General features: G+C 37.5%; 6 protein-coding genes and 1 pseudogene across 6 annotated transcripts; 1 reads left to right on the forward strand and 6 right to left on the reverse strand.

The window, feature by feature from the left end:
• Nucleotides 1–16,241: 16,241 nt before the first annotated feature.
• Nucleotides 16,242–30,566, reverse strand: LOC147291120 (cocaine synthase-like). The gene is made up of 7 exons (XM_086235879.1): nucleotides 30,510–30,566; nucleotides 28,818–28,876; nucleotides 28,684–28,719; nucleotides 28,288–28,351; nucleotides 22,670–22,691; nucleotides 16,737–17,431; nucleotides 16,242–16,616 (listed from the first exon to the last, which is right to left on the reverse strand). Exons 1-7 carry the CDS (start codon nucleotides 30,564–30,566, stop codon nucleotides 16,242–16,244), a joined length of 1,308 nt encoding a protein of 435 aa, XP_086092005.1.
• Nucleotides 19,983–22,663, forward strand: LOC147291121 (uncharacterized). Its single transcript, XM_086234721.1, has 3 exons — nucleotides 19,983–20,605; nucleotides 21,802–22,480; nucleotides 22,638–22,663. The coding sequence occupies exons 1-3, from the start codon at nucleotides 20,003–20,005 to the stop codon at nucleotides 22,661–22,663; spliced, it is 1,308 nt and encodes a 435-aa protein (XP_086090847.1). The 5' UTR covers nucleotides 19,983–20,002.
• Nucleotides 30,567–42,701: 12,135 nt separating the features above from the next.
• On the reverse strand, nucleotides 42,702–43,469 carry LOC147291122 (cocaine synthase-like). The gene has a single exon (XM_086235881.1). It carries the CDS (start codon nucleotides 43,467–43,469, stop codon nucleotides 42,702–42,704), a length of 768 nt encoding a protein of 255 aa, XP_086092007.1.
• LOC147291123 (cocaine synthase-like) lies at nucleotides 43,469–44,086 on the reverse strand. The gene has a single exon (XM_086235882.1). It carries the CDS (start codon nucleotides 44,084–44,086, stop codon nucleotides 43,469–43,471), a length of 618 nt encoding a protein of 205 aa, XP_086092008.1.
• Nucleotides 44,087–48,992: 4,906 nt separating this feature from the next.
• LOC147291124 (cocaine synthase-like) lies at nucleotides 48,993–50,237 on the reverse strand. The gene has a single exon (XM_086235883.1). The coding sequence runs from the start codon at nucleotides 50,235–50,237 to the stop codon at nucleotides 48,993–48,995; it is 1,245 nt and encodes a 414-aa protein (XP_086092009.1).
• A 4,029-nt stretch (nucleotides 50,238–54,266) lies between these two features.
• LOC147291125 (uncharacterized) lies at nucleotides 54,267–55,566 on the reverse strand. The gene is made up of 2 exons (XM_086235884.1): nucleotides 54,826–55,566; nucleotides 54,267–54,626 (listed from the first exon to the last, which is right to left on the reverse strand). The coding sequence occupies exons 1-2, from the start codon at nucleotides 55,564–55,566 to the stop codon at nucleotides 54,267–54,269; spliced, it is 1,101 nt and encodes a 366-aa protein (XP_086092010.1).
• Nucleotides 55,567–69,460: 13,894 nt separating this feature from the next.
• Nucleotides 69,461–70,861, reverse strand: LOC147291126 (cocaine synthase pseudogene; annotated as a pseudogene).
• Between the last annotated feature and the right edge of the window lie 1,228 nt (nucleotides 70,862–72,089).

The raw sequence follows: 72,089 nt of genomic DNA on the forward strand, positions 1-72,089 counted from the left end.
GCGCAAGCTTCCTAAAGGCCCAAAATAAATACATCCCAAAGTTGGTTGATAGTCTGTTGGTCAAGTAACCGACTTTCCCCATTTAGCAACCACCATCCAAACCAACTTTGATGGGTCGGTTGGTAACACCCGACCCGACCTTTGCGGGTCGGTTGTTGATTGCATATCGGCCAGAAAAATTGGTTGGTAATGGGTCGGTTGTCGGGTAAAAATCGACTCACACCCACCCCTACTTTCAAGTAAGCACACCCAAGAGAAAAACGAGGGTTAAATAGTCTAATACTCCCTGTATTTCTACTGATTTCCCATTGTGTTCTTTGAACTTTAAAACTTTTCCATATGAGTCCCTAAATATAATTACTTTTGCTTATTTATTCATAGAACAATAACTTTACAAAATACTCGAAAAGACAAGGTCACGAGGGTTTGGTTCAAATGCTTTAAGGGTAAAAATTATCCTCGCTTTTCAATATGTTGACCGTTTGTGGGGACAAAAATTATCACCCAAAAATAAATGGACTAAAGGTAATTGGGCCAAGATGAAAACATGCTTCATATCCTTTATAAATAAAGAAGCCCAATAATCAAAGACCAAAGCTCAACCCAAAGTTCATTTACCAATGGTAATCAAATACCAACGTTCTTATTATTTACTGATAAGAACGTTGAGATCAGGCATTAATAGGAAATCAAGAGCACTCATCCTATGCAGGACGTGAGAATGGGAATGTGAGATTATCCTAGCTCGCATCTTATAAATAGCTCGCAAAGTCGAGTAACAAGGTACGAACAAAATCTGTGAACTTAGGTAACATATTATCAGAAATTTACTAACTTAGGCATCAAAGCATTTCTTGCAGGTGCCAACCCTTCTCCATTCCGACAAGAAGAATTTCAAACGCTTTCTTTCACTTTCGATTCAGGTAGTTCATCCAAATTAAATTATTGTAGGCCAATTAATTCTTCCTGAGAATTTTGGTTCCAACAATTGGCGCCATTTGTGGGAAAAATATCACGAACGAAAAGGTTGAATTACCATAAGCGGAAGTGATGAAATTACGTCATATTGCCAATTGATTCTGGGATGAATACCTAAATTCCTTCACATACGGTTTCGATAATAGTTAGACTCACTGTTTGTTTATTCAATAATAATTATATAACTAAATGATTTCCAATTTGGTTGATTTTTTGCACAGATAATCTTTAAAGAGTGACCTAAAAATTGAATAGTTCCGATTATGAGTCTACAATGTAAAACAACGCAACTTTTATTAATTAGTATGGCATCAACATAGAAGGATTAGTAGCAGTTGTTGGTCCAATCTTTAAAGGATTATAAACAAAGGGAACACGTTATGAATTATTTATTGTTAGCTTGATTGGATGTTGGTCCAATTATGCAGATAAAAATAAAAATAAATTATAAAAATCACCATATATAGAAAACACAGATCGAAGGTACATAAACAAAGGGAAAACGAAAATCACCATTGTATTCATTAATATTAATATTATATAAAGGCCTTTTCTTTTGTTTTGGTGGGTAAATGACAGGAAAAAAGTGCATCAAGGAAGTAGTGCATATCTATATATTCCTAATTCTTGACCGGAAACATGAATTATGAAGGCTTTGATGTTGACAAAAAAGTAAGGGGATGTGTGGAATCATATATATAAACTTGATGGGGTGTTCATATTAATTTTAAAGGTACTGTATGGAAAGCGAAAACGCGCTAAATTTATCACGGATTTATGTAATATAATCTTTGATTAATACCCTATTTTGCTTATACATACCGGCCGTCCCTACCACCATCACCGGCCGGTGGCCCCCTACTCCCCATCCATTTTTTTTTTCCTATCTCTCTTTCTATCCTTCTATTTCTCCTCCATCGCCCCTCCCCCTCTCTTCCTTTCTCTCTCTGGATCTGCATATTTTGGGTTTTGGTTAATTTGCTGCTTCAACTTCATCTTCCTTTTTCTATTTTTGATTTTGGTTTGTTGATTGTGGGTATTTGTTTAGATTTTTTGTTTTTTGAATTTGATTTGCAGATTAGAAAAGAGAAGGGAAGAGAGAGAGAGAGAAGAGGGTGGTTGCTGCCGTTGATGGTGTCAGGGTCGACCGGTGCTTAAGGAGGGGAGGGAGGCCGGTGTAGATTTGGAGAGAGGACCGTCCGCTCGCTGAGAGGAGTATTGCTTTGGCAGTGATTGATACAATATTGGATTATATTCTAGATGAGAGTTATGATCTGGTTAGTACTAATTGCACTGAATTATAATTGGCAAATTCAACATCTACTATGCCGGTGCAGATGGTAGTGAGAGGGAGGGGAGGGTGATGGGTGGGTGGGTGGGTTGCTGATGGTGGGGAGAGGTTGGCCGGCTGTGAGCGTTTTTGTTTTTTGAAAATTTTTATTGATTTGAATTTTATTTGAATTTGTTAAAATATCAAAGTTTTAACACTTATTATTTGGTTTGTTCTTGAAAGTATTTCGAATTCTCACATCACCCTCTGATGTTTATTTTTTCTCATGTTATCCCCTGATGTTATATTCCGTATCTCACTTAATCCGGTTCCGTCAAGTCCGTCAATATTAACCATTAGAAGTGGGCAAAGTGGAACACATAAATTAATTTCAGAGGATAATGTAATACAAAATGAACCTTACAGGATGAAATTAGACTAAAAATTATTTTCAGGAGGTGAAATAGTATATAAGACTATATTTTATAAGGAAATAGATTCTTTGTTGTGCTTTTTTTTAATTTTAATATTAGTTATGTTTTATTAGCAATTACCACATGGCCAAGGTCTAATTAGCAGTCAACTAGTAGTAAACCATTCTAGTCATCTAAGAGTATGTGAACAATAAGTACAGTATATAGAGCATGAACTTATTACCATATTGGGACCCATGAGATTGAGTAATTTGCATACGTCTACACTCTTTTATTACTACACAACTAGTTTTAGTGGGTTAGGGAGGAAGGGAAGGAAAAGCATGATGTGGGAATGACTTAAGCAAGGGCATTTCATGTTGGTAAAATATAATCACAAGAGAACACAATAATAAACCTGAATAATTATCTTGGCACACCTCATTGCAGGGGAACATGGTCACATAAAGCCTCTGCAAAAAAAAAAAAAAAAAAAAAAAAAGACAATAAATATTCCCTCAGTACTTTTAGTCACAGAGGGAAGATTTAACAAAGTAACTAGGGAATGTAAAAAAAGGAAACATTGTGAACAAATATTTCAAACTTAAAGCATTCCATTTTACAACTTGATTTTATATAGAAAGATTCAAAATATCTCCACGCCAAGACAGGGGTGGGTAAGTTGGTCATGTTGGTTAAGGACAACACCTTGGCTCAACTTCACATAATAATACTGGAGGATAATACGCTCATAGTAAATGGGACACGAGAAGTGTAACTAGAACTAACCTGTCCAGTAGCAGAAGCGTGATTTGTGTTTAGGATAGCATTGACTTTTGCATGACAAACATAACTACAAAAAACAATTTGAGAGATTATGAGCAAGAACCAAAGTTTTTCAAAGAATTTTATTAATTGTGAATTTGGGATAAATGATAAATCAGTTTATCAATGGAGAACAAGTATTGGATATGATGGGATGGTGGTGGAAAGAATAAATTTGATTAGTGCACTAGAAAGAAGACAATGATAGACATTATATATATATATATATATATATTTTAATAGAACAATGACAGACATTAGATGTAGCTTCAAAATAATGTCAGACCCCCATTCTTACAGTAAACTGCAAACTACAAATCAAGAATGGAGTTTAAGAAAGCACACACACTTACGGATACTTGGTCTCCAAAGGATCCCCGTCCAGTTTTGGATTTCTAAAAAGAAGAAAGGACAACTTTATTGATTACTACTGATCATATCTTCATAATGAAGCAATTATGAACACCTGTCATTGTTGTTCTCATTTATTTGCCAATGCATCGGTGTGCATGTTAAAAAGGAGCAGATAATATGACCTATCTGTTAGGATCTTTGGATCTTTCAGCTGATAAAAATGCAATTGCCATGAAATAGTCATCCAATGACAAATATCTGCAATAAAAACCAAAACAGTAACCAACAAGAAAAAAACCAATAATGGATTGAAAATATAACTGAAATAAGTGAAAAGAAAAAAGAAAAGGAAATATTGATGTCTTGGGTCTCATATTACCTGCTTCTGTGAGACTGGAAAGAACAACATGCAATGAAACTGCTCAATCGAACCCATGTTTGAACAACATGCAATGAAACTGCTTGCCTTCCATAATTGCAATTAAAATCCCCAACTATCTAAAAGTTTAAGAAGTTTACAGAAAAGCCCCAAATTTATTTAGAAAATCTAAAAGTACTGGATATTCCCCAAACTTAGATTTGTCAAAATCCATTTGCCTATTTCTAGAATCGAATCAACTTACCCAAACACAAAAGATTGAAAAAAAGAAAGCAAGAGTAAAATGATGAGGATGAGAGGTGTTGCGTATTGCGTACTGCGAAGAAGAAGAAGAAGAAGAAGAAGAAGAAGAAGAAGAAGAAGAAGAAGAAGAAGAAGAAGAAGAAGAAGAAGAAGAAGAAGAAGAAGAAGAAGAAGAAGAGGAAGAAGAAGAGAGAGAGAGAGAGAGAGAGAGAGAGAGAGAGAGAGAGAGAGAGAGAGAGAGAGAAACACCTCGAAGCTGCTAGAAAACTCAGATCGCCGGCAAAGAGGTTGGATCAGTTTTCCTTCGATTCTCCTTGATGATTAACTTTCTGAACTAAAGGAGGAAACCACGACGATCAGTGTCGAGAGGATGATGATATCTTGGGTGGTAGGTGTCACAACTCTTCGGAGAAGGTGGATCACCGTTGTGAAGTTGAATATGTTCATCGTCGATTTCAACAAGCGAAGGGCAGAGAAAGAAAGAGGATGAGGAGAGGAAGATTTGGGGGCCGACTAAGAATGAAAACGAGAGAGAAGAACCGAGTGAGTGTGAGCGAGGGTGAGAGAGAAGGAGATGTCTGCAGAGCGCGATAGGAATGTGTATGTTTTGTGAGGGATATCATGACTGAGGTTGGGAACTTAATTAGCCAAAATTTTTAAGTTGGGGGAAAAATTCTCCCGTGTTTTTTTAAGGTCAAGTATAGATATCAGATGGTGTTTTACATATCGGTTTTTAAAAAACCTTAATCAAAATCACAAAATTTAGATATCGGAAAAAAAAAAAAAAATTGGTGATATGTTAATGATTTTAGATATCATCTAAAAATTCAACCGATATCTAAAACTTTACTATATTGGTTAATATAAAAATTTATATTAAAGAAGTGATATCTATTACAGTTTTTCTTATAGTGATTGTTGGCACTTGTGGGAGAGGGGGAGACTAGAAACACAAGAAATCTATTACAGTTCTTCTTATAGTGATTGTTGGCGCTTGTGAGAGAGGGGGAGACTAGAAACAGAGGAAAAAGTGAAACACTATGAATAATCGGACATTAAGTATCGTCGAGTGGTTGCGTGATGGGGACAAAAATACTCGCTATTTTCACGAGTGGGCCACTTCGAGGAGTATTAGAAATAAGGTTATGAGGTTGTTTGATCAGCAGGGCAATTGAGAGACTCGGGGTCGTCAACTCGGAGGTTTATTCTGTGACTTTTTCTTGGAACTGTTCTCTTCTACTGGCCGGTAACGATAATATTGAGAGGGTTGTGGGGTTAATTGAAAGCCATATTACAGAGGAGATGAATGGGCGACTCCTTCAGCTTTTCACATGTGCAGAAGTGGAACAAGCTCTTGATCACATATTGGGCCTACCAAAACCCCTGGCCATATATGATAAAATGCCTGCGCTATTTTATCAATCATGTTGGCATATTGTGGGTGATGCAGTGACTAAGAAGTGTTTAAGCATTCATAATGGGCAGGCAAGTGTCAGAGAATTCAATCACACCTTAATTGCCCTCATACCGAAGACAAAAGGCCTGAGAGGGTGATTGAGTTCAGACCGATAAGCTTGTGTACTGTTGTCTACAAAATTGTGGCGAAAGCTTTAGCAATTCGGATGAAAAAAGTGCTTCCTTTTGTGATCTCTGAAACTCAAAGTGCTTTTGTGCCTGGGAGGATGATTTTAGATAATGTTATGACATCCTTTTAGCTAATTAACAAATTCAATTAAGCAGATGAAGATGGGTGTGATGGGAAGACGGAGCTCAAATTAGACATGGCCAAAGCATATGATCGGGCTAAGTGGAAGTTTCTTAAAGCAGTCATGATCAAAATGAGGTTCCATACTGATTGAGTTGCTCGACTGTTAGATTGTGTGTCTACTACCACTTTTTCTGTTCTTTGGGAAGGACGGCCTATGGGTTTTATTATACCACAACGAGGTCTTTGCCAAGGATGTCCTTTATCCCCATATCTCTTCATAATGGTGGCTGAAGGTTTCTTGGGGCTGCTGCGAGAGGGGGAGAGTAGAGCGGCTATTGAGGGGTTCGTGTTTCACCTCTTGCCCCTTCGATATCCCTGCGAACATGGGAGCCAGCCTCGATCACTCTCCGAGAAGTTTTTCATGAGTATGAGAAGGTTTCAGAACATAGGATAAATTATGGTAAGTCTGCGGTGTGTTTGAATCCCAATTCCACAGATGAGGTGAAGTCTACGGTGTCCAATATCCTCCAAATACAATTAGTAGATTGCCATGAAAAATACTTGGGGCTGCCGACTATTGAAGGTAGAGCAAAGAAACAGCTATTTCATGAAGTTTTAGACCGGGTTACGAAGCAAGTGAAATGGTGGAAAGAAAAACTGCTATCAAGAGCAGGGAAAAATATATTAATCAAAGCCGTCCTTCAGGCGATGCCCATCTATTCGATGAGCTGTTTCCGAATGCCTAAAGGAGTGTGGCAAAAGCTCGATACTATTTTTGCAAAATTTTGGTGGGCCAAGGCGACAAATGCTAGAGGGATTCACTGGGCTAGTTGGGAGGCAGTGTGTAGAGGTAAATTTTGTGGAGGTCTGGGCTTCCGACATATTGGAGATTTTAATCACGCCCTTGTTGCCAAGCAGTGTTGGCGTTTGCTTTCTATCCCTAACTCGTTGATAGTAAGGACATATCAGGCTAAATATTTCCTCAATGGGTTCTTTCTCCATGCACAGCTAGCTGGGGAGTAATGCTTCGCATATTTGCAGATCACTCATTTGGGGAAAGGAGTTGCTTCAGCTGGGATTACGGTGGCGGGTTCGCAATGGGCTATGTATTCGAGTGTATCAAGACAAATGGATCCCAAGACCGTCATCTTTTCGAATTTGTTCACCACCTGCATTGGCGATGGATAGTCACTGAGTTGTTTTCGACCCCTATTGTTCCGCCTCTTAAGTTGTTGAACGATTGGATGGCTTTGCGTGCACGTGACTTTGTGGAGGCCAATATGAGGAAGGAGGGTGTACTAGTATCACCATCAGTCCGACAATGGGGGTGCCCACTGCCAGGGTCCAGTCGGGTTTCAGTGGCGTTCAATGGTGGTACGGGATGAACTTGGTCAATTCTTGGCTGCCGGGCAATGCAGGTGCAACCTTTCTTAAATCCTGCACACACAAAATTGGTTGCAGCAAAAGTGAGGCTGAGTTTTGCATGGGAATTGGGGTTCATAAAGGTTGTGCTAGAGCTAGACGCTAAGGATGTGGTGGCGAATTAAGATGGTGTCTAACGAGACCTATTATGGTGATGATGAGGTCCTGCTCAACGAAGTTATGGATTTAAGTTTATTGTTCTCTTCTTTTTCCCGTCAGTGGGCGCCTCGCTGTTGCAATATGGCAACAGACGTAGTAGCCAAGTTGGCTTTGTCATGTAATGAGTTTTCAACATGGATTGAGGAAGCACCTCCCTGGTTGCACCCAATCCTCTTATCAGATGTAGCTCATCTCTCTTAATCTAAGAAAGTTCCAAATTGTCAAAAAAAAAAAACAGAAGTATTGTGTGACTTTTAATGGAAAAAATGGCCATTTTTTTTTTATATGACCTACTTGAATTCTAATATTTTTTCCAATCGGCCCACACTCTAATGTTAAGGTTCCAAATATATATATATATATATATATATATATATATATATCCCTTATATTTCAGTCATCTTTTCCTTTGTTTTGCAGTTTGGGCGCAGCTTCCTTCAATATGCTTATAAATGCATGTGTGTGTGTATATATATATGTAGTCCTTCTCTAGGGCAGACGCCATCACTTTTTTTTTTTTTTTTTTTTTTTCACAAACTTACACTAACGAGCGCTCACTAGAAATTTTTTACACAGGGTCTGTACTTCTTTTTTGTGTTGATGCCGCCGCACTAGAGTGCCACCATATATATATATATATATATATATTTTTTTTTTTTCGCTTTTGCTTTTGCTTTGGCACGACAAATAATGTTGCAGTACATGGAAGCTAGATGTTTGAGAAAGCATGCATGAATGTCACTTGTGTCATTCATATATGACAATATATTAGATTGCAGGATGCCACTTGATTCTTCATTCATGACAATTGGTCTGCGATAATGAGTTTGGTTGTCACCTGCACTATACAATATTTTACAAGGAAAACATTTGTATTCCTCATTTGTGTATCTTTATAAGTGGATTCCGACTCTATTAAAGAGATAATATATAAATAGTACGAAAAATGTGGTTCAATTCGCTAACATTTTTTTTCCAATTAATCTAATAAAAGAAGAAAGATTATGTATTTATTTCACAACCATAAGTGGTTCTCATTCTCACATGCAACAATGATCGACAATTTCACAATGAATTCAAGGGACACTACTACAAAAAAGGCCTTTAATATCGGTAATCCACTGATATCTATTAAGGTGAAAAACTGATATTTCCAGGGGTGATATCTATTCTACCCCTAGAATAGATATCGATGATACACTGATATCTATTACATATTTTAATATCAGAACGTTTGGAAAAACTGATATCCAAACATCTCAAACTGATATCTAAAATGTCAAAAAGGATAAGAATTTAGGTAAAACAGATATCTAAACATATTTTTAATATCGTTTTGGTATTTTAAACTGATATCTAAATGGACTTTGATACTGGTTTTTAGTAAATAACTGATACTAAACCATCTTTATATATCGCATTTCTTATTAAACTGATATCTATTTTATGTTTTAATAACAGAAATTTGGAAGAACTGGTATGTAAACATATTTTAAATATCATTTCTGTAATTTAAACTGATATGTAAATGTATTTTCACTACAAACAACTGATGTTACACCCATCCTTACATATCATATTACCTATTAAACAGATATCTAAACTAACTTTGATATCGTTTTTCAGTTATTAACTGATGTTAAACTCATCTTTATATATCAATTTTTTAATAGAACTGATATTAAAAACTTTGAAAAAAGTGATATGTAAGGTTGGTGTGAAATATTATTTTTTGTTTAAAAACTCATATAAATGCCCTGGACATGCAAGTACACAAATGTGTGGCCTGAAATTGGTGCATTTTCAAATTTGCTTTTCATCCAAACATTCCAAGTACAAAACTGCATTCCATTCATCCAAAACATGTCTACATATCACAAAAATTAGGGGGAGACCTCATCTCTCTAACCCCATCTTTGAAATCTAAGCTAGGCCTATATAGTCAACATGTACAAAATATAAGGTATGGCCGTGCACACTTGTTCTAATTTGTATTACAGTAGTTCATGAGGGAAAATAATTTTACAAAATAATTGAATCAAAATTAACCTAAGAAATCTGCACCTCATTGACTTCAATTTCCTCATTGACAAGACTAAGTACCTCCATTTTTCTCAGAACATTTTCCAGACTACCAACCTGTTGAAACAATTTTAATGAAAGAATGAGAATGAAATATTGAAACGAAAAGGCTTATCAAAAGTTATGTTTCCACTTTGTACATTGATTTTTATTTTTTTATTTTAAGGAAAGCAAGTTAGTACTTAGCATTTCTATATTGAGGAGCCATATGCATTTCTATATATATGTACATGAACGACTGAAAATGCACTTCTTTTTCTTCATAACATATGAAAGATAACTATGATGATCCAAATCAAAACATTAGAGTTTTAGTTAGGAGCTTGCTCAATTTTACTTAATTAGATGTTACAATTAAGCAATCATGCATTAGGTAAAAGAAATTGAAGTGAGGTTCTGCACCACTCCCTTTGTAGGAAACCAAAAAGAATGCTAAAATCACCTCTGGAAGGAATTACAAAAATGCAGACCTAACCAAGGAATGAAATCTTGTCCACTTCAGATCTCATGTAACATTCTGTTCTACAATCTATGGAGAAAGAAATTAATGTATGACCAAACACTATGAAGCAAGTATATGAACATTATAAAATAAGAATAAAACAAAAAAGAACCCGTTTTGCACCTCGGATTTTGCAGTTAATATCTCCTCAAACTGTTTCAAGATTTCTGGTGAAGAATAGTTGTCAATCTCAGCTCCTAGCACTGAAATTGAAACTTTAACCCCTGCCAATAAGTTTATTCATATTGAAAGTACGATGGAATCAAATTTCAAGAACTCTTCTCTCCTTTGGTCCTAGAGCATAATAATGATAAAGTAACAACAAAAACAACAATGACAATGCAAAACTAGTGAAGGGGTTTTTTTTTTTTTTTTTTTTTCAAATTCAAGGCAAATTGGCATAATTTAGGATTCAAATACTTGTCAATAGCCTGATACAGTGCCTGCTTCAAATCAAACAGCAATAACAGGATACATTGTGAACTAGCCCTCCCAACTCCTTTGTGTAGTCCACAATTAGACGGGACTCTAGAGGCTGCTAAAATGAAATGATATGATATAAACATTGTAAATTAGAAACCAGTTCACAAAATAAATGTTCGTCGACTAAGATAGCTTCCTTTCTTTTTCCATAACAGGTTCTAAAGAAGAAATTTTAATGTATCTATGCAATTGCTCTATATTGCTAGATTATGATAAAAGCTGGAATTTTACGTCGAGATGATTTATGTACACCATTTTATAACATACTTAAAGTTGCTCCAACAACAATGCTCGGCTGAAAACATGATATAACACAATGCAACTACAATATAATTATGAAACATTTAAGGACTGAAATCCATACCCTCAATATCATCCAAAGAAACAAATGAAGGATTTAAAAGTACAACAGCTAAGATGAACGCAAACTTCGCAAGTTCAGTCACGACCTTGGCTGAGAACAAGCATTAGAGTTCAAGAATACGAACTTTCATTTGTAAGCGCTAGATCTTTAATGCACAGACTTTCAAGTTCAGGGTAATCCAGAGCAATACGGTTCAGAACCTAAAATCATTATGCCTTTTGTAAATATCAAGAACTAGAATAGTAAATGGTAAAACAAAACAATATACACTAAAATGCTAACTAAAAAAATAAAAAAGTTACGGGTTATAAGATATATCATTAGAAATTGAATTATCACATGCAGATGCATGTTACAAAGAGCATCTGCTCCATCTTCACATGTATGTTTTTGAATGAGTGCACAAAATGGTGTTTGCGCACATGTGTGGATATTTATAAACAGCGTACAAGAGAAAACTACATATACCATGAGAGTGTCAAAAACAGTCCAGAGCTTGATTAGAAAAATGTACATTTAAAAACATATTTTCGTGACAGAACCACCACCAGGATAAAGAAAAAATACAAAATGTGATCAGATGCACTCACTGAGCGAATGTTGACAATATTTGACTGTGCTTTCAAAGTTTCAACATCACGATCCAACTGCTGCGTCCAATCCGAAAGTAAGGCTTCATCCTACAAGGAAAGATGAATATATTACTGCTACATTCAAGAAAAAAACAAACAGAACAATAAACATATAAGAAAAGGCACATTACCTGGGGCAGCTGTATTGTCACATTGTTGGGGAAAATCCTACTAAGCTGCTTCATTGTTTTAGGGGTTTCTTTGCTCCTATCAGGCAGCCAACTACCAAGGTTATCCTGAAACCACCAGTAAATGTGTCATCTTTATTTTAAAAGCAACCAACAATTTGTCAATAAAAACTGCCTAAAAGGCTAAAATAGTTCCAAACTCCCATATAATCAGGGATGAGCCCCCCCTCCCCCCTTCAGATTGTTTCAATTGACCTTTGTACTTTGTGTACATTTGCATGAGAGAGAGAAAGAATTAAAGATAAATCATACTGGGAATTATATAAGCAGATCGATAAGAATATAGTTGCTGAATAAAAATTCATGAAATTCTCTTGCATGTACTACAGCCTAGAAATTCATGCACTTTGTCGCACATTTATGAAGGCCTAAAATCAAAATTAACATGATCACAGATGATGATATAGCAACCAAAAAGGACATTAGACATAGGCAGCAAGTAGCAACATTCACATAAATGAAACCAATCATACATGCCCATAAACAACAAGGAAAAAAAGAAGATACTGCAACTGGCATACCAGAAAAGCAAGATCAAGCAAAGCTGTTTGGCTGAAACTGAACTTCGTAAACAAAAGACCACCGGGATGGGACTGGAAAACATGAAATATAGTTCAATGTCAAACCGAAAATAGTTAAAAATAAGCTAACTGAACAAAATCCTCAACCTCTTACTTCCTCCTTACAATTGTCCAACTGGGTATGGGAGCCAATTACTACAACTTTCTCTGGCAAATTTTTGAACTTACTCTTTAAGACGGTATATGCATCTGAGTTACCTGCCATTGCCTTTGCTATATCTTTCACAAACAATATCAAAGGAATACTTTTACTCTCGATCATTTGATGCAACCTGCACAAGGGTGCTTTAAATTTTAATGCCAGAACAACAACTATCTTTTTTTTTTTTTATAAGAACAACAACAACTATCTTGGTCCAGTAAAGGGCGATGAGTACCTCAAGATGTTCACTAATAGCAAGCTTTTCAATATCATCAGCTCCAGGACCATCCAAGTGACATAAATTATTAGCTGCATAATAAGCATCAATTATTAACACAAGAATACAGCAACAAAAACAAAGCAAAAGCAAGTAGTGATAGAAAAATCATATGATATTAGAAAATCACCAGAACGAAAAAAGCCATGATCTTCTTCACAAAGACCACCAAGATCATTGCCATCTTGTATCCCTTTATCAAATCTAACCCCAATTTTTGAGGATCCATTTTCTTCAAAAGCAAGAACAACTTTGCCTCAACAACCATGCATTGGTCCCCTGCAGAAAAAAGAAATTAAAACCAAAATCACTTCCCAATCAATGGTCTACGGAATTCATGGGGCAAGATTCTCAACTTTAGCTTACTTGACAAAAGTTCTTCAAATTCCTCTGAGCTACCGATGATGTGTATTCCGGGAGACTGGTAGAGAACTGTAAGAAAGCACACGTTTGGCTGAGATCCAAGCTTCTACCTTGAGAGGATGTCGTCCGACCTCTGAGAACAGGAAATCGCAAAGCGACGTCCGACCTCCGATACAGAGAGACTCGCAGAGTGAGATTAAGAGAGAGACGGAGCTCTTGACCTTGGCTTGACGAAGCTCATTCCAGTGATGATGACGAACGACGGTGCTGTAGACGAACGACAAGGCTCAATCATGCACTTGCAAGTTGAAAACCCAAAAAAAAAAACTAATAAGCAAAACCTAAAACAAAAAAGATAAGAACCTGAACTGACCTAGGTTGCCGATGGAGTAGCTCAGTGTGACGGCGCATGTACCAGACCACCGCAGATGAAGAACGACTTCAAGGTTGTTTGAAGGAAACACCCAAGGCTTCAAATTCTCCCAATACAGATCTAACCTAGGTTTGCAGAAAGAGGGATAAGAATTGAGAAAAAGAGAGAGAGAGAGAGAGAGAGAGTGTGTGTGTGTGTGTGTGTAGGAAGAATTGAGACCGATGATGGCATGATGCAGATCGAGAGCGATGATGGCGGGATGCAGATTGATGAAGATTGTGTCTAAGTGTTGGGGGGTCTTCGAATGGGTAAGTGAGTCTAAGTCTTGGGAGTTGTGTCTGGGATGTAGTGGTACGCAAAAAAATTTTAAGTTGGGGGAAAATTCAGTGGTTAATCACTTAATGCAATTAAAGATATCAGTTTATATTCTAGATATCGGTTTTTAAGATTTTTTTGGTTTATGGGTAAAAGTTTAGATATCAGTTTTAAAAATTACTGATATGTAATAGGTTATAGATATCAACAGAAAAATCAACTGATATCTAAACTTATATAATATCGGTTTTGCTACAAACCGATATCTTAGCAGTGATATCTATGGCCTTTTTTGTAGTAGTGGGAGCAAATGAAAAAGCATCTCATCATATTCAAATATAGCCATTATGAAAATCAATAGGTTAAATTATTTCCAATTAATAAGTTGATGAATGAAAGACCATTTATTTATTTATTTATAATGATATATCCTAATCCAGTACTTCTCATTCTCACATGCTGCAACGACTAACAATTGCACTAGGATTCAAAGAAGCAAGTGAAGGAAGCATCTCATCATGTTCCAATATAGTCATCACTTGTTCTTCTATGCTCGATCACCCAAGCTTCAATATCTTCACCCCATTTGCTCAAAATGAAAAAATGGTTGAAAAACATAGGACAAAGTGACCCTAATGGGTTTCCCCCACCCTAAATCCGTATCATATAAAGAAGATAATTAAAGCCTACATACAGAAGCTAAGGTTCTGCTTTCAACATTTGAAGCAAATCAAGATACTTTTAAAAAACAATAAAAATAATCAAGATGGTATATATAATTGATTTTACCGTTCTCGATCTTGTCTTTCCCAAGAACTGTAGATGGAATAGTAAGAGAGGGAAAAAGACTAGAAAGCGATAGAGTAGAATTATTTTTTCTTTCCTATATGTCCCTAGATGTCATTTTTCATAAGAATATATATATATATATATCTCTATTTATTATTAATATTTTCATAAATGGTAGGTGTGAAAATAAGACATGAGGTGGGAATAGTAGCACTTTATCTTTAAATATCAAGTTACATTAAAACGATGATCTGGATAATTAAATGCTTAATAGATGATCATAACTTAAATCTAAATCCAGTACTGTTTGTGGATAAACCCACATCGATCCAACAGCTAATCATGGCTCGACACGTGGCTGGTCAGATCCAACTTTGGAGTTGACTTTTTAACGGTCAGACTTGGACCTCCACGTCACCACACCGGCTCGGTACCCTTTTTCGTGGCCAGATCGGATCGGTTTATCCTGGCGAAACCCTCACGCCGATCCGACCCGATCTGAGGATCTTCCAAAGAATTGAATGTTCATCCTTCCTTGGTTATCCTAGCTCGGCTCGGCTCGGCTCGGCCTTGGGCGAGCGTCTTTTCAAATTATAGTCACGACCGACTACGATTTGAAGGGATCACTGCATGCTGGATCGGCACGGCCTGGTAATATGTATCCGATCTGATCACATGAGAGTAGCATGTTTGCATGTGAAGATATCTGTGTTCGGATCGGCTGGGCACCACGCCGTCATTCCAAAAGAAGATCACGTTGGGACGAATGGCCATACTTGAGTGCACCTGACAGGATCTTCTGACAGATAAGACTTCCCAGCTCACATTCATGACTATTGGGGCATTTCATCTGAACCTTCCATCCTTGCATTCAATACGGCATTCAATGCAACATTGAATGCAAAGGAGGTGAGTGGCTGTGCATGCTGCTATTCACGACCGAACGCGTGGATCTCTCTCAAACATTCATTCACATGCAGGTAACTTACTCCTCACAACTTCCTTTGTCTATATAAACCAACTTATATGCACAAAAGCCAAATCGACCTATCATCAGGCAAACACTTACACGAACTTTTCACTCACCAAAAGCATAACCAACTTGCTGAGAATAAACCCAGAACATTTACCTTGTTCTTCCCATTCTCCCAAGTTCATCACCTGTTCTTCCCCACTTTCACTCAAACACCCCTGAATACACATCACTGACTTCATCATCGGAGCGTGTTTGGCTGGTACCACACTGGTCCATCTTCTTTGATCTTGTGTTTGTGCAGGAAGATCTCGGATCAACATCCACGTCATCATCCAACAAGGCATCTGATCAGCCAGATCATCACTTCTAAGTTATTGCATCTATCTTACAGAAATTTGCATCAACAAGTACTACTTCTCATTCTCAAATGCGGCAACGACTGACAATTGCACTATGATTGAAGGAAGCAAATGAAAGAAGCATCTCATCACGTTCAAATATAGCCATCTCTTTTTCTTCCAAGTTCACCCAAGCTTCAATATCTCCACCCCATTTGGTATCAACCAAAGTGATAAACTTGTCGAAGTACATAGGACAAGTAACCCATGTGGGTTTCCCCCACCCAAAATCCATATCATAAAATTGAAATCCGCATAAACTTGAAAGCCAAAAGATATTGACTACCATCTTCTCTAGTTCACTCTCCTTTCTAAGAGATTCACAAAGCAGAGAGTAACAATCTTCCCTTTTAAATCTCTTTGCCTTGTCCTTGCAGAAGTCTGCTAACCCTTTCCTTATCTGGACGACCAGTTCCGGTATTTCGATATCAATTTTTTCAACCAACACCGGGAACCGCCATATGATATTCCCTATAGCATTGTCCGACAGTGAAGGGACCATTCATTTGTGCAAGTTGACCGTTTGCAACAGTAGCGACGTCCTTGATGATGATATGGATTGGGACGCAGCAACAACAGCATTAATAGCACATTTCAAGACAACTGCAAATGCTAATTGCACATTTGTAGGGCCATTAAAGCCAAGCTGTTGATCAAGTAGTAGTTTACTGGTTTTGGCCTTGAGACTGGCCATCTTTGAGGCCCCAAACACAAGCCTCCTTGTGGTGAAATTTTGAGGTAGGAACATTTGGGGGTTGGAGGTGAAATTTGTCCCCGTTTTCCCAAGCGACATCAGCGGTCCAGTATTGAACTTTGGAAGCAGTATTTGATGATCACGATGATCATGGTCGTCGTATTCTTTACGAGCAGTGGCCGTCCAGCTCTGGACGAACGTACACAAAGATGATGCATCCGCGATCTTGTGTGAAAGAGAGACTCCAATAGCTATTCCTCCGCAGCTAAAGACAGTGACTTGAACTTGCAGAACAACATCCAATGCATCAAGATTAGTAAAACTAGTGGGAATAAATTGGCCTAGTAAATTGGGCCCTGGTATTTGGGAGAGAAAATTGGAGAGGTGGCAGTCGATTTGGCCTTCTACAAAATAAGCACCCTCATCGTTGCACTCAATGGATACTCCATTTTTGAGTCGGCCAGCGAGTGGATAGAAATGAACCAAGGTTTTGGATAGCGAATTCTGAAGGTGGTTTGACCACAACAATTTCCATACCGGCTGCTTCTGGGGGGCTGGTTTCATTACAAAGCGGTCCGTTGGTTTAATTACAATTGAAATCAAAGGGTATTCTTTTGAGTCAAGGGACTGTAATTATGAGATGTACTCCATCTTGAATGGGTCGTACCCAAAATAATAAAACCCTTATTTCATAAATGAATTTGGATGAAATTATATTGGGTAATATTATTATTTATGAACCATTTTTGTTCAACAATACGTAAATGCAATGTCGAGTGCTCATTGGTAATTTTTGTCCTAAAACGTAATAATGGAATTGGTTGTCTTTGTCAATAATTAAATTAATTAGTTATATATATTTGTCACTTATAATTAAAAAACCTGAATTTTTCAAGAAGTCAAATATATTAGAGCATGTACAATGGCTTTTTGCTATATGTTAATTTTTGTCCTAAAACGTAATAATGTAGTTGGTTGTCTTTGTCAATAATTAAATTAATTAGTTATATATATTTGTCACTTATAATTAAAAAACCTGAATTTTTCAAGAAGTCAAATATATTAGAGCATGTACAATGGCTTTTTACTATATGCTATATTTAGCATGACTTTTAGCATTTAGCAATAGCTTTTGTGTTTTTTGCTCTAATAGCACAAAAGTTATAGCTATATATTAATATGTTTATATTTTTAATATATTCATATATATCCTTATAAATTAAATTTAATATATTAAATTATTTTAATAATTATATCATTGTAAATATTTTAATGAGATTTTTAATATGAGCCCAATATTAAATATATTTAAATATTATTATTTTAATACCCAAATTAATATTTAGTATTTTTCATGTCAAAGTCAAATTTAAGAATTGTAAAATTTGAATACATGGCCAATAAACCCATGATAGCTACCATCCTCATGCCTCTTGCTGCAACATTTTTCATTCATGTGAATATCCTTTCCTCTCTTTCTCCTCGTGAGACCTAGCACTTTTTCAACCAATCATTTTCTTTCACTTGGTTTTTTATTCTTTCTTTATCCATACTTTTCAAATGGTGGGTTCACTTTTTTCTTAAGTTTCTCAATACAAATTACTAAATTTTCTGCTAGATATAGTGAAAAATTTAACAACAGCATAGCAAATGCTAAATTTAGCTATGTCATTGTAATGAGGTTTTTTATCATTTCTGCTATATTTAGCAGATAGTATAGTATTTAGCCATGCCATTGTACATGCTCTTAAGAGTGCTGCTATTTGCACACCATTTTTTCTCTCATTACGCATCCTTCTCTTCCATTTAGTAGATTACAACTTTAACCCAACCTAAAATGTCCAGACAACTATACAAACGTAGCCACCCCAAGTCCCAACCTGGCCTCCACTGCCATTGTTGCTGGCTCCCTGCCGCCATCGTCACCGGCCTCCTTTTTCTTCCTCTTTGTCCTCTCTCTCTCCATCTCTCTCCTCTCTCCTCTCTCCCTTTCTCTCTGTCTTTTGTCCCTCTCTGTCCTCACCCCAACCCCATCCTCAGCCACCCCCACCACCGGCAAGGTCGCCGGCTATTCAACCCTCCCCTTCTCTCCTTCCTTCTTTCTCCTCTCTCTCTTTCCCTCTTTCCCTCTCTGTCTTTTTCCTTCTTTCTCCTCTGCCTCTTTCCCTTTTTCTCCTTTCCTCTCCCCATTTCTATCTCTTCTCTCCTTTTCTTTCCGATCTACCGATCTAGAGGTCGGCAAGGTTGCGCCGACCTCTGCAACATATCAGAAAGAAGGAGATAGAGGAGAGAAGAAAGAGAAATGGAGAGAGGAGAGAAGAGAGAGGGAAAGAGACAGAGGAGAAAGAGGGAAAGAGACAAAGGGGAAGAAAGAAAGGGAGACCAGAGGCCAACACGCTGGCGCCAGAGGCAGACTGGGTGGTTGCAGCGGACGCATTGGCTAGTGGAGTCGGGGGTGGGGTCGGGACTTGGTAATTAAAATGAAATCTTTAGGATAAATCAATGCAATTTAGGAGGACTCAATGAAAGGACATCAATTCAAATCCTGGATTTTCGAATTGGGAGAGATCAAGAATTCTCACTATTTCTTAGATTTATGGACCAAATTCAATTCATTGGGATCTTTCATTCACATTTTTTTTCCATCAATAACGTTTTATAAAACTCTTGGACTTCCAAATTTGGAGTATCCTACTTTCACGCAATTCTAAATTAAGGGTGTGGAATGAGAAATTTAGGAAATTGAAAAAAAAAATGGGTGCGAAAAGAGAACGAGATGTGTAATTAGAGGAAAAAATGTGTACAAATAACAGTCTATATATTAATCACTTAAATGAAAAGATATATATTATTTATTAAAAAATTCAAAATATTACTAACATTTATTATGGCTGCTTCGCCACTCGATCCTTGTAAGATTCTTATACAAAGTTCGTTGACCTTTCTTTGCTTTTTATACGGTACTTATTTTGTTTTGTCCCTGGATTATATATGGCAATAAGCATGCATCGATACGTACGTTGACATTCATAATCTTTATTACATCTTCAAAGGGATAGAACCGCTTCATTGTAGAGAGAGAGAGAGAGGGAATGGAGATTAGAGTACCAGATGAAGATGATACAATAAGATTGTATAAGGCATCACTGACAGGGTGTGTATTATCCTTAAACACATTACTCCAAAAAGACCCACTCATTCTCAGAAAGGTTTCACTCACTCCTTTCAGTGAAACTCCCTTACATGTAGCAGCTTTGCTTGGCCACCATGATTTCACCACAACTCTTGTCGCCCATAATCCCAACCTTGCTAGGGAGTTGGACTCCTCCAAACGCGCAGCCCTCCACTTGGCTTCTGCTGAGGGCCACAAGAACACCGTCCAAGCTTTGTTGCCTGCATATGCGGATGCGTGCTTGCTTCATGATGAGGATGGCAGAATCCCTCTTCACTATGCAGCCATGAGAGGACGAATTGAGGTCCTGAAGAAGTTGATTGAAGCAAAGCCTGAGTCCGTTTATGTAAAGGTTCCGAATAGAGAAGAAACAGTTTTGCACTTATGTGTTAAATATAACCAGTTAGAGTGCTTGAAATTGTTGGTGGAAGAGATGGGAGATGACAGTGAGTTCCTCAACTCAAGAAACAGTGTTGGCGGTAACACCATCCTGCACTTAGCTGTGACGCAAAAGCAAATTGAGGTAATGCTCAATAATCAATATCCCATTTATTTTGCTGAATATTAATATAGCAAACAAATTAGCTTATCCTGACAACTTTTGTACGGAAGAATTGAGAAAAGTAAAATAAGTATCATATATATATAATTGAATTTTTTTAAAATGAGAATTAGGATTAAATATCGAGTGTAACTCTGTTTTTTTTTTTTTTTTTTTTTCATGATAAAACATAAATGTTTTTTCCTTTTTGTTTAAAGGTTAGGTAGTAAGCAAGTGACTAGTAGTTTGGGGACACAAATCAGACCAATAGGTAAAATTCCTTACAAAAGCGTGGGTATTTGGCCCATCGCTCAAACACTTGCATATATTTTTGGATCCTTTAATTAGAAGCCAAAATGAGAAAGAAAATTAAGATAAATCCTAGCCGGTCAAAAACTTAAGTAGAAACATCACAAACAACTATTCACCGAGTGGTAGGCAAACCCACCGAGCCCTCGGTGAAGCAAAACCATACATCTTCAAGGAAAAAAGATGCATCTACAAGTAAAAAAAAAACATCTGCAAGCAAAAAAAGATGCATCGGCAAGCCCCAAGATCTCGGTATAGGCTACCGAGCACTCGGTAGTGTAAGTTTTTCTCTCCGCCTCCGCATACACGGACATATTGGGCTGAAATTTAATTTTTATTTGGCTGGATTTACAGTTAAATATCTTTCAAAAATTGGGTTTATAAATAATTTATTATATATTTTTCTGACTTAGTATATAGTCGTAATTGCCTTGTAGTAACATTAGAGTTTATAATGCTTTAAGATTTATAAAGATTTAGACTTTAGCATATTGAAGTTTAAATGCTAAAAAAAAATTTGGTATTTAACATCAAAATAATATGTTCATTCAGTATTTAAACCATAATGACCCTTTTGTTTTTTTTAAGTTCTGGAAGAAATTAATTATCATGACCAAATTTCCAGTCCAAGCTAGGTTTTTTAAATTAATGCTTTAGCCTCACATTTATTTAAATTAACGGCACAATTTTTTTTACAATTAAGAAAAAGGTTTGGACGGACTTTGACCAGTGATTTTTGTGTATATGACAATAATTAAGTATGGTTGTGTGAAAAAGTGCATCATTTTTGTATATCATTCATCATGTGATTTTATATTGTGATGATATATGTCAAATTGACAAATAAAGCAACACTACAACTTGTGCAGACCATAAGATACCTAGTTTCACTACCTATTGTAAGAGCAGAAGCAAATGCTGTAAATGGGATGGCTTTGACCACATTAGACATCTTAGAGCAGAGTCCAAGAGACTTCAGAAGCCTCGAAATTCAACAGATATTAGTGGACGCAGGTATCAGAACAAACATCCAATATGGTATTCTCACAACATTGTCCCCAATTAACCCATCTTCAAACAGTGCTATCCATGTCCAAAACAAAGGATCAGTACCGAAAAAAACAGTAAGGGCAAGGTGGTGGAGAAAATTGATAGAATATTTCTTGAAAGACCAGAGTGATTGGTTGGTAGAGAGACGTGGCATGCTCATGGTTGTGGCTACCATGATTACAACCATGACTTTCCAAGCTACAATTAACCCACCGGGTGGTGTTTGGCAAGCAACCATTATAAACAATACTACCATTCCAGGAGATCAAGTTTGCACAGAAAAATTCCCATGTGTAGCTGGAACTGCAGTGTTCAGCTATGGTCCCCGGAAAGATTATTTCCACTTTTTCCTATTTAACAATACCTTCGCATTCCTTGCTTCCCTCACTGTCACCCTTATACTTATTAGCGGGATTCCTCTCCCTAACCAGGCGTGTGTTTGGATCTTATCAATGGTCATGTTCATCACTGTCTCATACTTGGCGAATGCCTACCATAGTGCTATCCGCGTCGTGACCCAAACACACGATTGGAATCCATCATTTTGGGATTTATACAATCCATTCTATTATGTCTGGCAATCTTTGCTCTTTATGGCCGTTGGACTTCGCACTATTCGTTTTCTAATATGGCTGGTGAAAAGGCTGTGGCGCAGGTTCAGGCACAGGAAATTGCAAATAGTATCAAGTTGCAAAAACAAGGTCAATGTCTAAGATAGAGGATTGGTATTCTCTAATGTGCATGTGCTTAATTTTCTCTCTATTGGTGTAGGTATGGAAAGTAATGAACTGATAATGTCTAAGAGGATTAGTATTCTCTAATATGCATGTGCAAATAATATCGTCGTATAGTATCTGGTTTGGATAAAATTCGCATGACTTGGGTACTCATGTGAGAATTTCTGCTGCACCTTTTATATCATGTGAGAATTTCAGCTGCATGCTTTATATCATTCCCAAACAACACTCTTTATGTAATGGGATAGTTATGTAATGTATGATTATAGGCTCTATTATTGGAATGGGATAGTTATGTAATGGTGAAATATTTGAACATTATTATTATTTTGATTGAATTGAACATGCATGATTGCCTACTATTTAAATACTTTACCTCAATACCGTTAAAAAATTAATTTTTTTGGTATTTATGCACACAAGTACAAAACTAATGGAGCAATTGATTTTTTTTAATGACTTTGGGTAGAGTAGTGCTACAAGCACCAGCTTATATCCAAATTTTATGGATGTCAACTGATGTGAGAGTTTGTTATTTATTCATATATGAGTCCACTTTAGACATTATTTATTTACAATTATTAAGAAACTGACATGTCATCTGCCACAATATCAATTAGGATAATTAATTTGAGATATAAGGTGGTGCCTCTGACATTATATATTGTACGTCTTGAGTAACAGAATTGAGTTTGGGGGATAAAGTGACAAAAAATTTAGTTGGAGGGGGTGATATATATGTAATTAATCCTAAAATTTTTGTAACTGAAATGAAATTAAAAAAAAAAATTAAAAAGTACATGATTTATAGTCAACATTATAACTCCATTTGATAATTTAACCAACCTAATTATGAAATTGAAAGTTAGGGGAGTGTTGGAAAATAAGTTTCAAAATCAATGAATTAAGTAAAAAATAATGGTAAAACTAATGAATATAATTAAATGCCTGTAGCGCTTGGGGTTCTAGGGTCAATTTATTTGATAGAGGATCACGGGCCAGTTTATTTATAAATAACTCAGGATTAATGGCTTCCTTTAGTATAAAAGGGTTAAAAGGGTAAAGAACTTCAGTTTAGCACATCCTTTTTTAGGTAAGAAATATTATTTGATTGTTAAGTGTTTCAAGTAGGGGTGGGAGTGGCCGAGTGGGTCGAGCCCATATCGGCCAAAGAACCGTCCCACCCGACCAATTGAGTTTAGCTATTTTTTGCAACTATCAACCAATCTGACTATTATAGGTCGGTTGTGAGTTGGGCAACCGATAAAGGCGGTATAAGTCAGGCCGGCAATGGTTTCATCCGGCAACTCTCTCTGTTCCCTCTCACTTTCTTCCTTCTCTGTCCCCAAGTTCACTCTATTAGTACAGCGAGTTTGCCGACGAGCCAGGTGGCGAAACCACCACCATCCAGACCTTCTCTTCTCCCTCTCCCTCCCCCAGTATTCTGAGCTCGCAGAAAACGCTGGCAAAGGCGTGAGCTCGTGCAGGCCCGAGTCAGCTCCGACGGCGACCCAAGCTTTTCTGGCCAAATTGCGAGGCCGGACCACCCTCGAATTCATCCCCTCGCTACTCTGAGTCGATTGGTACCATCAGATTGTTCATCCGATCGAGCTGTGACGACGGTGATTCGAAGGGAAAGGCTGCCAGGCTCCGCTGTTGACTTTTCGTTCCCGGCGGCGATGCAAGATCGGACCACCATTGGTCGATTCCGTCATGCTGGACTCATTGGTGTATTTGGATCATCCCTCTGACCACCGTGTGCGGCAGATCGAAGGAGAGAAAGAGTGGGAGAAAGTGAGTGAGAGAAGAAGAGATCGAGAGAGACAGAGACAGAGAGAGTGAGTAGTGGCGCGGGGGAGAAGAAGATGATGGTGGGGGCGTGGTGGCGACGCGGTGGTGAATGGTGATGGTGTCGAGCTGAGAGAGACAGAGAGTGCGAGCTGAGACTGAGACAGACTACAGAGAATGAGAAAGTGAGTGAATGAGTTGGGTTTGGGCCTGAGTTCCACTCACACACACTCTTAGGCTTGGGCCAAACACACACACACATACACACACTCTCACACACACACTGCCACACAGCGCAAGCTTCCTAAAGGCCCCAAAAAAAATGCATTCCAAAGTTGGTTGATAGTCGGTTGGTCGGGTAACCGACTTTCCCTATTTTAGCAACTACCATCCGAACCAACTTTGATGTGTCAGTTGGTAACACCCGACCCGACCTTTGTGGATCGGTTGTTGATTGCATATTGGCCAGAAATATTGGTTGGTAATGGGTCAATTGTCGGGTAAAAATCAACTCACACCTACCCCTACTTTCAAGTAAGCACACCCAAGAGAAAAATGAGGGTTAAATAGTCTTATACTCCCTGTATCTCTTTTGATTTCCCATTGTGTTCTTTGAACTTTAAAACTTTCCATTGAGTCCCTAAATATAACAATTTTTGCTTATTTATTCATAGAACTATAACTTTACAAAATACTCAAAAAGACGAGGTCACGAGGGTTTGGTTCAAACGCTTTAAGGGTAAAAATTATCCTTGCTTTTCAATATGTTGACCGTTTGTGGGAACAAAAATTATCACCCAAAAATAAATGGGCTAAAGGTAATTGGGCCAAGATGAAAACAAGCTTCATATCCTTTATAGATAAAGAAGCCCAATGATCAAAGACCAAAGCTCAACCCAAAGTTTATTTACCAATGGTAATCAAATACCAACGTTCTTATCATTTTACTGATAAGAACGTTGAGATCAGGCATTAATAGGAAATCAAGAGCATTCATCCTATGCAGGATGTGAGAACGGACGTGAGAACGGGAAAATGAGATTATCCTAGTTCAAATCTTATAAATAGCTTGCAAAGTCGAGTAACAAGGTACGGACAAAATCTGTGAACTTAGGCAACATATTATCAGAAATTTACTGACTTAGGCATCAAAGCATTTTTTGCAAGTGCCAACCCTTCTCCATTCCGACGAGAAGAATTTCAGACGCTTTCTTTCACTTTCGATTCAGGTAGTTCATCCAAATTCAATTATTGTAGGCCAATTAATTCTTCCTAAGAATTTTGGTTCCAACAATTGGTGCAGTCGGTGGGAAAAATATCACGAACGAAAAGGTTGAATTACCATAAGCGGAAGTGACGAAATTACGTCTTATTACCAATTGGTTCTGGGATAAATGCCTAAATTCCTTCATATACGGTTTCAATAACAGTTGGACTCACTGTTTGTTTATTTAATAATAGTTATATAACTAAATGTTTCCAATTTAGTTGATTTTTTGCACAAATAATCTTTAAAGGGTGACCTAAAAAATGAATAGTTCCGATTATGAGTCTATAATGTAAAACAACGCAAACTTTTATTAATTAGTATGGCATCAACATAGAAGGATTAGTAGCAGTTGTTGGTCCAATCTTTAGAGGATTATAAACAAAGGGAACACGTTATGAATTATTTATTGTTAGCTTAATTGGATGTTGGTCCAATTATGCAGATAAAAATAAAAATAAATTATAAAAATCACCATATATAGAAAACACAGATCGAAGGTACATAAACAAAGGGAAAAAAAAATCACCATTGTATTCATTAATATTAATATTATATAAAGGCCTTTTCTTTTGTTTTGGTGGGTAAATGATAGGAAAAAAAGTGCATCAAGGAAGTGGTGATGAAAACACGTTGTAGTGCATATCTATATATTCCTAATTCTTGACCGGAAACATGAATTATGAAGGCTTTGATGTTGACAAAAAAAGTAAGGGGATGTGTGGAATCATATATATAAACTTGATGGGTGTTCATATTAATTTTAAAGGTACTGTATGTAAAGCGAAAACGCGCTAAATTTATCACGGATTTGTGTAATATAATCTTTGATTAATACCCTATTTTGCTTATACATACCGGCCGTCCCCACCACCATCACCGGCCGGTGGCCCCCTACTCCCCATCCTTTTTTTTTTCCTATCTCTCTTTCTATCCTTCTATTTCTCCTCCATCGCCCCTCCCCCTCTCTTCCTTTCTCTCTCTGGATCTGCATATTTTGGGTTTTGGTTAATTTGCTGCTTCAACTTCATCTTCCTTTTTCTATTTTTGATTTTGGTTTGTTGATTGTGGGTATTTGTTTAGATTTTTTGTTTTTTGAATTTGATTTGCAGATTAGAAAAGAGAAGGGAAGAGAGAGAGAGGGAAGAGGGGGGTTGCTGCCGTTGATGGTGTCGGGGTCGACCGGTGCTTAAGGAGGGGAGGGAGGTCGGTGTAGATTCAGAGAGAGGACCGTCTGCTCGCTGAGAGGAGTATTGCTTTGGCAGTGATTGATACAATATTGGATTATATTCTTGATGAGAGTTATGATCCGGTTAGTACTAATTGCACTGAATTATAATTGGCAAATTCAACATCTACTATGCCGGTGTAGATGGTGGTGAGAGGGAGGGGAGGGTGATGGGTGGGTGGGTTGCTGATGGTGGAGAAAGGTTGGCCGGGTGTGAGTGTTTTTGTTTTTTGTAATTTTTTATTGATTTGAATTTTATTTGAATTTTTTAAAATATCAAAGTTTTAATGCTTATTATTTGGTTTGCTCCCTGAAATATTTCGAATTCTCACATCACCCTCTAATGTTTATTTTTTCTCACGTTACCCCGTGATGTTATATCTCGTGTCTCACTTAATCTAATTCCGTCAAGTTCGTCAATATCAACCATTAGAAGTGGGCAAAGTGGAACACATAAATTAATTTCAGGAAGTAATGTGATACAAAAGGAACCTTACGGGGTGAAGTTAGACTAGAAGTTACTTTCAAGAGGTGAAATAGTATATAAGCCTATATTTTATAAGGAAATAGATTCTTTGTTGTGCTTTTTTTTAATTTTAATATTAGCTATGTTTTATTAGCAATTACCGGCCACATGGCCAAGGTCTAATTAGGAGTCAACTAGTAGTAAACCATTCTAGTCATCTAAGAGTATGTGAACATGAAGTACAATATATAGAGCATGAACTTATTACCAAATTGGGGACCCATGAGATTGAGTAATTCGCATACGTCTACACTCTTTTATTACTACACAACTATTTTGAGTGGGTTAGGGAGGAAGGGAAGGAAAAGCATGATGTGGGAATGACTTAAGCAAGGGCATTTCATGTTGGTAAAATATAATCACAAGTGAACACAATAATAAACCTGAATGATTATCTTGGCACACCTCATTGCAGGGGAACATGGTCACATGCATAAAGCCTCTACAAAACAAAAAAAAAAAAAATAGACAATACATATTCCCTCAGTACTTTTAGTCACAGAGGGAAGATTTAACAAAGTAACCAGGGAATGTAAAAGAAGGAAACATTGTGAAGAAATATTTCAAACTTAAAGCATTCCATTTTACAACTTGATTTTATATAGAAAGATTCAAAATATCTCCACGCCACGCCAAGACAGGGGTAGGTAATTTGGTCATGTTGGTTAAGGACAACACCTTGGCTCAACTTCACATAATAATACTGGAGGATAATATACTCATAGTAAATGGGACAGGGGAAGTGTAACTAGAACTAACATGTCCAGTAGCAGAAGTGTGATTTGTGTTTAGGATAGCATTGACTTTAGCATGACAAACATAACTACAAAAAAAAAAATTTGAGAGATTATGAGCAAGAATCAGAGTTTTCAAAGAATTTTATTAATTGTGAATTTGGAATAAATGATAAATCAGTATATCACTGGAGAACAAGTATTGGATATGATGGGATGGTGGTGGAAAAAATAAATTTGATTAATGCACTAAAAAGAAGACAATGATAGACATTATATATATATATATATATATATATTTTTTTTTAAGAGAACAATGACAGACATTAGATGTAGCTCCAAAATAATGTTAGACCCCATTCTTACAGTAAACTGTAGACCACAAATCAAGAATGGAGTTTAAGAAAGCACACACACTTACGGATTCTCCAAAGAATACACGTCCAGTTCTGGATTTCTAAAAAGAAGAAAGGACAACTTTACTGATTACTACTGACCATATCTTCATAATGAATCTTTTTTTTTTTTTAATTATATCAAGTAGCACATACAAACCTTTGCTTAAGGAAGCCTGTCATCGGAACAACCTCTTGGGAACCCATTATATCCAATTCCTGCGGAAGACAAATTAGCATGGAAGTCAGAAAAAAAAACTACACGTGGGAAATTTCAATAACCATAGAAATGATAGAAAATGGATAACATAAACTAAGAACCGGCCATATGACCACTGAACATTACAATGAGAAGTAATTAATAGTTCCATGTAATTTGGATATATAATTTCTGTCAAATAATCTCATCCTCGATCACCTAGAATTACACCACTTTGACTCACCAAGTATGATCCAACGTGCCTGATGCAGTCTGCGTATTCGACATATCTATCTTTTACTTTTAGAAGATTTATTTTATTTTAATAATTTGTAATAAGAAGTCTCTGTAGTTTTAGGGACTTTTCTTAGGTTTGGTAAGATAGTATTTTAATTAATATTTTAGATTTTATTTTATTTTATTTTAGATTTCGTTTTAATTAGGATTCTTGTCGCCCAAGTAATCTAAGCCCTATAAATATGGGTTCTTGTACTCTTTTGAGGGGTTTGATAATTAATAAAATTTGAGAAGAGATGATTTCTCTCTTTCTACCCATTTTTCTGATAGTTTAGAGAATTATCAGTCTAACATAAGCCCTTGTTTATGGTCATTCTTGATGTAGAGAATCAACAGATCTAAGGTAGGTTGTATTCCGAAAAACCGTATCTCTTTCACCTGCCGCACGCTGCATCAGTTTGGTATCAGAGCTCAGTTCAATCCTGCTACAATTCCTATGTGGTTTTTATGAAACAAAAAGGCACATGGATGGAAGACCGAGGATAGATCAGATAAAAAAAGTGATATACCAGCGAGATGATATAGGACACTTGGCACAACAACTCGAATTCGAGGACAAATTCTCTCTAACCAGGAGAGACTGATGCAGTCTGCGCACTCGACATATCTATCTTTTAATTTTAGAAGATTTATTTTATTTTAATAATTTGTAATAAGAAGTCTCCCTAGTTTTAGGGACTTTTCTTAGGTTTGGTAAGATAGGATTTTAATTAATATTTTAGATTTCGTTTTAATTAGGATTCTTGTCGCCCAAGTATGTTTGGTGCCCAAGTAATCTAAGCCCTATAAATATGGGTTCTTGTACTCTTTTGATGGGGGTTGATAATTAATAAAATTTGAGAAGAGATGATTTCTCTCTTTCTCTCTATTTTTCTAATAGTTTAGAGAATTATCAGTCTAACAGAAGCCTTTGTTTCTGGCCATTCTCAATGTAGAGAATCAACAGATCTAAGGTAGGTTGTGTTCCGAAGAACCGTATCTCTTTTGCCCGCCGGGTGCTACATCCCAACCTATACAACAACATTATATACAAACCATAGCACCAATCAATTAATGTCAGCCAGACACAAATTGAAGCAATTCTGAACACCTATCATTGTTGTTCTCATTTATTTGCCAATGCATCGGTGTGCATGCTAAAAAGGAGCAGAGAATATGACCTATCTGTTAGGATGTTTGGATCTTTCAGCTGATAAAAATGCAATTGCCATGAAATAGTCATCCAATGACAAATATCTGCAATAAAAACCAAAACAGTAACCAACAAGAAAAAGCCAATAATGGATTGACAATATAACTGAAATAAGTGAAAAGAAAAAAGAAAAGGAAATATTGACGTCTTGGGTCTCATATTACCTGCTTCTGCGAGAATGGAAAGAACAACATGCAATGAAACTGCTCAATCGAATCCATGTTTGAACAACAGGCAATGAAACTGCTTGCCTTCCTTGATTGGAATTAAAATCCCTAACTATCTAAATGTTTAAGAAGTTTATTGAAAAACCCCAAATTTATTTAGAAAATCTAAAAGTACTGCATATTCCCCAAACTTAGATTTTTCAAAATCCATTTGCCTATTTCTAGAATCGAATCAACTTACCCAAACACAGAAGATTGAAAAAAAGAAAGCAGGAGAAAAAAAAATGAGGATGAGAGGTGTTGCGTACTGCAAAGAAGAAGAAGAAGAAGAAGAAAAAGAAGAGAGAGAGAGAGAGAGAAAACACCTCGAAGCTGCTAGAAAACTCAGATCGCCAGCGAAGAGGTTGGATCGGTTTTCCTTCGATTCTCCTTGATGATTGACTTTCTGAACTAAAGGAGGAAACCACGACGATTAGTGTCGAGAGGATGATGATATCATGGGTGGTCGGTGTCGCAACTCTTTGGAGAAGGTGGATCGCCGTCGTGAAGTTAAATATGTTCATCGTCGATTTCGATAAGCGAAGGGCAGATAAAGAGAAAGGATGAGGAGAGGAAGATTTGGGGGCCGACTAAGAATGAAAACGAGAGAGAAGGACCAAGTGAGTGTGAGCGAGGGTGAGAGAGAAGGAGATGTCTGCAGAGCGCGATAGGAATGTGTATGTTTTGTGAGGGATATCGTGATTGGGGTTGGGAACTTAATTAGCCAAAATTTTTATGTTGGGGGAAAATTTCTCCCGTGTTGTTTTAAGGTCAAGTTTAGATATCAGATGATGTTTTACATATCGGTTTTTTAAAAAACTTAATCAAAATCGTAAAATTTAGATATTAGAAAAAAAAAATTGGTGATATGTTAATGATTTTAGATATCATCTAAAAAGTTAACCGATATCTAAAACTTTACTATATCGGTTAATGTAAAAACTGATATTAAAGAAATGAAATCTATTACAGTTCTTCTTGTAGTGATTATTGGCACTTATAAGAGAGGGGGATACTAGAAACACAGGAAAAAGTGAAACACTATGAATAATCAGACATCAAGTATTTTTGAGTGGTTTCGTGATGGGGACAAAAATACTCGCTATTTTCACGAGTGGGCCACTTCGAGGAGTATCAAAAATAAGGTTACGGGGCTGTTTGATCAGCAGGGCAATTGAGAGACTCGGGGTCGTCAACTTGGAGGTTTATTCTGTGACTTTTTCTAGGAAATGTTCTCTTCTACTGGTAATGATAATATTGAAAGGGTTGTGGGGTTAATTGAAAGCCAGATTGCAGAGGAGATGAATGGGTGACTCCTTCAGCCTTTCACATGTGCAGAAGTGGAACAAGCTCTTGATCATATTGGGCCTACCAAACCCCCTGGCCATTATAGAATGCCGGTGCTACTTTATCAATTATGTTGGCATATTGTGGGTGATGCGGTGACTAAGAAGTGTTTAAGCATTCTTAATGGGCAGGCAAGTGTCAGAGAATTCAATCACACCTTAATTGCCCTCATTCCGAAGACAAAAAGGCTTGAGAGAGTGACTGAGTTCAGATCGATAAGCTTGTGTACTGTTGTCTACAAAATTTTGGCGAAAGCTTTAGCAATTCGGATGAAAGAAGTGCTTCCTTTGGTGATCTCTGAAACTAAAAGGGCTTTTGTGCCTGGGAGGATGATTTTAGACAATGTTATGACATCCTTTGAGGTAACAAATTCAATTAAGTAGATTAAGATGGGTGTGATGGGAAGATGGCGCTCAAATTAGACATGGCCAAAGCATATGATCGGGTTGAGTGGAAGTTTCATAAAGCAGTCATGATCAAAATGGGGTTTCATACTGATTGAGTTGCTCGGCTGTTAGATTGTGTCTACTACTACTTTTTCTGTTCTTTGGGAAGGACGACTCACGGGTTTTATTGTACCACAACGAAGTCTTCGCCAAGGATGTCCTTTATCCCCATATATCTTCATAATGGTGGCTGAAGGTTTCTCGGGGCTGCTGCGAGAGGCGGCCGGAAAGTAGAGCAGCTATTGAGGGGGTTCGTGTTTCACGTCTTGCCTCTTCGATATCCAATCTCTTTTTCTCAGATGATATTATTTTATTTCTGGGTGCGAACATGGGAGCCAGCCTCACTCTCCGAGAAGTTTTTCATGAGTATGAGGAGGCTTCAGGACAGAAGATAAATTATGATAAGTCTGCGGTGTGTTTTAGTCCCAATTCCACAGATGAGGTGAAGTCCACGGTGTGCAATATCCTCCAAATACAATTAGTAGATTGCCATGAAAAATACTTGGGGCTGCCGATTATTGAAGGTAGAGCAAAGAAACAGCTATTTCATGAAGTTTTAGACCGAGTTACGAAGCGAGTGAAATGGTGGAAAGAAAAACTGCTATCAAGAGCAGGGAAAGATACATTAATCAAAACCGTTCTTCAGGCGATGCCTATATATTCGATGAGCTGTTTCTGAATGCCTAAAGGAGTGTGGCAAAAGCTCGATGCTATTTTTGCAAAATTTTGGTGGGCCAAGGCGACAAATGCTAGAGGGATTCACTGGGCTAGTTCGGAGGCAGTGTGTAGAGGTAAATTTTGTGGAGGTCTAGGCTTCCGACATATTGGAGATTTTAATCACACCCTTGTTGCCAAGCAGTGTTGGCGTTTGCTTTCTATCCCTAACTCGTTGATAGTAAGGACATATCAGGCTAAATACTTCCTCAATGGGCTCTTTCTCCATGCACAGCTGGGGAGTAATGCTTCGCATATTTGGAGATCTCTCATTTGGGGAAAGGAGTTGCTTCAACTGGGATTACGGCGGCGGGTGGGCAATGGGCTATGTATCCGAGTGTATTAAGACAAATGGATCCCAGACCGTCATCGTTTTTAATTTGTTCACCACCTGCATTGGCGATGGATAGTCACTGATTTGTTTTCGACCCCTAGTGTGTGGAATGAGAGCCTCATTCGAGAATCGTTTTGGGAGGAAGAAGCCAATGTGATCCTGAGTATTAATTCCGTTGAGCACGCAGATGAGGGATGATTGTCTGATTTGGCATTATGAAGGGAACGACCTCTATAGCATTCAGAGTGGATATAAAGCAACCCGTTCTGAGAAGGAAAGAGCAGCGGGACACCTCAATCAGTACATCAAAGGGTGTGGATTCTAGCTTGTGGACAAAGATTTGGAACTTGCACTGCCTAAATAAAATTAAGTTCTTCCTCTGGCGGTGTTTGCATAATTACCTTCCATGCTGGGTCACTTTATTTAAGAAGAAGGTGGTACTTGATTCCAAGGAGTAAAATTTCGTTTTTTAGGGGTATGAAAATTTTAACACCATACCAAATTAATTTTGAAAAATTTCGCCGAAATTTTCGAGTCGCAAGGTGGGAGGTGCGGGTTCTGAGCGAGTGAGAAGGTAAGAGGTGCGGGGCTGGCTAGGGAAGGAGGGAGGAGGCGAGCGATGGGCGCGGACGGTGGTTCTGTGCGAGGTGGGGGAGGAGGCGAGAGATGGCGCGAGGCTGGCTGAGGAAAGAGGGATGAGGCGAGTAGCGCTAGGCTGACTGGGGAAGGAGCGATGAGGCGAGTAGCACTAGGCTGACTGGGGAAGGAGGGAGGTGGCAAGCCGCAGGCGCGGGCGGCACAAGCAGTGGGTTTTGGTCGCGGGAGGTGGGCGCAGATCTTGTGGCTGGGGAAGGAGGGAGAAGGAAGGGAAGGCCACTGGGGGAAGAAGAGGAAAAGGAAAGAAAAAAAGAGGAAGGTCACGGGGGAAGAAGAGAAAAAGGAAAAAAAAAAAAAAAAAAAGAGAAAAGAAAGGAAAAGGAAAAAAAAAAAAAAAAAGAGGAGAAAAGAAAAAAAAAAGAAAAAAAAAAGAAAAGAAAAGGAAAGAAAAAAAAGAAGAGAAAAGAAAAAAAAAAAGAAAAAAAAAGGAAAGAAAAAAAAAGAGAAAAAAGGAAAGAAGTTTTTTTTTTTTTTTTTTTAAGGTAGATTGAGATTTGGAGTCTTTAGGTAATTGGAAAGAAAAAAAAGGTTTGAGATTTTATTTGGGGTTTGATCTGGTCATTTTGGTGTTTCGTTTAGTTGTAACTTGTAAACATAAATTATGAAAAAGAAATTTATCCCCTTATCATGAAGTTTCATTTCCTTAATGTTTTGGTTTTCCAATTTTGATAATTTGTAAAATTGAAATTTTAGGTAAACAGTTGTCGCCGTTGTTGCCATCGGATTGGTGCTATTTTAACCAAATTCGGCCTAATTTAACTATAGAAGACCATTTCCAAGTCCCTTTGAGTAAACTTGCTACTTTCCGTTGCTACATTGGTGATTTATTCGTGTAATTTTATTATGTAATTATTAATTAGTGAAGTATTTTTTTAACAGTATTGTCTCCAGCGCACATTATATTCATCACATATCACATGAAATCTACTATATTATTTGATTTCTTCAATGTTTTTTAACAATGTAGTAGATAATATGTTAAATAAACATATGGTCAAGTTTCATTCAAAATTTCCATATTTTGATAGCAATTTTCGTCGTTTTTGTCTAATTTTATCGAAATTGAAATTTTAATCGAAATTTTCGCAAAAATTTCCGTCGAAATTTTCATCAAAAATTTCCTCAAAACTGAAATTTTACTCCTTGCTTGATCCTTATTATCCCAGATGTGGTCGGGACCCTGAGATAGTGCTACATGCTTTGTGGGAATGTCCCTTTGCTCAGGATGAACTTGGTCAATTCTTGGCTGCCGAGCAATGTAGGTGTAGCCTTTCTTAAATCTTGCACACACATAATTGGTTGCAGCAAGAGTGAGGCTGAGTTTTGCATCGGAATTGGGGTTCAGAAAGGTTGTGCTAGAGCTAGACGCTAAGGATGTGGTGGCGAATTAAGATGGTGTCTAACGAGACCTATTATGGTGATGATGAGGTCCTGCTCAACGAAGTTAAGGATTTAAGTTTATTGTTCTCTTCTTTTTCCTGTCAGTGGGCGCCTCGCTGTTGCAATATGGCAGCAGACGTAGTAGCCAAGTTGGCTTTGTCATGTAATGAGTTTTCAACATGGATTGAGGAAGCACCTCCCTGGTTGCACCCAATCCTCTTATCAGATGTAGCCCATCTTTCTTAATCTATGAAAGTTCCAAATTCTCAAAAAAAAAAAAAAAAGTATTGTGCGACTTTTAATGGAAAAAATGGCCAATTTTTTTTTTTTATATGACCTACTTGAATTCTAATATTTTTTCCAATCGGTCCACACTCTAATGTTAGGGTTCCAAATTTATATATATATATATATATATCCCTTATATTTCAGTCATCTTTTCCTTTGTTTTGCAGTTTGGGCGCAGCTTCCTTCAATATGCTTAAAAATGCATGTGTGTGTGTATATATATAGTCCTTCTCTAGGGTGGACGCCCGCACCTCTTTTTTTTTTTTTTTTTTTTTGCAAACTTACACTACCGAGTGCTCACCAGAAATTTTTTACACAGAGTCTGTACTTCTTTTTTGTGTTGATGCGTCCGCACCAGAGTGCCACTCTATATATATATTTTTTTCGCTTTTGCTTTGGCACGACAAATAATGTTGCAGTACATGGAAGCTAGATGGTTGAGAAAGCATGCATGAATGTCACTTGTGTCATTCATGACAATTAGATTGCAGGATACCACTTGATTCTGTTGGAATTAATGCACTTTAGTGACTTTTGAAACATTTATATTTATGGCAGCAGCCAAGTAAGCTGTTGCAGACAGAGTATGGCTCATCTTTAGAGTTCCTAGGCAAAGTCTTTTCAGCTTTCTAGGAAAGAAATCTGTAGAGCTATATGCTTTTATATTTGTATTAGCTGTAATGATTAGTAAGCAAATTTAATCAAACACTCAAGAGCTCTGCTGTAGCAACTCAAACCTTTGTGTTCTCTGCATAATTTTTCTGCAGTAATCTCTTGTTTTGTTTCTTAGTTTCATTCCTCATCTAACAAATTGGTATCAGAGCAGGTTCTTTCAATCATACTGGGCGGATAACAAACTGCATCAGAGGAGATGTCTTCAAAGGAAGGTGGATCAGTTTCATACTCTTTTCTTCCCATCTTTGGAGGAGAAAACTATGATTTTTGGAGAGTAAAAATGAGGACATTGCTTCGGTCAGAAGGACTTTGGAGTATTGTTGACAAAGGCTTTAATGAACCAGCAAATGAAGCAGAACTTACACAGCAACAAAGAGAAAGGTATGAAGCAGATATGATGACTGATGCTAAAGCTCTCTCAAAAATACAGAACGGAGTCACCTCAAATATTTTTCCAAGAATCACAACAGCTCAGACAGCAAAGGAAGCTTGGGAGATCTTAGAACTAGAGTTTCAAGGAGATGCCAAGGCAAGAACTATAAGGCTTCAGACTTTGCACAGAGAATTTGAAAATCTCAAGATGAGTGAATCTGAATGCATCAAAGATTACTCATCAAGAGTAAATGAAGTTGTCAATCAAATAAAAACACTTGGAGAAGCAGTCTCAGACCAGAAGGTAGTTGAGAAAATACTGATCAGCTTGCCTGAAAAGTATGACCCCATTGTTGCTGCAATAGAATAATCCAAGGACATCACCATTTTATCAGTTGAACAACTGATGGGTTCTCTAAAGTTTCATGAGCAGAGAAGACTGAGACGAAATGACCAAGCTATTGAAAGTGCTTTCCAAACCAAGCTCACTTTTAAGCCACAGAAGTTCTACAAGAAAGGAAATCCAAAAGGTAACCAACGGTTGGAGATCAAAGAAGATGGAAGAAGGGAGACTCCAGCAAGAAAGAAGAAACTAAAAATGACAGAGGTATGACTTATGATGACAATAAACCTCCTTGCAAAATTTGCAATAAACCAAATCACTCTACTTCTAGTTGTTGGCATCGTGGAAAACCCAAATGCAATTATTGTAAGAAATTTGGGCATGTTGAAAAAGATTGCAGATTCAAAGCCACTAACCAAGCAAATTTTTCTGAAAGTAAAGATGATGATGATGAAGATGAGAACCTATTCTACGCTTGTCAATCAGCTCTCGAAGAAAAAGAAAGCATTTGGTACCTTGACAGTGGCTGCAGCAATCACATGTCAGGAAATGAAAAAATATTTCTTGATGTGGATACTGCAATTACTCCTAAGATAAAGCTTGGTAATGGAGCCATTGTGTATGCGAAAGGTAAAAGAATTATTGCTGTCAAAACCAAGAAGGGAGTGAAGCATATCAATGATGTTTTGCTAGTTCCTGAACTAAGTCAGAACTTGCTTAGTGTTGGACAGCTTGTGGAAAATGGCTACAGACTTATGTTTGAAGATGGTGGCTGCACCATTTATGATAAAAAATCAAAAGATATGGTCATTGATTCAGTTAAAATGGAGAAAAATAGAAATTTTCCCATTGAATTTCATTATAAGCAAATGGTTGCATTGAAGGCTGATGTTATTCAAGATACTTGGTTGTGGCATAAGAGATTTTGCCATTTAAATTTTCAAAGGCTGAAGCTACTGCAACATAAGAGCATGGTGAATGGGCTGCCTAAAATTGAAACATCATTTGATGCTTGTGAAGTGTGTATGATGGGCAAGCAGCACCGAATTCCATTTCCAAGACAAAGCACATGGAGAGCCAAAGCATCGCTGGAGCTTGTGCACACTGACATTTGTGGCCAAATGCGAACTCCCTCCTTGAATCAACATAGGTACTTTCTCACTTTTATTGATGATTATTCGAGGATGGCCTGGGTCTATTTTTTGAAAGAAAAATCAGAGACTTTTCTAGTTTTCAAAAGATTCAAGGCATTTGTAGAAATTGCAAAGTGGCTGTGTTATTAAAGTTATCCGAAGTGACAGAGGAGGAGAATATACTTCTCAAGAATTTGAAAGTTTTTGCAAAGATGAAGGCATTTGGAAGCAATTGACAGAAGGATATAGTCCCCAACAAAATGGGATTGCAGAGAGAAAGAATCGAACAGTTGTGGAGATGGCAACCTCAATGATGACTGAGAAGGGCTTACCTAAGAGTTTTTGGGCAGAAGCTGTACATACAGCTGTCTACATTCTCAATCGATGCCCAACTAAAGCTGTGAAGAACAAGACTCCATTTGAAGCTTGGAGTGGATTCAAGCCCTCAGTAAGTCATTTAAAAAATTTTGGTTGCATTTGTTATGGTCATGTTCCTGCTGAAAAAAGAACTAAGTTTGATGAGAAAAGCCAAAAATGCATCTTTGTTGGCTACAACCCCAACACAAAAGGATACAGAATTTATAATGTTGAAACTAAGAAGTTGATTGTGAGCAAAGATGTTATTTTTAATGAAAAGGCTGGCTGGAATTGGGATGAAAATAAAGTGCAGAAGATGCCATATGTTGATGTTCAAGATCAAAGAAAAATTCAAGGAGAGCAAGAAGAAGAAGCTATTCCTCAGTCACCAACACTTTCTACAAGCAATCCAAGTGGAGATGGTTCCTCCCCAAGTTTCTCTTCACCCGAAAGTCCTCCATTAAAAACCCGAAGGTTGAGTGATGTATTGGAAAGCTGCAATTTTTCTAGTATAGAACCAGTAAGATTTGAGGAAGCTCAAAATCAAGAAGTTTGGGAGAAAGCAATGAAAGAAGAGATAAAGATGATTGAGAAGAACCATACTTGGGAGCTTGTTAAGCCTCCAAAAGATCGAGAAGTCATTGGGGTGAAACGGATTTTCAAGACAAAGTTCAATCAAGATGGAAGCATTCAAAAGCATAAAGCAAGGCTGGTGGCTAGAGGTTTCACTCAACAGCCAGGGGTTGATTTTACAGAAACTTTTTCACCAGTTGCAAGGTCTTAAACTATAAGAACCTTGACTATTGCTCTTGTTGCTCAAAAGAAATGGTTACTGTATCAGCTTGATGTCAAGTCAGCGTTTCTAAACGGAGTTTTAAAAGAAGAAGTGTATGTAGAGCAGCCTCAAGGTTTTCTAGTTAAAGGGGGAGAAGATAAAGTCTACAAGCTGAACAAGGCTCTTTACGGGTTGAAACAAGCACCCCGCACTTGGTATGCTGAAATTGACAAGTACTTTGCTAAGAGAGGCTTTCAGAAAAGTCCAAGTGAGCCTACACTTTATGTCTTGAAGAAGGGAGATTCTATTCTCATTGTTTCAGTGTACGTTGATGATTTAAATCTTCACTGGCAATGATGAAATTATGATCCAGCAGTTTAAGAAAGATATGATGAGCACCTATGAGATGAGAGACTTGGGTTTGTTGCACTATTTTTTGGGAATTTAAGTTCTTCAATCAGAATATGGGATTTTCATTTCTCAAAAGAAATATGCAGAAAATATTCTTAAGAAGTTCAATATGCTCAGATGCAAGTCAGTGGCTACTCCTCTAGTGGTAAATGAAAAATTGAAGAAAAATGATGGTGCAAAGAAGGCAAATGCTGCACACTATAGAAGTTTGATTGGAAGCCTTTTGTATCTTACTGCTTCCAGACCAGACATCATGTTTGCTGCAAGTTTACTTTCAAGATATTTGTAAGAGCCAAGTCTAATTCATTATGGAGCTGCAAAAAGGGTTTTGAGATACTTGCAAGGCATACTTGATTATGGAATTCTGTACAAGACTATAGAAAATTCAAGTCTCATTGGTTACACTGACAGTGATTGGGGTGGCTGCCTTGATGATTTAAAAAGCACTTCAGCTTATGTTTTTTCTCTTGGCTCAGGGATTTGTACTTGGGCTTCAAAGAAGCAGAAAGTTGTAGCCCAATCATCTGCAGAAGCAGAATATATTGCAGCTGCCAAAGCAACATCTCAAGCCATGTGGCTTCGAAGAATTCTTGATGACATTGGAGAAAAACAAGAAGAAGGAACCGTGTTGTACTGTGACAACAAAGCAGCCATTGCCATTGCAAAAAATTCAGTCAATCATGATCGTACCAAGCACATTGATCTCAAATACCATTTCATTAAAGATGAAATTGAGAAAGGGGATATTCAACTTGTGTATTGCAGGACAGAGGAACAACTTGCTGATGTACTGACCAAGCCACTTCCCAGAGAAAGATTTTGTTATCTTAGAGAGCTCATTGGAGTTGTGAAGAAAGTGCATTAAGGGGGAGTGTTGGAATTAATGCACTTTAGTGACTTTTGAAACATTTATATTTATGGCAGCAGCCAAGTTAGATGTTGCAGACAGAGCATGGCTCATCTTTAGAGTTCCTAGGCAAAGTCTTTTCAGCTTTCTAGGAAAGAAATCTATAGAGCTATATGCTTTTATATTTGTATTAGCTGTAATGATCAGTAAGCAAATTTAATCAAACACTCAAGAGCTCTGCTGTAGCAACTCAAACCTTTGTGTTCTCTGCATAATTTTTCTGCAGTAATCTCTTGTTTTGTTTCTTAGTTTCATTCCTCATCCAACAGATTCTTCATTCATGACAATTGGTCTGCGATAATGAGTTTGGTTCTCACCTGCACTATACAATATTTTACAAGGAAAACATTTATATTCCTCATTTGTGTATCTTTATAAGTGGATTACGACTCTATTAAAGAGATAATATATAAATAGTACAAAAAATGTGGTTCAATTCCCTAACATTTTGTTTCCAATTAATCTAATAAAAGAAGAAAGATTATGTATTTATTTCACAACGATGAGTGGTTCTCATTCTCACATGCAACAATGACCGACAATTCACAATGAATTCAAGGGAGCAAATGAAAAAGCATCTCATCATATTCAAATATAGCCATTATGAAAATCAATAGGTTAAATTATTTCCAATTAATAAGCTGATGAATGAAACACCATTCATTTATTTATTTCATAATGATATATCCTAATCCAGTACCTCTCATTCTCACATGCTGCAACGACTAACAATTGCACTAGGATTCAAAGAAGCAAGTGAAGGAAGCATCTCATCATGTTCAAATATAGTCATCACTTGTTCTTCTATGCTCGATCACCCAAGCTTCAATATCTTCACCCCATTTGCTCACAATGAAAAAATGGTTGAAAAACATAGGACAAGTGACCCTAATGGGTTTCCCCCACCCTAAATTCGTATCATATAAGGAAGATAATTAAAGCCTACATACAGAAGCTAAGGTTCTGCTTCAACATTTGAAGCAAATCAAGATACTTTTAAAAAACAATAAAAATAATCAAGATGGTATATATAATTGATTTTACCGTTCTCGATCTTGTCTCTCCCAAGAACTGTAGATGGAATAGTAAGAGAGGGAAAGAGACTAGAAAGGGACAGAGGAAAATTATTTTTTCTTTCCTATATGTCCCTAGATGTCATTTTACATAAGAATATATATATATAGAGCAAATTACAATTTAGTACTCCAACTTTGAAAACTTGCAAAAAAATACCTCAACTTTCATTTTTATCAACTTAGTACCCCAACTTTGAAAACTTGCAAAAAAATACCTCAACTTTCATTTTGTGTCAAACTAGTACCTTCGTTAGTTTTTCTGTCAAAGTGGCAGGGGTATTTTCGTCTTTTCCTTAAATTTAAAAAATAATAATTTTTTTTAATAAAAAAAATTCATAAAATTAAAAAAAAATTCATAAAATTTTTTTAAAATTTTATGAAATAAAAAAAATTCATAAAATTAAAAAAAAAATTCATAAAATTTTTTTTAAATTTTATGAAAAAATTTCATAAAATTAAATTTGAAAAATAATAATTTTTTTAATTTTAAGAAATTTTTTTATTAAAAAAAATTATTATTTTTTAAATTTAAGGAAAAAACAAAAATACCCCTGCCACTTTGACAGAAAAGCTAACGGAGGTATTATTGTGACACAAAATGAAAGTTTAGGTATTTTTTTGCAAGTTTTCAAAGTTGAGGTACTAAGTTGATACAAAATGAAAGTTGAAGTACTTTTTTGCAAGTTTTCAAAGTTGGGGTACTAAGTTGAAACAACATGTAAAGTTGAGGTACTAAATTGTAATTTGCTCTATATATATATATCTATATTTATTATTAATATTTTCATTAAATGGTAGGTGAGAAAATAAGACATGAGGTGGGAATAGTAGCACTTTATCTTCAAATATCAAGTACATTAAAACGATGATCTGGATAATTAAATGCTTAATAGATGATCATAACTTAAATATAAATCAAGTACTACTTCTCATTCTCAAATGCGGCAACGACTGACAATTGCACTAGGATTGAAGGAAGCAAATGAAAGAAGCATCTCATCACGTTCAAATATAGCCATCTCTTTTTCTTCCAAGTTCACCCAAGCTTCAATATCTCCACCCCATTTGGTATCAACCAAAGTGATAAACTTGTCGAAGTACATAGGACAAGTAACCCATCTGGGTTTCCCCCACCCAAAATCCATATCATAAAATTGAAATCCGCATAAACTTGAAAGCCAAAAGATATTGACTACCAACTTCTCAAGTTCAGTCTCCTTTCTAAGAGATTCACAAAGCAGAGAGTAACAATCTTCCCTTTTAAATCTCTTTGCCTTGTCCTTGCAGAAGTCTGCTAACCCTTTCCTCATCTGGACGACCAGTTCCGGTATTTCGATATCAACTTTTTCAACCAACACCGGGAACCGCCACATGATATTCCCTATAGCATTGTCCGACAGTGAAGGGACCATTCGTTTGCGCAAGTTGACCGTTTGCAACAGTAGCGACGTCCTTGATGATGATATGGATTGGGACGCAGCAGCAACAGCATTAATAGCACATTTCAAGACAACTGCAAATACTAATTGCACATTTGTAGGGACATTAAAGCCAAGCTGTTGATCAAGTAGTAGTTTACTGGTTTTGGCCTTGAGACTGGCCATCTTTGAGCACCTAAACACAAGCCTCCTTGTGGTGAAATTTTGAGGTAGGAACATTTGGGGGTTGGAGATGAAATTTGTCCCCGTTTTCCCAGGCGGCATCAGCGGTCCAGTATTGAACTTGGAAGCAGTATTTGATGATCACGATGATCATGGTCGTCGTATTCTTTACGAGCAGTGGCCGTCCAGCTCTGGACGAATGTGCACAAAGATGATGCATCCGCGATCTTGTGTGAAAGAGAGACTCCAATAGCTATTCCTCCGCAGCTAAAGACAGTGACTTGAACTTGCAGAACAACATCCAATGCATCAAGATTAGTAAAACTAGTGGGAATAAATTGGCCTAGTAAATTGGGGCCTGGTATTTGGGAGAGAAAATTGGAGAGGTCGCAGTTGATTTGGGCTTCTACAAAATAAGCACCCTCATCGTTGCACTCAATGGATACCCCATCTTTGAGTCGGCCGGCGAGTGGATAGAAATGAACCAAGGTTTTGGATAGCGAGTTCTGAAGGTGGTTTGACCACAACGATTTCCATACCGGCAGCTTCTGGGGTGCTGACTCGTCACCATAATTAGAGGCCGAATAGAAGAAAATCAGTTCTGCGTGAACATTAGGAGGGAATGATTGGTCGAAAAGAGAGAGCTTAAAGCTTTTGTGGTGATGAGGAGTTGGAGAGGATGGCCTGACTGTTTTTTTTGAGATGATCTCCACCTTCATTTCGGTCATCTTTTCCTTTGTTTTGCAGTTTGCAACTTCCTCCAATATGCTTTTGCTTGGGCATGACAAATGATGTTGCAGAATGTACAGGGGAGCTAGCTAGATGTTTGAGAATGCATGCATGAATGTCACTTGTTTCATTCATGATAATAATTACTCTACATGGATGCCACTTGATTATTCATTCATGACAATTGGACTGCAAGAATGAGTTTGGTTGCCACATGCACTAAACAATATATATTTTACAAGGAAAACATGTGTATTCCTCATTTGTACTTTATCTTTATAAGTGGACCCACCTCCACCTCCACCTCTGTAAGTGAATTTCACCTCTACATACAAATAGTACAAAAAAAGTGGTTTCCTAACATTTTGTTTCCAATTAATTTAATAAAAGAAGAGAGATTATGTATTTATTTCACAACGATATATATATAAGTGGTTCTCATATATTCTCACATGTGACAATGAACGACAATTAATTTCACTATGAATTCAAGGGAGCAAATGAAAAAGCATCTCATCATATTCAATATAGCTATTATGAAAGTCAAAAGGTTAAATTATTTCCAATTAAGCTGATGAAAGAAAGGCAATTTAATTATTTCATAACGATAAATCCTAATCCAGTACTTCTCATTCTCATATGCTGCAACGACTAATTAAGAATTGCACTAGGATTCAAAGAAGCAAGTGAAAGAAGTTTTTGTGGTGATCGATGAGGAATTGGAGAGGATGGCCTGATGGTTTTTCTTGAGATGATCTCTACCTTTCTTTCTGTCATCGTTTATGTTTTTTTTTTTTTTTGGTTTGCATGCTTTGCAGCTTCTTTCAATATGCTTATATATTTGCCTTCTGCTTGGGCATTAGAATTAGTTTTAACAAAATAATGTTACCGAATACTGTGGGCTTCAAATGCTTTTAAAATAATGTATGGATGCCACTTGATTATTGATTCATATATAACAACTAGAATGCATGGATGACAATTGATCTTTGAATATATAAGTTTACCCTTACACATGTTTTCTAAACTTCATCTTCTTTCCAAAACAATTCCTTGTCCGTTCTATGACTCTTTCTCTCATCACTACAACAATTTTGGCCTAAGGCCTCCAATGATTTCCACTAAAGTTGGGGGGGGTGTCAATTGCTAATGTGGCTGTTCACTAATGTTAATTATTAGTGATCATCATATTAAGTCAGACATGAACAGTGATGACATATGCAACTAATGGTTCTGATTAGTTGATTAAATTGTGGCACCCCTATAATTTAAACTAAAAAAAGGGGTTTAGTTAATTTAGGGACTAAAAACAGGGCCAGCACACAAAGACACCACCACCAATTTACTTGGGGTTGTACTATAACCAACCCAAATTGTACAAAACAGTAACCATTTTTTCCATTTTTTATCATAAAGCAAGTCCAGTCAGTGAGACAAACTTAAAAACCCATCTCCCGCCCATGCTCAATATTTTCCCTCCTTCTAATGGTGCCTAGTAGGTTGGAATCACAGTTACCCATGACTGACTTGATAAGGTGTCAACTACTTGTGGCTGCTGACAGGCTTCAAGGGATATTATATACAGTAAGGAAATCCTCCATAAAGTGTTTAAGATATTTAGCAGAGCATTCACAATGCTGCAGTGAAGCAGGTAGACCTACTGCTACACTCAAGAGACTTTGCAGAGAGAATATTATCTGCATCTACTGCTCTACTGCTCTACACATTGGTACTGAGGAGAGCCAGCCATTAAGTGCAGATCCAAGCTAAGCAAGAGATGGAAAAAGCACACTTTGATTTACGGATAGATCAGAAGAGAGATCAAAGCCCGAAAGCACCTAGTGAGCTCATATTTTGACTGGAAAACCAACTGTATTTGGTTAAACCAGAGAAAAGAGCAGGTAGCGCATGAGTTCTCAATGATCAAGTAATGAAATCTTCCTTTGTCGACCTGAAGCTGAAGTGAAGGAGGGAATGGAGCTGGAAATCATCCTGGCTTTTGTGAATAGGTTGTGAAGCTTTACATTGTAAGGTATGACATATTCCCTGCACTTATGACATATTCTGAAGATTAATTGATTGTATGCCTTCAATAATTTGTCTTTGCTCTAGAATATATTAAGAAGCAACACATTAGAAAAAAAAACTCAAAGATATAAGAAGTTTAATTAATCTCCCTAAGCAATATATATATAAGGAGAAAAAGCTTCAGATCACCAAGTTAGGCATATTTGGCTCAAGAAAGGAAAAGAAAAAAAACAGAGAGCCAAAATTATGAGGGAAGAAGGTCCGAATCCTACACTGGAGGACCGGACCTCTAGTGAAGGTAGCAGCAGTGAAATGGAATTTGCACGAAGGGAGGTCCGGACGTTGCTTGAGAGAACCTGACCTCCATAGACGACGCAGCTTGAAATGGAGATTTCATGCAGGGAGGTCCAGACCTCTCTTTGGAAGACCGGACCTCCAGCAGGGAAAATTACACTTGAGCTCTATTTTCACTAGGTGAGGTTCTAGAGGACCGGACCTCAATGGGGCGGTCCGGTCTTCATTCTTCAAAACCTTTTCTTGTCCTACATCACTTTTTTTCATAATAGAAATCCTATTTGGCAGTGATCTAGAGAAATATCGGGTTGAATTGGAGAGGATTGCAATGGTAAACACTCAAGAGATATTGAACATTCAAAGGAGCAGTCCCACATGGATTTCAACTTGAATGGGAGGCTTACCACAGCTGTAGACAACTACTTAAGGGGCAACATTGGCACAAGCCCTGGCAACACTCCATACTTGGCACTCCCACTGCCCCCAGTTCAGACTGGCACAAATTCCTTCCACCTTCCACAGATGACAGGTGTGATTACGCCAATTTCTAGAGCAGGACTGGCTGGTCCCCAACAATTGGCGCAACATCATGCTAGGAATGACATGGGAGCAGAGGATGGTGCTGTGGGAGATGCAGGCGCTTCAAGAAGCGGGGTTGGAAGGTCACAACACAACTGATCGACATAGCAAAAGAAATCATGGCTGCCAGTAAGAATACTTTTTGTTGTTTTGAGTAATATACTGCTGGTATTTTGAACAGCTTTTGTCATAGAACTATAAACTTGGTGGGTTATATTATGGTTTAGACTATGATATATATCACCAAGTTTGGAAGTGTGGATATTCTGTTGGAATCATATGACTAAGTGTTGCGCAGCTAGTGATTATGCTTTTGTTGTTTTTGGTATCTAAGTTTCATTCTGTTTTAGAAATTGTGAAAAGTATGGGGTAATTAATTAGAATGGTTGTAACTATGCACTTGAACCACTACTTGAATTAAACATGCAATTTCAATGTATATAGCAAGTCGTATTTGCATCAATGAAGAAAGGCTGTGTGGGTTCAGCTGTGTAACTTGAGTTGTCAATTATTTGGTTTTTTATTTTTCTGATATGGCATTGAGGTTCTGCTACATACCCCTCCTATTAATGAGATTGCTGGACTGAAAGTTAAGCATGCTTGCTCCAATATTAGTGTAGGCTTTCCACATTTTATGAATAATATGGTGTAACAACAATTGCAAGCATCTAGAACTGAAAAATGCATATTCGGACTGTTGCAAATGAAAGATTAATTGGACACTGCAGTACATTCAATCCCACTGCAGCAATCGTTTTGGTGGGAAAATGCATTCTCAATCTCATATAAATAGTCACCAAAGTTCTTGCATGGTGGAGGATATTTAATTTCTGAAACCAAATCAGAAACTAATACCAATAAGGTGGGAGTGCAGTAAGCAATGGTTGTTATTAGTGAGCATTCATACCCACTGTTAACAAGATAGTAGAAGAAACCATGGCATGACATTAATTAATAATATCAATCCTCCACCAATTTAGCAACCCCAATAGAGATGGTGAACAAGTGAAACCCACTAACTGCAGCATTGGTGAGGACCGGACCTGTCAGACTGACACTGCAGGTTTTGGCAGAAGCTTCCACCATGCTTACATGTGGGTGGCCTTAACTCCCTTGCCACCCCAACACCAACCTCCAACATGATATATGGTGACTGCAGTGTGGCAAGAGACATTACAAACTAACAAAAGTGGCAGTTGCCTCTATGCCTACCAAAAAATATTGGTTGCCTTTGCTTGTTTTTCTTGTAGTGCATCTAGATCACCAGCCAAACTTATTTACAGGGACAAACACATCTTTATAGCCTCCCAACTCAACTATATTAATTATTTCAGCCATTCCCACCAAACTCATCCCCAATTTTATATGTGATAAGATTCACCACAATAATTAAGTACAACGAGTCAGGACTTGGAAGCCACGTACAAGAGGGATCCCAACTATATAGGAGTACCATAATCTCAGTCCATACACCCTAATGCAGAAAACAAACTCTAGTTTTCTTTTATTTTTCTTGTCTTTTTTGTTCTTGTTGTACATGTTGTTGTGGATAGCTAGTACTATAAATTGAACTAAACTCTATGGACAAAGAGCATCATCACATGATAGGAGTGCATTTCAAACTTTTACATATTAGATCTACAAAAAATTTCTTGATGGATACTCATTGGTAGTAGATGGTGTTTACCTCCTCAAAATCCAAAACAACCAGAGAGCTCTTAAATCCGGATAGAGAAAACCTTGTTGAACCTCATATAAATAGCAAATATATGCTCTGGGTGTGAATTAGTTAAGTATCTGTGTGAAAGAAAGAGGCAATTTTTTTTATAAAGATGAAGTTGTTTAGGAAAAGTCGACTAAGGGTAAACTAGAGATTTTAACTCATACAATTATTTAAAAAAAAAAAAAGAGTGCAAGTAGAGAAAAATAGAGTACGAAAATCGCTTTCCTTTATTTATTTCATAATGATATATCCTAATCCAGTACTTCTAATTCTCACATGCTGCAACGACTAACAATGGCACTAGGATTCAAAGAAGCAAGTGAAAGAAGCATATCATCACGTTCAAATATAGTCATCACTTGTTCTTCTAAGCTCACCCAAGCTTCAATATCTTCACCCCATTTGCTCAAAATGAAAAAATGGTTGAAAAACATAGGACAAGTGACCCAAATGGGTTTCCCCCACCCTAAATCCGTATCATATAAGGGAAATCCGCACAAACTTGAAAAGCCAAAGAAATTGACTCCCATCTTATGAAGTTCATCCTTCTCTTTAACAGATTCACAAACCATTGAAAAGCCATCTTCGCCTTTAAATCTATTTACCTTGTCATTGCAGAAGTCTGTTAACCCTTTCCTCATCTTGACAACCAGTTCATGTAATTCGATATCATTTTTTTCCACTAACAGATGAAATTGTGAAACGAGATTGCCCATAGAATTGTGGGGCAGGGGAGGGACCATTCTCTTGCGCAAGTTCACGGCTTGAGACACTAGTGACGGCCTTGATGGTGATGATATGGATTGAGAAGCAGCAACAGCATTAATAGCACATTTGAGCACAACTGCATATACTAATTCCACGTTTGTGGGGCCATTAATAATGCCAAGCTTTTGATCAAGTAGTAGTCTACTAATTTTGGCCTTGAGACTGGCCATCTTAAAGGAGCTGAACACAAACCTCCTTGTGGTGAAATTTTGAAGAGCTGGTAATGTTGGGGTGAATGTGATCAGCCTATGCCTATCCGAAGCTGGCATCAAAGACGGTCCACTGAATAAATCTGGAAGCAGAATTTGATGATCATGACCATTAATGTCATATTCATGACGAGTAGCCGCGGTCCAGCACTGGACAAATGTGCACAAAGATAATGCATCCGCGACCTTGTGTGAAATAGAGACTCCAAGAGCTATTCCTCCACAGTTAAAGACAGTGAGTTGAACATGCATAAGAGCATCCAAGGAATCATGATTAAGAGTATAGGTTGTTGGAATAAAGTGGAGAAGTAAATTGGGTTCAATTTGGGAGAGAACATCCAAGAGGTGGCAGTTGATTTGGGCTTCTACAAAAGAAGCGCCTTCATCGTTACACTCAATGGAGACAGCGTCTTTGAATCGCCCAGCGAATGGATAGAAATGAACCAAGGTTTCGGATAGGGACTTCTGTAGATGGTTCGATATCATTTGCTGTTTATGGTTATGGATGCTGCTGTTGGAGGCTGAGTAGAAGAAAATCATAGTTGCGTACAAATTAGGTGGAGCTCTTTGGTCCAAAAGAGAGAGCTTGAAGTTTTTTTGGTGATGAGGAGTTGGAGAGGATGGCCTGATGGTTTTTCTTGAGATGATCTCTACCTTTCTTTCTGTCATCGGTTCTTTTTTTTTAGTTTGCTTTGCAACTTCTTTCAATATGCTTAAATATTTGCCTTGTGCTTGGGCATTAGAATCAGTTTTAACAAAATAATGTTACCGAATTGTGGGCTTCACATGCTTTTAGAATAATGCATGGATGTCACTTGATTATTCATTCATAACAACTAGAATGCATGGATGACAATTGGATTGTTTGAGTATGATATTGTCAGCATTTATCAAAAAGGTAGAGACTAAAAACACAGGAAAATGTGAAACAATATGAACCATTGGATATTGCGTTAGAGAAATATAACATTTGTTGCATTTTTTTATATTAGTTCTTTATTAGAGGTGAGACTCACATTTCAGATGTCTGGATGCCACTTAATTATTCATTAATGACAATTAGATTGTTTAAGTATGATAATATTGGTACTTGTCAAAGAGGTAGAGACTGAAAACACAGCAAATGTGAAACTCTATTAACTATTGGATATTATGTCAGAAAAATCAATAATGTCTGGCACATTTTTTACATTACCTCTTTATCAGAGATGAGACTCACATCTCACCAGCATTGATGTCACTTGATTATTCGTTCATGACAACTAGAATGCATGAAGTGGATAACACTTTCCAACCGCTTTCACCTCTAATATCTCTGGCACCATGACTTCTCCTCACTAGTCTGATGTTGAGATTTGAGAAATTAGCAAAGAAAATCAAAGAGAGAGGAAGGGAATATTTTTGTAAAATGCTGGAGCTCACGCAATAGCTCTGGAGCAGTATATTCATATATATATATCCATCAGTACAATGAATGTGGGCCTTTAGCCATTGAAACAGAATTGTGGAGGAGAGCCTATAACCTCCACCTCACCAAAGAAGCAATGCCCTATAAGACACTGCCATCTGTTCAATTGACAGCTATATTCACTAACAGCTTAATTAAAAACTATTCTATGCATTTAAGAAACTAATTCATACCAAAACTGAATTAGGACATTAGTTAGGAGCCTTAATTCTAACACCCCCTTCTAAGGCCCTAACTGATATAACTCCCAGCTTGTCCCTCAAGTAGCAGAAACGATCCTTAGCCAATGCTTTTGTGAAGATGTCAGCAAGTTGTTCTTCACTCTTGCAGTACAACAGCTCAATTGTCCCCTCTTGAATTGCATCACGAATGAAGTGAAATTTTCTTTTGATATGCTTGGACCTTTGGTGGAAGACAGGATTTTTTGCCATTGCTATTGCAGAGGTGTTGTCACATAACAAAGCAGTAGGTTCCAGTTGTTCTTCCCCAAAGTCCTGTAGAACAAACCTCAACCAAACAGCTTGAGTGGTGGCTTCTGAGGCACTCATGTACTCAGCCTCAGCTGTTGAGAGAGCCACACTCTGCTGTTTCACTGATGCCCAAGAGAAAACCCCACTGCCAAAAGAGAAAGCATAGCCTGAGGTGTATTTCATGTCATCTTCATCCCCTCCCCAGTCACTATCACAATAACCAATCAAAACTGCAGAACTACCTTTCTCATATCTGATTCCATAGTCTATTGTTCCTTGTATGTATCTGAGAACTCTCCTGGCAGTACCATAGTGCTTAGAGGTAGGACAATGCATAAATCTAGCCAACAAACTAGCAGCATACATTATGTCTGGTCTAGTAGCTGTTATATATAGTAGGCTGCCCACCATTTTCCTATACAATTCTTCATCTGCAGGTGCACTTCCATCCTCCTTTTTCAGTTTATCAGTTGCAGCTAAAGGAGTAGTTACTGGATTGCAGTTCTTCAGCACAAACTTCTCTAATAAGCACAATGCATATTTCTTTTGGTGCACAAAAATACCCCCTTCTTGCTGAATAACCCTCATGCCAAGAAAATGATATAGCAAGCTTAGATCAGTCATCTCATATTTCATCATCATTTCCTTCTTAAATTCTTCTATCATCTTCTCATAGCTTCCTGTATAGATAATGTCATCAACATAGATTGACACTATTAGAGTTCCTTGGTCCCCTTTGTTTTTCACATACAGGGTAGCCTCACTTGGGCTCTTCTCGAAACCACACTGACTCAAGTAGGAGTCAATGTTTCCATACTAGGCCCTTGGGGCTTGCTTCAGCCCATAAAGAGCTTTTCTCAACCTGTACACTTTACTCTCTTCACCTTTCACAATAAAACCTTCTGGCTGGTCAACATAGACTTCTTCTTCTAAAATTCCATTTAGAAAAGCAGACTTAACATCAAGTTGATAAAGTTTCCAGCCCCTTTGAGCAGCCAAAGCAATCAAGGTTCGAATTGTGTCAAGCCTTGCCACAGGGGCAAAGGTCTCATTGAAGTCTACCCCTGGTTTTTGAGTGTAGCCTTTAGCTACCAGCCTTGCTTTGTGTTTCTGGATAGTGCCATCAAGGTTCAGCTTGGTCTTGAAGATCCATTTGACCCCCACAATAGGTTTCTCACTTGGTCTGCTAACCAACTCCCAAGTTTGATTTTTTTTCTATCATTGCAATCTCATCCTCCATTGCCTTTTGCCAAGCCTGATCAGTAGCAGCTTCTCTGAAGTTTTCTGGTTCGATGACACTCACCATACATTGTGCAAAAACATCATTTAGATCTCTCCATTTTCTGGGAGTGAAGTCATAGGTTTCTGACAACTTTATGCCTCCTTCAGATTCAGTTGCAGGTGAAACAGTTCTTTGTCTTCCATTTTCATTTGGAGCTATCACACTTTGTGAGTTTAAGTCAGTCAAGTCTTCATTTAGCCTATGACTGGAACATGGAGTAGACAGAAAAGGAGTTGCAGGCACATCTTCTATTTCAGTAGTAGATTTATCTTGTTTGTTGTTCCAAGGAGCATTCACATACAGTGTTTGCCTAGTTTCCCAGTTCCACATTGCATCCTCATCAAATATAACACTTCTTGAAACAACCACCTTGTCGCTTCTCAAGTCAAAGATCCTATAGCCTTTCTCCCTTGTTCCATATCCTACAAATACACCTTGCTGTCCAGTTTCATCCAATTTCTGTCTCAATTGTGCTGGAATGTGAAAGTAGCAAATTGAGCCAAATACCCTTAAGTGCTTTACTCCAGGTTTCCTTCCACCAAACTCTTCGAATGAAGTTTTATTTTCCAAGGCATGTGTAGGGCATCTGTTAAGGAGATACACAACTGTGTTAACAGCTTCACCCCAAAACCTTTGAGGCATCTTCTTCTCCAAAAGCATAGTTCTAGCCATTTCCATTATGGTTCTATTCTTCCTCTCAGCAACACCATTTTGCTGAGGAGAATAGGCCATGTTAACTGCTTTTCAATTCCAAAAGTTTCACAGAACCTCTCAAATTCATGTGATGTATACTCTCCACCCCTGTCACTCCTTAGTTTCTTCAATTTGTAGCCACTTTGCAGTTCCACCATGGCTTTGAATTTCTTGAATATAGAGAACACATCAGACTTGAGTCTAAGGAAATAAACCCAACACATCCTTGTCTTGTCATCAATAAATGTAAGGAAATACCTATTACCTCCAAGGGTTTCAACCATGGGACCACAGACATCTGTGTGTACTAAATCCAGTGGATTTTCAGCCTTTCTCACCTTGGTTCTATCAAAAACTTCCCTATGTGATTTTCCAGTGGCACACCCTTCACACACATGAGCATACTCCATGAGACTTGGCAGACCATACACCATTTCCTTCTCTTGAAGTAGCCTTAAGCTATCAAGGTTCAAATGGCCAAACCGCCTATGCCACTTCCAAGATGAGTCAGCACAAGTAGCCTTGTTAGCCATAATTGGATTCACATTCTCAAATGTAAAAGGAAAACATCGATTCCCTTTCATTTGAATGGTGGCAATAGGTTCTTGGAGTGTTTTGTCTTCATATATACATGCTGTAAAATCACCAAATACAATTCAATATCCATGCTCCACCATCTGTCCTACACTCAGAAGGTTCTCATCTAGCCCTGGCACCACCATCACTTTTGGTATATATCTTGTGCCCCTTTTGGTCTCCACTACAAGAGTACCCTTTCCAGCTGATTGCACAAGTTCTCCTGTCCCCATTTTAATTTTGCACCTCACAGTCCTATCGATGTTGATAAGCAAGTCTTCACAGCTGGTCATGTGGTTGCTACAACCACTGTCCAGATACCACACATCATTACTCCTCTGCACAGAAGCAACATGACAAGCATAAAACATTGTAGCTGTCTCCTGTGTTTGATTGGCATAATTAGCCACTGGACCCTTCTTGTTTGGCTGATGACAATCCTTCATAACATGACCAACTTATCGCAATTATAACACTTAACTTTTCCTTTAAACCAACATTCACCAAGATGAGATTTATCACAGATTTTGCATCTTTGTTTCCCTGTGTCAGCACCATTTCCTTGCTTCATTGTATTCTGAGGTTTCGATTCTCATTTCCTAGATTTTCCCTTCCAGTTCTTCTGCCCCTTCTTTACACCATCAGGAGTGAACACTCTATTTTGTGTAGACTGAGTTTTGGGAGAAAACTCATGCTAGCAAGTGCCCTTTCAGAGTTCATAGCCTCCTCCTCATGTCTTATTAACCTCAGTTCATAACTCTTTAGAGAACTAGCAACCTCATGCACTGATACAGTGCGCAAATCCACAGTTCTTTCAATTATCACACACATCGGGTCATTCACTTTGGTCAGGCTAATTAAAACTTTCTGAACCATTCTCTCATTTGTTAAATTTTCACCATATTTTTCCATTTGATTTGTTAAATCAAAAAATCTGGAGAAATATGCAAGTAGAGTTTCATTTTCCCTCATTCTCATATACTCAAATTCACGACGTAGACCCTGTAATTTTACTGACCTTGCCTGTTCATCTCCATGGTATTCTTCCTGGAGTAGATCCCAAGCTCCCTTCGCAGTGGTTTGATTCACAATTTGAGGAAAGATTTCCTTTGTGACTGCTCCCTGGATGATGCCCAGTGCTTTGGCGTCTTTCATGAGCAGCCCCTCCATGACGGCATCGACCTCTTCTTCATCGTCAACGCCAACTGGTTCTCCTTCCTTCTTTGTTTTCTTTTTCTTTGATTCTGGAACAGTAATCCCTTTCTCTACAAGTTTCCAGATCCCATGAGACTTGAAAATTGTAATCATCCTTACCTTCCAGAACTCATACTCTGTTCCATCAAAGATGGGAGCCCGTAGCTCACCACCTGATTCTCCCATTGCAGAAACAAAATGTTTCTTCGTTAAATTTCTCTCAAGGATTCACACAGAAGCAACACCCAACTCAGATTGAACCTGGCTGCTCTGATACCATGTTGAGATTTGAGAAATTAGCAAAGAAAATCAAAGAGAGAGGAAGGGAATATTTTTGTAAAATGTTGGAGCTCACGCAATAGCTCTGGAGCAGTATATTCATATATATGTATATATATCGATCAGTACAATGAATGTGGGCCTTTAGCCATTGAAACAGAATTGTGGAGGAGAGCCTATAACCTCCACCTCACCAAAGAAGCAATGCCCTATAAGACACTGCCATCTGTTCAATTGACAGCTATATTCACTAACAGCTTAATTAAAAACTATTCTATGCATTTAAGAAACTAATTCATACCAAAACTGAATTAGGACATTAGTTAGGAGCCTTAATTCTAACATCTGATTCAATGTCAGAATCAGCACTGTCTCCCCATTTTATCACTTTTCGCAATTGGTGGTGGTGGTGGGTCGTCTTAAGGTGGAGGTGGTGGTGGGTCGTCGACTGTTAAGCTGTGTGAGATGATACAGAGCAGTACGTAGAAAATGATTTTTCAACTTTTTAGTAAAAACAAGGAAAACAACCAAAATGTTGTTTTCTAAAGCAATGAACAAATCTGAATTCATTTTCCAAAATCATTCTCCTTGTTTTTACAGAAAGGTGCACCGAACGCATATTCCTGCTTTTTGATTTTGCAAAACGGCTTTAGAAAACATTAACCCTTATATTCAGATTGTTTACTTTCAATCCAATATATTATTATATAACTACCAAAATGTCAACGGATCAGCTTAATAATTGTTTGCCTATGATTTTATTTATTCTTATGCCTGTCATTTAATCAATTCATCTACTGCTCTCTAATTAACTAGTCGCATGGTTTAACTAGTAAACCATATACTAAATAATAGAATATCAATTAATTAAGAACAATAAATGTAATATATGCTACTGCATTACAATATTATCTAATTTATTGAAAATGGTTATATTTTCTTATAATCACATCTAAAACTACAAGCTGTCATTAAACAATTAACTCATTTAAAATAGCAAAATAGAAAACACTTTTGATATGGGAATATTATCCACTTTCTTCAATCTATCTTCTCCACCAACCTTCTTCATTATTATTTTCATTCTATATTATATTTTTATGATAAAAAACGTTTATTTTTTAAATATTTGGGGTAATTATTTGGTCACGTAATCGTTTGGATATTTTCACGATCGAAAACATTCATCTCTGCAAAAAAAAAAATTGAAAATTGTTTGGTCACGTAATCATTATTAAATAAATAAATAATTATTTTGGGTGAAGATTTGCTGTGTGCTGAAGGTGACTCTGCTAGAGGGCGACGTTTTTGAGCCGCACTCCCAGTGGATGGAAATGAACCAAGGTTAATTTTGGATAGCGACTTTTGTACGTAGCTAGTGGGAAGCTAAATCATCAGCATGTTTATGGTTATGGTTGCTGCTGTTGGAGGTTGATGAGTAGAAGAAACTCATAGACGAGTGCATATTAGGTGGAATTCTAATTGGTCCAAAAGAGAGAGCTATTTTGAAGTAGTTTTTGAGGTGATGCATGAGGAGTTGGTGAGAATGACCTGATGGTTTTTCTTGAGATGATCTCTACCTTCATTTCTGTACGTGTATCTGTGTTTTTTTTTTTTTTTTGGTTGCTTTAAAGCTTCTTCCAATATGCTTATATATTTCCCTTGTGCTTGGGTATGACAATTTATTAATTTAACAAAATATTACAGTGGGCGCCAGATACTGCTACAGAAGACTGTGGGACTCAGATGCTTTAAAATGATACATGGATGCCACCTTATTTTTCATTCATGACAATTAGACTGTATGAATGACAATTCTTGTTTCATTGATGACAATTAGATTGTTTGAGTATGATATTATTGCCACTTGTTAGAGACGGAGAGACTACAAACACAAGAAAAAGTGAAACACGTACTATATAGCCCTCGATTAGATTGTGTTAAGAGTAATATAGAGCAATATCTCACATCAAAAAATTAGAGCTTAACATATGTGCTTATAAGGTCTTGGGCCTCTCCACCCATTGCCAATTGGTTTTGGGCTAGATACTCAAATTCTATCATGGTATCAGAGATTGGTTGTCTGTGTGTAAGGTCCAACGGCCACACATGCTCTCATGTCACTTAATACAATTTGTCCACGTGTTAAGCTCAAAATCTCGTACGTGTATATTGAGAGTAATGTGAATCAATGTCCCACATCGAAAAACTAGATCAAGCTTAGCATATGTACTTATAAGGTCTTGAGCCTCTCCACCTATTGTCAATTAATTTTGGGTTGAATGTTCAAATTCTATTAGATTGCTTATTAGTGGTCTTGTAAACTTTTTAAAATAACACCAATTCAGTTATAATTTATACCCCTCAAATTCAAGTTTTGTTCACATTAAATTTATAAAATTCTTTGTTTTATGGACCAAAAAAAAGAAATTAGAACATGTCTTTTCTTTATCTAAATTCCATGTTTTCTTCTCTATCCAAACACAACATTAAAGAGTGTTACTATTCTCACCGCTATGTATTATATTCAGACCCACCTTATAATTATATTTTAACCTCCAATCAAATTTTAATAAATAATAATCCTCTTTTCTCACGCCCTCCCCGCCCATATTCCTAATACCATTATTAATAAACGTTGTTCCCAACCCTGGCCTTCTCTTCATCTTTCTCTTTCTCCCATAGGTCCTAACTCTATTCTCTCATAAAAAAAATAAAAAGATTAAACTTGTACTCGATCCTCTGTCATTCATCATAAGGTTTTGATAACAAATTTCTTATCCACCACAAGCTTAATTAAACATGAACCCACTATATGTTGTTGGGATTGATCGACCCACCGAGATCAAAGACGAAACTACCATATCACCATTAAATCCAATCCTCCAATCCTCCAATCCTTCACTGCCCATTTGCACATCTTTTCTTTTTCAACCAGCACTTATCCTTTCCAAATCAATGTTGACTTCACATAAGTGTATCAATGAGCCAAAAAAGAAGATAAAAGCCTACATTCAAAAGTTAAGGTTCTGCTTCAATATTTAAAACCAATCAAGATACTTTTAAAAGCCTACATACAAAAGTTAATGTCAACCGTTTAACTCCCCACACCATTACCATGACATTTTGCTGAGTTTTAGGCCATGGCATTGGACCGGGATGAAAGATTAATTGATTTGAGGGAATGTTTAATTGAGATTTGGATCCTCTCCTAACCACTCTAATCTTCTAACCTTACTAACCTTTTAATTATAGAGTGACACATGTCTTTTATAACATTCTATAGTTCACACTCATTTAGAATTATAATTACTAAATCAAAATAATTAAAAGGATTTTTTTTCAAATAATTAAAATATATTTATGTTTATAATTTTCTTTTAATTCTATGTATCTACAACAAAAAGAGAAAAAAGTGGTAGATGTGAGGAATCTATCTGCAGACACTATAGTGTGTGAGGGGGTAAGTTTGAGGGGTTTGCAAATTGTTGGTGGGGGATTCTTAACTTTTTATTTTTATTTTGTAAGTTTTATATATGTATTGAAGAATAAAAAGAAGAAGAAGAAGGAGGGGTAGATTTAGGGATTGGGGATCTACAAATCGGGGGGGAGGGGGGGGGGGATCAAACTCTTAGCCTTTTGTTTTAATTTTTTATATGTATCTTCAGTCAGGAGAAAGAAAAATAAGGAGGAGGAAGAAGAAGATCGAAAGGGGGAGGAAGTGACGTGGGTGGGGAAGAGAGAGAAAGAAAGAAGTTGGAGGTTAGGGAGGGAGGGAGGGAGGGAGAGAGGCTGGGCTGGGCTTATGGTTTTATTGTTTTTCTTATTTTTAATTATTTTAATTTGGTAATTATAGTTCTAAATAGGTGTGAACCATATGATATTATAAAAAACATGTGTCACTTCATAATTAAAAGATTAGCAAGATTAAGAAATTAGAGTGCTTAGGAGAGGATCCAAATCTATTTAATTGAATTCTTATTGTTGCTGATCACGAAGGTGAGTCGATCACGTAGCCTTTAATGAGTTGAGGAAAAGGGTAAACTAGCTTGTGTCTTTAACTTGTGCCTTAATAATTTTATATAAAGATAAGCATATCACTAAAATTTTCATTAAAAATTGAGTGGGGAAATAGGCGGGTACAGGTTGGGAATATATAACAACATCCGAATTTGGATTCTCTGGTTTTTTTTTTTTTTTTCTTTTTAAAATCTTAATAGTGTCATTTGAATTCAAAGGTTTATATAACTATATATATTCACAAAAAGTATTATGAATCCATTTCTTGTTTAATTCTCTCTAACCCTTCGATTATAAATATATAAATTAATAAAATTAAAATGTCAATATAAAACAAGTAGAGAAAAATAAAATTGAGGATCTGGATCCAATCACAATAGTCTCAATATTGATGATCGAGGCTTCCAAGCATTTCTAATTATTCATAAATCTTATTGTAAATTTTTTAAATTTCCAACGGCAATAGAGCACGACACATGTATCACCGAAAGGGCTGGCTCAAACAGAATTTTATTTTCTTGCACTGTAGTGACTCATATGTGTCCAATAAACATTAAAATAATGATAATGATATAGTTAAATGCTTAAATAGATGACCGCAACTTTAAGTATCCATTACTGTTTGTCATTCACTTGTGGAAGTGCGAAGGAGAAGTGACCCAGTTGTGTTTCGATCTGTTTCTATTTGTTTCTACTTGCACTACTACCTAGCTAGGATGTGTTTTTAGTTGTGTTCTTTCTTTTGGTTGGAGCAGAGTGACTCAAGAAATTCAATAAAGTAGGCTCTTTAGACTGAAGAGAACGCGCCTAACGCGCGGTGACTGTGTTTCCATTTCTTGCAATTTCGGTGGTGTCTGGGGTTGTTTGGGGTGGCCAATACGGTGGAGGGCTCGATCTCTGCGGCTCTCCGACCAAATATGGGTGGCGGGGAGCCGGGGTTTCGTTTGGGAGGCTTGGGAGTACCTGATTTTGCAAACCCACGGTCTGGGAAGAGGGGGCGTTCGACGGATGATCCCGATTTTGGGACGTATGTTAGTCCGCCAGCGCCGACCGAAGATGGGAAGTCTAATGGTAGTTTTAAAGACAGATTGATGAGATAAGTGGCGCCTGTTCTGGGTGTTGGATCTGGGGTACCTCTGGACTCTGATCTTGATGATTTGGATTGTGTAGTTTCAAGAGGTTTGAAGGGACCTAGCGTTCAGTTTTCTGAAAAGGCAATGGATCTTATGTGCCGACCTTGGAAGCAAGCGTTGATCATCAAGTTGCTTGGAAAATCTCATACGTATAATTTTCTGGTAGCTCGTTTGAAGCAGAAGTGGGAATTGAAGGGGGGTATGCAATTGATTGACATTGAGAATGGTTACTTCATTACCGTTTCCAGCTAGAGGAGGATCGTCAATATGTCCTCACTGGTGGCCCTTGGATTGTGGCTGGAAATTACTTGACTATTCAAGAGTGGAGACCTGGATTTAATCCATTCACTGATTCGATTACTCGCATGGCAGTATGGATTCGTGTCTCTGGTGCACAAATGGAATTCTTCAACACTTGGGCCATGAGAAAGGTGGGTAATGCCTTGGGAAAGCTAATGAAGATTGACATCCTCACCAATTCTTGTTCCAGAGGTAAATTCGCTCGGATTTGTGTTGAATTAGATCTTACTAAGCCTTTGGAAGCTTTTATTGCTATTAATGGAATCTGGTACAATCTAGAATATGAGGGTATGCCTCAAATTTGTTTCAATTGTGGAAGGTATGGTCATAAGCAGGAGAATTGTGCTTGGAAGAAGCAGGGTGAGGATGCTAGCATGGAGCCAGGTGAGGTTGTGGCTAATCCTGGCCAACAAACTGAGAATATGGACTGTGCAGGCCTTGGCCTGAAACAGAAGGATAATGATGGCACTGAGGCCATCCATGGGGCTTGGATGCAACCCAAAGTTAGAGCTCGTAATAAGAAGCATGTTGAGAAAGTTACGGACAAGCGTGGTACCAAGTCTATGGACAAGCCTGGTGCTAAACCTGCTAATATTAGTGAGGTTGGTGGAACTAATAACCTTACTACAGGTTCTAGGTTCTCTATTTTACGATCTAAGAATGGGTTAGATCAGGTTACTAATGAGAAGGGTGGGGCTTCTAGCTCTGGGACTAACCAAGGAGGATCTAATATGGTCAAGAAAACTTGGACTCCCAAGGGCAAAACCGCTATCAATCCGACTAGGCCTGCTTTATCAGATATCTCTAATAATGATATGAGAGGTGGTCAGGTTGTGCCACAAAAAAGTGTTCATACTGTTCGTGGAACTAAGGAATTGTACTCTGAAGATGAGGTTCAGAAACTGAAGAAAACTTTAAATGCTGCGTTTTCAGGGTTCTTGGGGCATGGTACTCGTAATTCTAACCCTGTGGTCCTTGCTGAGGTCCACTCTGGCCCCAATTATGAGCAATCTTCTATTCTTCTTGGTCGTCAACCTTCAAACATTGTTTTTAAAGGTGGAACCAATGAGGCTCAAGCTTTAGACCATAACGATCCTATGCTCTCTTATGTGCCTGAGACTCAAATAAATGACCAGTGTGCTGGTGATGGTAATGTTTTGATGAGTGTTGACCCTTCTCCTCAGGGAGAGGTTGGTCGATCCGTTGCCTGAGGTTTTTCCTCTATGCCTTTTCCCTCTTCTTTTGGATTATTAATGAATATTTTGGTCTGAAATGTCAGAGGGGCTGGAAGGCCTATTTTTAAAAGCTCTCTTAGAGAGCTTGTTATTAATCATAGAATTGATATGGTGGCTGTGCTTGAACCTAGGATTAGTGGTACTAGAACTGCTAGTGTTATTGCAGGTCTTGGCTTTCCTAATTCTAAAGTTGTTGAGGCTCAGGGTTTCTCTGGGGGAATTTGGTTGCTTTGGTCTCATAATTTTTTGGATGTTGATGTTGTTACAAGTATGGATCAAAGTATTACTGTTGCGCTCTCCGGCCCTAGTGGGTCTAAATGGCTCTTCTCTGTTGTGTATGCTAGTCCTTGCAGCAAAAAAAGAGATTTTTTGTGGCAACACCTTCACACTATTGCTGATAATCACACTCTCCCTTGGCTCGTGGCTGGTGATTTTAATGAGATTATTTGCACCAGTGAGAAGAAGGGGGGCTCTTCTACTTTCAGATCTAGAGGTTTTAGAAACTGGTTCTATCACTGGCATTGTCATGATTTGGGTTATATTGGCCCTCAGTTTACTTGGAAAGGCAGAGATAATTTAGGGAGATTGATTTGGGAAAGATTGGATAGGGCAGTCTGCAATGGTCAGTGGAGGCATCTCTTTCCTGAAGCTTATGTCAAGCATCTTCCCAAGACTTCTTCTGATCACTGTCCAATTCTCATTTGCTTGGATAGTGAGCAAATTCCTACTCCTTCTAGAAAGCCCTTTCGGTTTGAGAGCATGTGGATGCTCCATGATAATTTTAGTGATTTTATCCATGAGGTCTGGCCTATCTTTTCTCTTAGTGTGCTTTCTAAAACTGCAGCTGTTTCTCAGGATTTGGTTAGGTGGAATAAGGAGGTCTTTGGCCATTTATTTCATAAGAAGAAAAGAATATTAGCTCGTCTTGGAGGCATTCAGCGAGCTTTATGTAGGGATGCTTCTCCTTTTCTCCTTAATCTTGAGAGTGTCCTTCAAGTAGAGTATAATGCCAGTCTTGATCAGGAGGCTCTTTTCTAGAAGCAGAAATCCCGAGTCAAATGGTTACTGGATGGTGACAGGAATACCCATTTCTTTCACCTTTCTACAATTGTTAGAAGGGGAAGGAATCGTATTGAAGGTCTTGTTGATGGCACTGGTTCTTGGATTAGTGGCAAAGCTGGAGTTCAAAACATTGCAGTTTCTCATTTCCAAAATCTTTTTAGAGATGATTACACTTCTTTGGCTCCAGTCAGCCTTCCTCTTTTCTTTCCTGCTGTCCCTCGGCAGGAGCTTGAGGGGCTGACTACTTATGTCACTGATGAAGAAGTTAAAATTAGTCTTTTTTCTATTGGGGCTTTGAAGGCCCTAGGGCCAGATGGCTTCCCAGCTGGCTTTTACCAAAAGTATTGGAATCTTTGTGGAGCTGACATTGTAAAATTGGTTGTTGAGTGTTTTTCTTCTGGAACTCTTCCTCAGGGTCTTGGGAACACTCTTATTACCCTTGTTCCTAAAATTACTGGCCCTCAGTTGATCTCTCAATTTAGGCCGATCAATTTGTGTAACACTTTGTACAAGGTGGTAACTAAAGTGATTGTTAATCGGCTCAGACCTTTGATGCAACAATGGATCAGCCCCAACCAAGTTAGTTTTATTCCGGGAAGACATATTATTGATAATATTGTTATCACTCAAGAAGTCCTTCATTCTTTTCGGCGGTCCAAGGCTAAGAAAGGGATGATGGCTTGGAAAATTGACCTTGCTAAAGCTTATGACAAGCTTAGATGGAATTTTATTAGACAGACTCTGTCTGAGGTTGGTATTTCTGGTTGTTTCTTGGAGTTGATTATGGCTTGTGTAACCAATGTTGATTATCAGATTATTGTTAATGGTGAGTTGACTCCTAGTTTTCAGCCTGGGAGAGGGATTAGACAAGGGGATCCTCTCTCCCCTTATTTGTTTGTGTTGTGTGTTGAGAAATTAGGGCATTTAATCATGAATTCCGTCAACCAGGGTAAGTGGCGGCCTGTTAAGGTTTGTAGAGCGGGTCCTGCCATATCTCATTTATTCTTTGCAGATGACATCATTCTCTTCTGTGAAGCTTCTCTGAGTCAGGCTGCTATTGTTAAAGAGTGCTTGGATCAATTTTGTGAAGTCTCTGGCCAAAAAATTAGTTATGAGAAATCCAATGTCTTCTGCTCCCCTAATACCCACAGGGGCCTTGCTAAAAACATCAGTTCTGTTTGTGGAAGTCCTCTTACTCAGAATCTTGGTAAATACCTAGGTGTTCCCTTAATCCACTCAAGGATTACCAAAGACACTTACAAGGATATTGTTGAAAAAGTTCAATCTCGGCTAGCTGCTTGGAAGGTGAATTCGCTTTCTCTTGCTGGTAGGTCTCTTCTTATTCAATCAGTGACCACTACTATTCCAGTTTATGCCATGCAAACCACCAAGCTTCCTGTGTCTGTTTGTGATAAGATTGATTCTCTTAATAAGAGTTTTCTTTGGGGTTCCACTGTGACTAAGAGGAAAGTGCACTTAGTTAATTGGAGCCAAGTTTGTCTCCCTAAGTTTAAGGGTGGGTTAGGGCTTAGAGATATGAGAGTTATGAATCTTTCTCTGCTTGCCAAGATGAGTTGGCGTCTTCTTCAGAATGCTGATGGCCTTTGGGCTGAGACCTTCAAAAATAAATACCTTGAGGGTGATCATGCTGCTGTGCTTAAGGATCGAAATATGGCTGCTTCCTCTAGCACTTGGAAGGGTGTTTAGGCTAGTCTTCCCCTTTTGAAACAAGGTCTAATTTTTAGAGTTGGTAAGGGTCAGACTGCTTCCTTTTGGTTTGATAATTGGTCTGGGCAAGGTAGTCTCATTGATCATGTCATCGGCCCTCTTTCTGATGAGCATCTTGACATGACGGTGGCTGATTTTTGTGTGGGTAATAAATGGAATATTTCCCTTCTCAGACAGCTTCTCCCTGAGGATTTGGTTCAGTTAGTTAATGCTATCCCTGTGAATCTTGGTGGAAATACTATGGACAAATGGATTTGGAATTATTCCCCTACTGGTAACTTCTCTGTGAGTTCTGCTTATAAGCTTGCTTTTAGGGATGACGTCGCTGAAGATTGGCATTGGGCTATTTGGAATTTACAGTTACCTCCTAAAATTAAGACCTTCTTCTGGCTTCTATGCTTGAATAAACTTTTGGTCAATGAGCAAAGGTTTAGGAGAGGCATGTCTACTAATCCAGCTTGCCATCATTGTGGTGCTACCATTGAATCTTGCTCTCATCTAATTCGTCATTGTAGGAGAGCTTTGTTGGTGTGGAAGAGCTTATCCATGCCTCACCATCTTTTTAATGATGTTAATATAGGCTTTGAGGATTGGCTTATGCTGAACCTCTCTACTAAGGATCTTATTCATGATGGGCTTGCTTGGAATATTATTTTCTGCTATGGTTGTTGGTATCTTTGGAACTGGCGTAATAAGGATCTCTTTGAATCTAATTTTTCTTTTCCAACTAATCCTCATAGTACTATTATCTCTATGGTCAAGGAATGGATTGATGTCCAGTCTCATGGTAAGTCCTTGAAAGTTAGAACTTCTATCCCTATGTCTTGGCTTCCTCCAGCTGAGAATTGGGTCAAGCTGAATGTTGATGGTAGTAGGATTGAGCCTCATGGTTGCATCAGTGCTGGTGGCCTTCTTAGAGACTCTAATGGTCAGTGGCTTGCTGGATTTGCTGGGAATCTTGGTAGGGGTGAGGTGCTCACTGCTGAGCTTTGGGGTCTCTATCATGGTTTATGCCTGGCCTGGGATAAAGGGGTTAGACTGCTGCTTGTGGAGATAGATTCTAGTTGTGCTGTCAACCTTGTTCTACAGGCTTCCACTATTCATCATCCCTTGGCTACTTTGGTGGATGCTTGTCACTGCTTACTGAAAAGAGATTGGGTCTGCAAGATCTCTCATGTCTTTAGAGAGAAGAACTGTACTGCGGATAAATTGGCTCAATTGGGCCATGGTCTTGATCTTGGCATTGTTGAATTTTCCCAGCCTCCCTTGGAGTGTTCTACTTGCCTCTTTGAAGATTTTTTGGGTGTCTGTAAACCTCGTTTGGTTGATGTCTAGTTTTGTTGTTTGGGGTCTTTGACCCCCCAGTTAACCAAAAAAAAAAAAAAAAGAAGGAGAAGTGACCCAAATGGGTTTACCCCACCCAAAATCCATATCATATATATATTTGCCTTGTGCTTGGGTATGAGAATTAGTTTTAACAAAATTATTTTACAGAAAACAGTACGTACATGGGCTTCACATGCTTTTAAAATGTTGCGTGGATGCCACTTGTTTATTTATTCATTTATTGGTTCACTCCATTTTTGTTAGAAATGTGATACATATATATGGTACCAAAAATGTTGTACCCCTAACATTACCTTTAGAAATAGGCCGACTGTCCTATTTTCATTTCAGTCATCTATTCCTTTGTTTTGCAATTTGCAGCTTCATCAATATGCTTTTTTTTTTTTGGGTACAATATTGGGGTCCAAGCCAAAAGAAAAGAATTAGACTAAAATAGCTCTAGCACAAGGAGTGCCAAGTGCATTAGCAAATGCAAAATTTTTAGGAGCATGAGAAGAAAAGGAATCCATACTATCCTCACCATCTTCATCATCATCACCAGGGATATTAGGAGGGTCATGACCACTAATGAGAGGATATTTCCCCTTACCAGCAACAAACCTTAGAGATAAAGACACATTAAAGAATGGATCGATGACCGAGCGCTCAACGACGAGAATCTGCAAAAAAAAAAAAAAAAAAAAATACGGACGCGTCCACCCTAGAGAAAAACTATATATATATATATATATATATATATATATATATATATACAAGAATGCTCTAAAGCTAATTGGTTAGTAAGTTAATACAAAGCTAACTACTTTATTGGGCCTGCTGCATAATGTAATCTCAAAATCCAAACATTTCATTTTTTAGGCCCTACTTCAAAGATCATCTCTGTAAAGAATCTCCAAAATCGGAAGTCATTTAGACATTTGATTATAATAACAACTATTTATACGTTTTTACCGAAAATAGTGATCATCTATTTATTTGATCACAATTAGATAACTAAATGATTTCTGATTTAGTTGATTTTTTGCAATGATAATCTTTAAAATATGGCCTAAACAATTGACGGTTCAAATTATGAGATTAGTTATGTGGTGAGCCCAAAAGCATGGTTAGCTTCGTATTACTTGCTAACCAGTTAGCTTTAGAGCACTCCTATATATATATATATATATATATATATATATATATATGCAGACTCCTTCTATTGAGGTATACCTCATTTATTTGATCAAAGTTAGATAGGCAAATAATTTTCGATTTTGTTAATTTTTTGCAAGGATGATCTATCAATGAAGATGTAAAAAATGAACGGTTCAGATCGACACAAAACGACTCGTGTGAGCCCTAATAGGATATACCTCAACATAAATAAGTTGAGGTATACCTCAATAGAAGGAGCCTGATATACAGACTCCTTCTATTGAGGTATACCTCAACTTGTTTATGTTGAGGTATGACCTTGTTGGGGCTCACACGAATCGTTTTGTGTCGATCCGAACCGTTCGCAAAGATCATCTTCATTGATAGATCATCCTTGCAAAAAATTAGTCAAATCGGAAATCATTGGCCTATCTAACTTTAATAAAACAAATGGACGGTTTGATCGAAAATATTTGGTTCGTTCATTTATTTGATCAAAGTTAGATAGGCAAATAATTTCTGATTTGGTTAATTTTTTGCAAGGATGATCTATCAATGAAGATGTAAAAAATGAACGATTCAGATCGACAAAAAACGACTCGTGTGGGCCCTAATAGGATATACCTCAACATAAATAAGTTGAGATATACCTCAACTTGTTTATGTTGAGGTATGATCTTGTTGGGGCCCACACGAATCGTTTTATGTCGATCCGAACCGTTCGCAAAGATCATCTTCATTGATAGATCATCCTTGCAAAAAATTAGTCAAATCGAAAATCATTTGCCTATCTAACTTTAATAAAACAAATGGACGGTTTCATCGAAAATATTTAGTTCGTTCATTTATTTGATCAAAGTTAGATAGGCAAATAATTTCTAATTTGGTTAATTTTTTGCAAGGATGATCTATCAATGAAGATGTAAAAAATGAACTGTTCAGATCGACACAAAACGACTTGTGTGGGCCCTAATAGGATATACCTCGATCAACATAAATAAGTTGAGTTATACCTCAACTTGTTTATGTTGAGGTATGACCTTGTTGGGGCCCACACGAATCGTTTTGTGTCGATCCGAACCGTTCGCAAGGATCATCTTCATTGATAGATCATCCTTGCAAAAAATTAGTCAAATCGGAAATCATTTGTCTATCTAACTTTAATAAAACAAATGGACGGTTTGATCGAAAATATTTGGTTCGTTCATTTATTTGATCAAAGTTAGATATGCAAATAATTTCCGATTTGGTTAATTTTTTGCAAGGATGATCTATCAATGAAGATGTAAAAAATGAACGGTTCAGATCGACACAAAACGACTCGTGTGGGCCCTAATAGGATATACCTCAACATAAATAAGTTGAGATATACCTCAATAAAAGGAGGAGCCTGTATATATATATATATATATATATATATATATATATAGCTTTTGCTTTGGCATTAAAAATAATGTTGCAGAATACAGGGGAGCTAGATCTTTGAGAAAGCATGCATGAATGTCACTTGTTTGATTCATGACAATAATTAGACTGCTTGGATGCCACTTGATTATTCATTCATGACAATTGGACTGCGAGAATGAGTTTGGTATCCACCTGCACTAAACAATATTTTACAAGGAAACAGTCTAGCACTACTGTATGTATTTATTTGGACCGGCAATTTCACACTGAATTCAAGGGAGCAAATGAAAAAGCATCTCATCATATTCAAATATAGCCATTATGAAAATCATGCAAAAGGTTAAATTCTTTCCAATTAAGCTAATGAAAGAAAGACCTTTAATTTATTTATTTCATAACGATAAATCCTAAACCAGTACGTACTTCTCATTCTCACATGCTGGAACGACTAACAATTGCACTAGGATTCAAGGAAGCAAGTGAAAGAAGCATCTCATCACGTTCAAATATAGCCATCACTGGTTCTTCCATGTTCACCCAAGCTTCAATATCTTCACCCCATTTGCTCAAAACGAAAAGATGGTTGAAGTACATAGGACAAGTGACCCAAATGGGTTTTCCCCACCCTAAATCTGTATCATATAAGGGAAATCCGCACAAACTTGACAAGAAAAAGATATTTACTCCCAACTTCTGAAGTTCATCCATCTCTCTAAGAGATTCACAAACCATTGAAAAACCATCTTCGCCTTTAAATCTATTTGCCTTGTCATTGCAGAAGTCTGTTAACCCTTTCCTCATCTTGACAACCAGTTCATGTAATTCGATATCATTTTTTTCCAGTAACAGATGGAATTGTGAAACGAGATTCCCCATAGAATTGTGGGGCAGGGGAGGGACCATTCTCTTGCGCAAGTTCACGGCTTGAGACACTAGTGACGGCCTTGATGGTGATGATATGGATTGAGAAGCAGCAACAGCATTAATAGCACATTTGAGCACAACTGCATATACTAATTCCACGTTTGTGGGGCCATTAACAATGCCAAGCTTTTGATCAAGTAGTAGTCTGCTAATTTTGGCCTTGAGACTGGCCATCTTAAAGGAGCTGAACACAAACCTCCTTGTGGTGAAATTTTGAAGAGCTGGTAATGCTGGGGTGAATGTGATCAGCCTATGCCTATCCGAAGCTGGCATCAAAGACGGTCCACTGAATAAATCTGGAAGCAGAATTTGATGATCATGACCATTAATGTCATATTCATGACGAGTAGCCGCGGTCCAGCTCTGGACAAATGTGCACAAAGATAATGCATCCGCGACCTTGTGTGAAAGAGAGACTCCAATAGCTATTCCTCCACAATTAAAGAGAGTTAGTTGAACATGCAGAAGAGCATCCAAGGCATCATGATTAGGAGTACTGGTTTTTGGAATAAAGTGGAGAAGTAAATTGGGTTCAGGTTGGGAGAGAACATCCAAGAGGTAGTAGTTGATTTGGGCTTCTACAAACGAAGCGCCTACATCGTTACACTCAATGGACACAGCGTCTTTGAATCGCCCCGCGAGCGGATAGAAATGAACCAAGGTTTCGGATAGGGACTTCTGTAGATGGTTCGATACCATTTGCTGCTCCTGGGAAGCTAAATCAACACCATGTTTATGGATATGGATTCTGCTGTTGGAGCCTGAGTAGAAGAAAATCATGGTTGCGTACGAATTAGGTGGAGATCTTTGGTCCAAAAAGGAGAGCTTGAAGTCTTTGTGGTGACGAGGAGTTGGAGAAGATGGCCTGATGGTTTTTCTTGAGATGATCTCTACCTTTCTTTCTGTCATCGTTTCTGTTTTTTATTTTTTGGTTTGGTTTGCAGCTTCTTTCAATATGCTTATATATTTGCCTTGTGCTTGGGCATGAGAAATACTTTTAACCAAACAATGTTACAGAATACAGGGCTTCACATGGTTGAAAAATGATGCCTGAATGCCACTTGATTACTCATTCATGACAGCTAGAATGCATGGATAACAATTGGATTGTTTGAGTAGGATATTGTTGGCACATGTAAAAGAGGTAGAGACTAGAAATACATGAAAATGTGAACACGCACTATGAAAAATTGGATATTAATTATGTCAATGAAATCAATAACATTTGTTGCATTTTTTATTTATATCACATCTTTATTAGAGGTGAGACTCACATCAATCTCAAATCCCTGGATACTATTTAATTATTCATTCATGACAACTAGCTAATGCATTGATGTCAAATGGATTGTCTAAGTATGATAATGTTGGCACTTGTCAAAGAGGAAGAGACTAGAAACATAGGAAAATGTGAAACATTATGAACCATTCAATATTACGTTAAAGAAATCAATAATGTAGGCCACATTTTTTATATCACCACTTTATTAGAGGTGAGACTCACATCTCAGATGCATGGATGCCATTTTATTATTCATTCATGACAAGTAGAATGCATGGATGAAAATTGGATTGTTTGAGTATGAAATTGTTGGCACATGTCAAAGAGGTAGAGACTAGAAACATAGGAAAAAATGAAACATTATGAACCATTGGATATTACGTTAGGTAAATCAATAACCTATGCCGCATTTTTTATACCACCCCTTTTATTAAAGGTGAGATTCATATGTATTCATTGACTCCATCTTTGTTAGAAATGTGATACATATATGGTACTAAAAATGTTGTACCCCTAACATTACCGCAAAGAAATTAGCCGACAAATCAGGGTTGACAAATAAGTAAAAATGCACTGCCGAACAATCGAAAATAGCCTCCGACCACTCGGCGCCTGATATGTGTGCAAAAAATAGAAAATAATAGATCAATATTATGTAACATATAATAGTTACAATATTATTGAATTTTAGTTAAAATTTTAAAAGTCATAAGACTTTATTCAGTATATTATAAAACTAAACATCTTAAACGAAAGTCTCCTTAGTTTCTATTGATATTTTATTCAAAGCAAAGACAAGTTTGGAGAGGTGGCTAAGCGGTGGATGTAGCAACAGCAACAGCAAAAGCGGAAGTT

Source organism: Dryas octopetala, chromosome 3, assembly GCF_963921425.1.
Source record: "Dryas octopetala chromosome 3, drDryOcto1.1, whole genome shotgun sequence".
Classification (NCBI taxonomy): domain Eukaryota; kingdom Viridiplantae; phylum Streptophyta; class Magnoliopsida; order Rosales; family Rosaceae; genus Dryas; species Dryas octopetala.

Bases quoted from the DNA above. Each gene is read 5' to 3' on its own strand.
- LOC147291121 (XM_086234721.1), top strand. From the start codon at position 20,003: ATGGAGATTAGAGTACCAGATGAAGATGATACAATAAGATTGTATAAG. The intron at 20,606-21,801 runs GTAATGCTCAAT...CAACTTGTGCAG, and splicing joins TGACGCAAAAGCAAATTGAG to ACCATAAGATACCTAGTTTC. The intron at 22,481-22,637 runs GTGCTATCCGCG...GCTGTGGCGCAG, and splicing joins CTTGGCGAATGCCTACCATA to GTTCAGGCACAGGAAATTGC.
- LOC147291120 (XM_086235879.1), bottom strand. From the start codon at position 30,566: ATGGATTCGATTGAGCAGTTTCATTGCATGTTGTTCTTTCCATTCTCG. The intron at 28,877-30,509 runs GTAATATGAGAC...TGTCTTCCGCAG, and splicing joins TTCCATTCTCGCAGAAGCAG to GAATTGGATATAATGGGTTC. The intron at 28,720-28,817 runs GTTTGTATGTGC...TCTTCTTTTTAG, and splicing joins ACAGGCTTCCTTAAGCAAAG to AAATCCAGAACTGGACGTGT.
- LOC147291122 (XM_086235881.1), bottom strand. From the start codon at position 43,469: ATGCCGCCTGGGAAAACGGGGACAAATTTCATCTCCAACCCCCAAATG.
- LOC147291123 (XM_086235882.1), bottom strand. From the start codon at position 44,086: ATGAAGGTGGAGATCATCTCAAAAAAAACAGTCAGGCCATCCTCTCCA.
- LOC147291124 (XM_086235883.1), bottom strand. From the start codon at position 50,237: ATGATTTTCTTCTACTCAGCCTCCAACAGCAGCATCCATAACCATAAA.
- LOC147291125 (XM_086235884.1), bottom strand. From the start codon at position 55,566: ATGGGAGAATCAGGTGGTGAGCTACGGGCTCCCATCTTTGATGGAACA. The intron at 54,627-54,825 runs GTGTAAAGAAGG...CATGTTATGAAG, and splicing joins TAGAGTGTTCACTCCTGATG to GATTGTCATCAGCCAAACAA.